This window comes from Adiantum capillus-veneris, chromosome 7 (assembly GCF_014529385.1).
Source record: "Adiantum capillus-veneris isolate H3 chromosome 7, ASM1452938v2, whole genome shotgun sequence".
NCBI lineage: Eukaryota > Viridiplantae > Streptophyta > Polypodiopsida > Polypodiales > Pteridaceae > Adiantum > Adiantum capillus-veneris.
In genome coordinates this window covers 22,305,688-22,377,776 of record NC_140937.1, presented here as the reverse complement: position 1 = coordinate 22,377,776, position 72,089 = coordinate 22,305,688, and positions in this window count along the sequence as shown.

Below are 72,089 nucleotides of genomic sequence, written 5' to 3'. Positions count from 1 at the left end.
CCCAAAAACAACTTCTCTCAGCCTGTTGTCCCACTTCTCATGAGGTTATTAGGTACACCTAAACCGAAGGTTCAGAAGTGAACCAAAAACTCCATATGTTGATAGTTATTTTTGGCCTACACCCCATGTGTTTGAAGGGGGCTTCATTGTCATAGCACCAGGTTATGGGTATACCAAAATCCTTGGTTGTGTTTATGAGTATACAAAAACTCATGGTGGTTAAGGGTAAACCTAAAACTCTAGTGTCATGAGAATGGTGGTCAGTCTAGTTTGGGCTTACGGGGGGATTGTTGGGTTTCAAGCCCATTAACTATGGGAAGACTCCCCTATAGCATGCAATGCACCTCCAGTTTGCATGCAATTTTGCATGGCAAGTCTTCCTATATATGTAAAGCTTTTTAATCAATCAAAATAGTGTGGCTTATTTTTGCTTGGTGTCAATATTTGTTTTCTCTCTCTCTCTCTCTCTCTCTCTCTCTCTCTCTCTCTCTCTCTCGTTCCCTTCTCTGCATGCTCTGATTGGCATCCTCCCTAACCAATGAGCCTTTCAACTGGAACCCTTGGACCCAAGGATCCCATCAATATAGGCACTAAAAACTACGGTTGACTCAATGAGTTAGTAATTCTAGTTCTCTCAGGACTCATTCTTTTTGTTTCTGGTCTGGTCTTTGATACAGTAGGTTTGAACATGCTAGGAGGTGATATAATACTAATGGAGTGGGCCTCCAAAGTACTTATATCTCTCAAGTTCTCTCCGGTCTACTATCAAAATACCTTTGTCCATACATATCAAGCATGATTATATGGATATCTCTGTCTCAATGTATGGAAAAACATACAATCATTTGTGCTCTCTAGGGCTCATTGCACTTGTAATATTACATTTTCTCACCATTATTCTACTTGTATATCCCCACATGAGTGTTTTTTGTTTTGACTCATATCATTTCATTAACTCGCCTTAGTTTTGCATTTGGAATATCCAACTTAGGCGGCTTATCATCTGGTTCTATGTCAACTTTGTCTTTTGTGCCTGGCATTCCCCATTTATCCACAATATAGGGATTTTGCACAACTAGATACATTATCCCCTCATCATTGAAGTATCGATCACCATTATAGTCCATGGGCACTAGGTCCTTGAATTCACTAGGTCTCTCCTCTAACTTTACTTAGTAGTAGCAATCCATACCATCTTTGGAAATTTTGGACTTTGGTTGCCTTCAAATATATTTCAAGTGTAGTTGTTTCATTGTTGGTGCTCGTTGGGACGGTCCCGCACCCATGTTTGTTCCCTTCTTTGAAACTCGCTCTATTGAATCCCTCAGCCATGTAGATATAAGATCTCTCCGAGGACGTATCAGATAGACTTTCCTCAGTCATCATCGGCTCTAAGGGAGCCAATGGTCTTTGATTCACACTCTTTTCAATAGAAATGCTGCTAGCTTGGTCTTCTACAGTAGGGTTTCTAATTGGGTAGAATCTACCCGATCTCAAATACATCAAGAAACAAGCACTCTTGCAAAACCCTGACATGTTACCTCTTTAAATGCTTCCAAATCTTCAACTCCAAATCATTTCAAGCCGCAATGCTCTAGCCCTTGCAATCTGCACAACAAACACTTGATGGCTATGAGCTCACAGCTGCTCTGTTAGTCATAATTCTTGAATTGACAAAACAATTGTGCTTTTGGCACAAAACATAGTTTAGCTTGCAAAATCCTCAAATGATATCCAATTTAAATTTTGAAAAGACCACTAGTCTTCTTATGACTAGATCTAGCTATGATACAATTTTGGCAAAACATAATTCTTGAATTGACAAAACAATTGTGCTTTTGGCACAAAACATATTTTAGCTTGCAAAATCCTCAAATGATATCCAATTTAAATTTTGAAAAGACCACTAGTCTTCTTATGACTAGATCTAGCTATGATACAATTTTGGTCTCAATCGGTGACAAGGGAACATGGATCGCGATCCATGTACCTTAGTGGCAGAATGTGATGAAACCTTACACACAACTTGCCCTTGGTACCCTAACACCAGCTATGCAATTTTGTGGGATTTGAATTTGATTAGGTCAGCTAAAAGTCAAGCCCTAGGTCAGACTTTGTGATTTTTCACTTTGAAGGTTCTTGGTCCTTTTGGTCTACTTTTTGGATTCTTTTTTCAATCTTTCTTTGGGAAGTAATGTTTCCAATGATCACTGCTATAGACTGGAGAAGTCTCTACCAAAAATCTCAAAAGGGGGACATGGATCACGATCCATGTTCCATCGCTTCTAGACTTGGGATTTGGTGAGCTGATAGAATATGATGTTTGTAGCCTATCCCCAAAATATTTTTGAATTTGGATTAGTTTTTGTTAGACAAAAGTGAAATCTTGGGTTTATTCTAGCGATTTTTGGCTATCTTCTGATTTTGCCCTCTTTGGGTCACCTTTTCAACTCTTTTTGCCAATGTGTCTTTACGATATATATATCTATATGCCCTAGGTACTCGTTGTTCAATTTTCAATCAAAATATCTAATGAGGTATACGGTGATCCATGTTTCACAAACTTTTGACATGCATTTTTTTTAGCTTGTAGTCTATGCTGTTTGGAAGTAATTCCCAAAATCATTTTTGGATTTGGATCATAAAAATTTGAAAAATCCCAATTTTTCGTCAGCTGGACTGACTTTAGATGACTTTTCACAATTTCCTTGTTTGAGTGTGTTTTTTATTTGAATTCTATCGTAAAATCTGGTTTCACTTGATTGAAGTCAACAGGTATTAGCAGATGGTCTCAGTTCTACACTAATCTGTCTCTAGGGTACATAGATCATGATCCATGTTCCACCATAGAATATAATGAAACTTATTAGTTTGCTTCTAGTGAGTTTTCTAAAGCCCTTGAGCACCAAATTTTTGAGTTTGGATCGGCTTTTAGGTATCTACCATCAATCAATCATATCAAGGTACCAAATAAAGCATGTTTATTAACAAACCTGGCTTTGTTGCATGTGTAAACAACCATCCGTTAAAGTTGTTTAACAATACTTGTAACCTTAACAAGTCTTACTAGGTATCCGATAATTTTTTTCCACTGAAATTTTTCCTAATACGACGTGCTCAAAATGGTCTAATAAACGGATCCGACCAGCACCTAGGGACTTTGTCGTGACACATAATTGAAATAACAGGTGCCAGTGTCAGTCCTAGAAACTCATAATCTCCACATGTGGAATATGTCTCAGATAAGGATGTCAAAAAAATGACATCCTTCAAGTACAAGATGTACTTGTGTATGGAGGTAATTGCAAACACTTAGCGAAATGAGTGAGAGGGACCCTCATAACACTTGCTCCACACTAGCTAAACCAAACTGCATGCGTTCTTAGACCATGTTGTATCTTTTTTGACAACATGTGCCAAACAAAACCTATTATGTAGGTCCATAATTGCAGGGTGCATAAATGTAGCTGGTACACTATTGTTCCAAAATCTTTGCTCCTACATGAGAGGATTTCCATTATCCAAGCAAAAAAAAGCAAGCAACGTTGTCAGGAGTTTTTTGGAGCAAGGGATTGCGCATATGTACATACACATGCATGGTGCATCAAATAAAGGACCATTTTCCAGATCCAGGTGGTTATGTGAGGCCCACATGTGTACAGGTAGGACAGGGTGTACATAATGCATCGATTTTCAATATTACCAGTACCAGTGTGTTTTTTCTACAATAAGGAGAAGTTGGTAGCGTGTAAAACTTCTCGAGGAAGCTATCCGCGGGCCGACGACATGAGGTAAGCAGGTGCGTCAGATGGCATCTAGTGGCGTCAGGAGGCCGAACGGGGTCAATACTTTCACGTGGATGAGTACGGACACAACGTGGATGTTTTCTTGTGATAATTATGCAAAAAGGTCATCATGAGGACCATACTTTGGGGCCACTTCACGTGGTGGCGGGATGCATTATTGAAAAAAGCTGAGTGCCAGGTGTGCGGATGATGCAAAAAGGTGACAACTATGCACTACGAGGTCAGTTTTTGGCCTGTTCGGGGTCCGTTTGAGGTCATCTAAAAGGCCAAGGGTGCCCAAGTGATAAAGCTAAGTGTGGGAACTAAAAAAACTAAGAGAAAACCAGAAAAAATGTGGAGAAGAGAGGAGGAACAGCCGCAACTGTGTTTTTGGGGTTTTGGAGCGTGTTTTGGCCGTAAACTGCTCATCCGAGGTCGGATTTGAGCACTTTGACATTGTAGATTGGGGTTTTGGGCCGTTCCGGACGCAATGGCTCTGTCCATTTTGCCAAATTTCTCATTGTTTTTCTGCTGTTTTGGCTGTGTAAGTTTCTCCTATGAGCGAAGCTTCTTCTCCAGTTTGTGATTGTATCTGGCTTATTTTACCCATATTGTGTGAGCTATTTGCCCCATTGGTGTTGGCCCAAGCTCATTTGTATCTAAACATCAGAAATTCTCCCCTTTTGAGATGAGTTTTTTGGGTGTGTGTGTGTATCTCTCTGTGTGTGTGTGTGTGTGTATCTCTCTGTGTGTTGTGTGTGTGTGTGTGTGTATCTCTGTGTGGAGTGGGTAAACGGATCGTCTCTCTCCTCTCACTCCATAGGTGTGTTCCCTGTCTCGGTCAGGTGTGTTGTGTAAGCCAAGTGGTGCCCCCTAGTGTGTGTGTGTGTATCATTCCAAGAGTGTGTGTCGGGTCATTATAGAGGCGCTGTGTGTGTTTTCCTCCCGCTCACATTCTTTTGGTGCCCCCACGGAGGATCTTCTTCGAGTACCTTCTGCTTCGAGCTTCAAGCTTCGAGATTCGGGATTATAGGTTGCAGGTTGCAAATTACAGGTTACAGGGACAGGTACAGGTACAGGTGATTCACACAGGTACAGGTAGCTGGAGTACAGTGATATACTAGCAGTGATGTCACTTGCAGTTGTTGTGGGTATGCATCACTTGGCGCCTGTTTGAGCGCATTGTTTGTTGGATTGTACGTTACTTGTGTAAACTACCAATTGTACGCCTTTGTGGAGCCATATTTGGTTTTATTTGGCAGTCCCAGCCATTTCTGAGACTTGGTTTGGAAGATAGTCATTTCTGAGACTTGACTATACGCGATTTGCATAAGCCTTCGTGTGAGGGTCGATAGCGTGAGGTTTTATTGAGCTGGGGGATTCTCAAATGTGGAGATCCTTTCGGTGATACAGGTAGCTGGAGCACCCTTTTCGTGACCTCGCCATAGGCTATGTACTAGTGAGTCCTATTTGATGCCCGGGTTCTATTGTTGACAGTTTATGCATACATATACAGTATATATTTTGGGTTCACACTGCTCTACTTCTGGGGGAAACTCTGCCAAAATTTTTCCAAGTTATGATGGCTGGTCTTTTGGTCTTTCAAGGCATTTATGCTGTTATGCTACTGAAATTCTGGCAAAATCAGAGGATAAGTCAGATGTGCTTTCTTGGGAGCTGCATGGTTGGCTTTAATGGATGATCAAAACGGATCTCAATTCACTCCTTTTCATTTAACTCAAAGAATCCAGATAAATGTTCATGTGTCCAGGAAGATCTTTTTCCAGCAGCGCATAGTCTTCATGTTCGGGCCAAGAAGATTAAGGGAGATACTGGAATGTCCTTTGCCTGTTGTAATTCCGATGATTAACTATGAAAACTCATTTGATGTGCATGTGTTTGTCCTTATCTAAAGCTGAGCTCCATTGAAGTTTCTGGGGATTGGGTAGTCAAAAGTCTTGGGTTCTTGCACGTGGGTTCGAAGGGGTTCTCAAAGCATTGTAACTTGGGTAGCCATGGCTTTCTCTTATCCGGAATTTCATGGAAGAAGTGGTGAAGATGCGGAAGACTTTCTGGAGCAAGTTGAGGTGGCATGCATAAGCAACAATATGTGTGATGAGGACAAGATTTTGAGGCTATTTGGATTGCTTTTGAAAGATGAGGCCCGTGTTTGGTTCATGGATTTGGAAGCTAAAGAAGCAGTGGCTTCTTCTTATGGTTTGAGTCTTGACAAGTTTATAGAAGCTTTTTTAGAGCATTTCCAGGTTTTTGAAGATGCAAATGCAGTATGGAATGAGCTCAATGCTCTTAAGCAAGGTTCTTGTCAAGGTGTTGATGTCTATGTACAAGGTTTTACAGATTTATGGACTCGTTGGTGTGTTGCTCTTAAGGATGAGACCCCCCCTTGTTCATTGAAGAAAAGTTCTTTTGTTGATGGTTTGTCACCTTGGTTGCGGTTCGAGGTTGAGTTGAAGACGCCCGAGTCTTTTGAAGATGCTGTATGCATTGCAAAGCACAAGGAATGGAAGTTTAAGCATCTTGAGGAACATGGTATCAGTACAGGTATGCATGTGCAAGATGGATTTGACATGGAAGATGAAGTTAAGCCTAAGCAGGTGAAAAGTAGCCTATCCTATGATGTTTCTCGTTTCTTCCCAAGGTCTATTGTGAAGCGTAAACAGGTCTTGCAGGTTGACAGGTTTATGGAAGAGCCTAAAGAGGTGAGTAATTCTTTGGATACAGGATTGAAAAGTCTTGAAGAGGATGCATTGGCTACTTGTGTACCTTGTGATTCTGGGTGTGAGTGTGAGGTCGAGGTTATTGATGATGAGCACGTATCTTTGGATACTAGTTCCTTGGAAATTAGGGAAGAGGGCAAGGTTGAGAGCCATTTTGTGGATTTGTTGGATGTGGAGCCTGTTTTGAAGCCATATTTTGATGTATGTGCAGTGATTGAACCGATTTGTGAGCATGATTGTGGTTTAGAGCAGGGATCTGTATTCTTGGAGACTGATGAACCCATGCTAGAAGCTATAGATAGTGGTGCTAGCCATGATTATGATGTGGATAAAGTTATGTGTGATGATGAGTATGCTTATGATGATGAGAAGGGGTTTGGCATATATGAGTCCAATCTCAGCTATGTGGATGCCTATGCTAGGGATATGTGTGCTGCGGGGATACTTTTGTGCTTTGGATATCAACAACTTTACCTTCACACAATGCTTTTAGCTACTTGGGTGCATGATTTGCAGGTTGTTGCTATGGCTGGTGAAGCCAAGATGCCAGGTGATGAGTCACTTGAGTTGTCTCTATCGGTTGGGTTGAATGTGGCATGCAATATTTATGCTTTTGGAACTCCAGACAGGGCGGATGTGTTAGTTGAATATGCCTATGGTGCATTTTGGTTGATTGTTGACAAATGTAGGTGTGGTGTTATGATGCTTCTTGTGAATTAGGCAATATGCCTTTGGCCTTTTGATCCAGGTGGAATGAGCATCTACTAGTGCTGCTGCTGAGCATGAATGCTCTAGCAGGCTAGGGGGTGGGCAAATTATGTCAGGAGTTTTTTGGAGCAAGGGATTGCGCATATGTACATACACATGCATGGTGCATCAAATAAAGGATTGCCCATTTTCCAGAGCCAGGTGGTTATGTGGGGCCCACATGTGTACAGGTAGGACAGGGTGTACATAATGCATCGATTTTCAATATTACCAGTACCAGTGTGTTTTTTCTACAATAAGGAGGAGTTGGTAGGGCGTAAAACTTCTCGAGGAAGCTATCCGCGGGCCGACGACATGAGGTAAGCAGGTGCGTCAGATGGCATCTAGTGGCGTCAGGAGACCGAACGATGTCAATACTTGCACATGGATGAGTACGGACACAACGTGGATGTTTTCTTGTGATAATTATGCAGAAAGGTCATCATGAGGACCATACTTTGGGGCCACTTCACGTGGTGGCGGGATGCATTATTGAAAAAAGCTGAGTGCCGGGTGTGCGGATGATGCAAAAAGGTGACAACTATGCACTGCGAGGTCAGTTTTTGGCCTGTTCGAGGTTCGTTTGAGGTCATCTAAAAGGCCAAGGGTGCCCAAGTGATAAAGCTAAGTGTGGGAACTAAAAAAACTGAGAGAAGACCAGAAAAAACGTGGAGAAGAGAGGAGGAACAGCCACAACTGTGTTTTTGCTCATTTTGAAGCATGTTTTGGCCGTAAACTGCTCATCCGAGGTCGGATTTGACCACTTTGACATTGTAGACTGGGGTTTTGGGCCGTTCTGGACGCGATGGCGCTGTCCATTTTGCCAAATTCTTCCATTTTTTTTGCTGTTTTGGCTGTGTAAGTTTCTCCTATGAGCGAATCTTTTGCTCCAGTTTGTGATTGTATCTGGCTTATTTTACCCATACTGTGTGAGCTATTTGCCCCCTTGGTGTTGGCCCATGCTCATTTGTATCTAAATATCAAAAGTTCTCCTCTTTTGAACTGAATTTTTTGGGTGTGTGTGTGTGTCTCTCTGTGTGGAGTGGGCAAACGGATAGTCTATCTCCTCTCACTCCATAGGTGTGTTCCTTGTCTCGGCCAGGTGTGTTGTGTAAGCCGAGTGGTGCCCCATAGTGTGGGTGTGTGTGTGTGTATCTTCCTAAGAGTGTGTCGGGTCGTTATAGAGGCGTTCTGTGTGTTTCCATCCCGCTCACAACGTATAATTTTGAGCAAAGATGAACAAATCTTTGAGATTGCATTATCCGTTATGGCACTTGGAAAAACAAGAAAAAAACAAAAATCTCGATTAAATATTTGAATAGTATGGAGTGAAAAGACAAAAAAAATGCTTTTTTTCAATTTATCTTTTTATAAATTTCACTAGAATAACTTTGTTTAGGTTTGAACACTTAGTTGGAGTCAAACTTTTTTTGCCACATGCACACGTCCACACAGCCTTATGCACCTACCTATAGATGTGTAAAGCAGTTATCTCCTTTATGGCCAATGTGGAACATAGTAATGAGATTATGCAACACTTATGGCCATAGAATACACCTTGAAGCTCTCTTGAGAGTGTTCTTACAACATTAAGGGTCCCTTATTTTCCATTACTTTATTCTGTCTCTCTTTATCTCTACGCCTCTACATGCTGCATTTTATTCAAAATAAACTACCCTTTTATAATTAGGTGACCCCCATATCATCATGAGGACCATTCTACTAATGCTCGTTGTCATTGATGGCTCCGACTTGTCTATCATCCTCATGCTCAATCTTCCCTTCAAAAATGTGAATTGATGAGCTTAGCTCTCCTTTAGTGTTGTCCCACCTATGTGAGCCACTCAGCCTAACAAACGATAAGCCATATGTTGTTTCTTGCCCTACTTTGTTGCTCTTTGCTTTATGAGGTATTTAGTATCTTGTTGGTTGCTACTACCAACCACTTGTGCCACTCTGAGATGACAAAAATAGACTTGCTGGTGTCGACGGGCTCGTGTGAGTATGCCCTAAGCAAAAATATTTTTAAAAAATTACTCTTTAAAACAAACCTCACCGGCGCGGACTGTTTCAAAGATTTTTTCTTTTGTGTGTGTGTGTGTGTGTGAGAGAGAGAGAGAGAGAGGGAGAGAGAGAGAGAGAGAGAGAGCACCTACCCATCATGGCCTCGCTTGCTTACCCACCTCAAAGGATTCTTCACCTCTGAAGCTCATCCCTTGGGAGGTCACCTAATAAAAATGTGACCTATCACGTGAGTTCAATAGAAGGGTATTTAAAGTTCTTGAAACTTACAGAAATGTATATACAAAAGGGCATTATTTTTTCAAAATTGAAAAAAACTTACAGATTTTAAAAGAAAAGGGTATATTAAATTCTTAATAAAATTCACAGATAAGGGGTTTTACAAACATGTCTTGAATGCACGTGATATGGTAGTTTTACACATAGTGAACCCCCCGAGAGCTCATCTCCTATGGCAGTCGACTCAGGTCTCATCTCCTTTTGAGACGTGTGGTCTGTTCACTGCAACACAAGACTATGTTGGGGAAGGTGTGGAAGTGGAAGAGTTGTCCTCGTATTTGATCTCATAAGTGCAAGTCGATTTGTTGTAGTATCTGTTGAGGCAACAACAGAGTTGAGCGGAGCGGCCATCACTTCGGTGAGTATTTTGGAGAGTCTCGGCTCGAAGATGGGCTGTTCCACTTGCTAGTAGCACCTTTTTGTTGGGCTAGCATTGCATTGACATGACGTCGGCAGCCGCCCACAATGAACTGTGCAACGTAGCTACTGTCATAAAGGTAAAAACCAGATCAGAAGTATCGACTTCTTGCCCCTTGAAGATTGCACCTTATATCATCCAATTAATGCAGGCGCAGTCCCCTGCTCTTGAATCGCAACCTCTTGCACGCCGTTGTTGTTGGTTGCCCACTTGTAATGCCATTGCTTTTGAGGCACGTCTAATGCTAGTGCTGCAGACAGAGCAATATCAATGATCACTGCCAAGGCCAAAAAGTGTAATATGCATTTTGTCCCAAGTTGGCCTCTTCCGTTGAATTATTTAATTGCTAGAAAAAATTGACTCACCTTACCATCCCAAATCCAAAGCAGAGTAAAAGCCCCATAATTGGGACAATCATGCGAAGTAAAATGAATCCCCCCAGGTAGATGGTGTATGTCGTCTTCCGTAGAGCACTCCCATTGGAGAAACTTTGAGTTCAATCCTCGTTCTCTACTATCCCGTTTTGCGCTTGGCCTGTGTGGTCTTGATGTCTGAAGCACGCTTTTTGCCTCAAAGTTTGTGCAAATGAAGTGAAAACCTTAGGAACCAAAAATGCCTATTTTGCTAAATAGAGGACTCTTGTGTGCACCTTCTACACCACTCCAAGCGTGAAATCTCTCTCCATAGGTCTCATGCCGCTGTTCACAATCTTGTTGTTCTTTACTTGGTGCTTTTACCCTAGGTTAATTTTTATCCTCCTTTATGATGATAATTCTAGACAATCTGTTGTGATATATTGAAGGATTGAAGGCTGTTTTTTAGTAGAGGGCTAAGATTCCTTATCCAAAGACCTTCTTTGTATCGGTAAGAGACCTTGCACTATCTTTTGATCTACATTCCTGGTGGAAAGGCCAATTTTATTCCCAGTCATGGAAACAATCTTAACTCATACTTGTTGATCTCTTCTTTTGCATTAGAAATCATATGAGTGTGGATTTGTGTTGTTCTTGATTTCTTGTGTGGGTCCATGGGGGGGGAAGAGATCGACAAGTATGGAAATGTTGCTCGGTTTCTTGGCAAATTTTGCTCGGTGTTTGGTACAACTCCTACATGACCTTGTCATGTGTCTAAAGAGAAGAACTATTTTCTCGTACACCACCTTGTCATGTGTCTAAAGATTAGTGAAAATAAAAGAATATTTAACTAGTAACCTAGGTATTGCCTTGGCAATCCAAACTGTTGAGTGCTATGGGCTATGGAGCCATGGCATGGTGTGCTACAGTAGAGAAAGCGAGAGAGAAAGAGAGAGAGAACGACTCTGCTTGCAAAACAACAACACACGCTATCATTAATCGAGAGAACACCATATATAGGACAAAGGTGGTTGCATGTGCCTAATTTTAGGTAGGAAAGGTGTGGTGTGTGTGAGTCACCTTAAGGGTGTGTTCCTGCAGCAGGGTAGGACCAAGTATCGGACAAGGGCTTGTACCCAACAATCCCCCCCTCAAGCTCGAACTAGACAGTCCCTCTCATGAGACATCGAGTTTTTGGTATACTCGGCAACCGTGAGTTTTAGGTTCTCTCACAACCAAGGATTTCTGGTGTATCCATAACCTGGTGCTATGATAAACCCCCCCTTGAACATGAGATCTTCTTCTGGTACTAGAGCTTCGACATAAACAAGTTGAGTTTTAATACTCTTCAGTCTATTGGCTAAAGTTGCAATGTTTTCATTTTCATGCATGCGGATGGAATATAATTCCATTTTTAAACTCATTTTTGAATACTTAGGTTTGGCACCGAAAAGCTTCTCTAACTCTATCTAGGCAGCACTTGAAGAATCAACATCGTCCAAATAATGAATAAAATCATCTTCTAAGGAGGTTAGAATGATACCAAAAGCTTGTTCGTCTTTCCTTTGTAGCTCAACAGATAATGCCCTTGTAACCGCAGCGGATGTGCCAGATTCATCGGCTGCAAGAGGTTTGACCATGTTCCATAGGTTTTTGCGCATCAAATAGTCTTTAACTTTGATCTGCCAAGTGTGGAAACCGGATCCATTGAACTTGTCGACTTTTGATGCCATATTCGATATGCAAAGGATAGCTTGGTTGTGTTTGTTATGCTTGCGAAGAATGATGGTCGATCTTCGTTAATGGAATTTCAAATTACTTTTTAACATATCAGTGGATCTGTAGCATAAAATAACCAAGAAGAACCGAAAGTGATCTTCATTCAATAGCCCATTTGCAACGGCTTCAGCTTGAGCATAAACCTTCAAAGTCACTTACGAGCACCGTTCTCTTAAAACCAAATCTTTTAAAGAGAAGCTACAGTCTTGAGATGTTGTTAAAAGCCTTGGTCGAGTCACACACTGACTTGAGAAGCTCGGCAAGACTATGTGTTGATGAAGCCTAGCTATGGCGGGTGATGCCGGTGTGATAGTGTGAATGGGTTCTCACTTATATCCAAAGACTTCAAATAAGGTGGACAGTTTAATACAAAGGAAATAAAAAAAACTAGAAATGGAAAATCTGTAGCAGTAAACAACGCACGATGGCGTTTTCTTGTGCAGAGCCTGTAGAGGCCGAATCGGCAAGGGCTCAAGAGCCGAAATCTTCCCAGCAAGCCAGGGCGAATCCACTGATTCAATCTTTGTGCGCGTTGATACAGGTCGACAACCCTTGGTTCCCTTTGTGTAAGCGGTTGTACCCGCGAGGGTTTTGTCGAGAGCCGAGGCCCAGTAGGGCTCTGATACCAGTGTTGAGTGCTATGGGCTATGGAGCCATGGCATGGTGTGCTACAACAGAGAAAGCGAGAGAGAAAGAGAGAGAGAACAACTGTGCTTGCAAAACAACAACACACGCTATCATTAATCGAGAGAACACCATATATAGGACAAAGGTGGTTGCATGTGCCTAATTTTAGGTAGGAAAGGTGTGGTGTGTGTGAGTCACCTTAAGGGTCAAGCAGGGTAGGACAAAGTATCGAAGGGCTTGTACCCAACACAAACCCTTTGGTGGTGAGATGCTGCAATTTCAAACCCCTTGGCTAGATTTGGCATGGAAACTGCATAAACTAGTAGTCAACGGTGACCAACACAGTCTACCATGTCCAATAATGATTGTAATCAACTTGCAAAGTTGAACTTATCCAATACCCCTTGGAAAATTGAGTACTTCTTTCCTTCAAAGTATAACTATGAAGAGACCAATCAATGAACATCAAGACTTATGAGTAATTTGGCATTAGCTTGGTCATACCCCTAGAAATACCACTTCTATAGCCACAATCAGTGCTATCAATTAAACAATAGATCCTTTCAAGTTGGAATCTTATTCACAACTAGACCTTGGAATAATCATCTCTTTCTATGAACATAAGAGAAAGATTCTCAACACTCAAAAGAATGTAGTCATACTAGTTTTCCTTTGATATTTTGAACAAGAGATTACATGATTTGAGGCTCTCTTATTCTACTCATGTCATACCATGAATTAGTTCCTTGACAGCGAGGTCATGCCTACTTGCTATCCATAGAAAGCATCATCCGTAGTGGTTGTACCTTGTGCATAGAGCCAATGATGTAAAGTGTCCGCCGTTGTAGATATATACAACAATCATAAGCAAATTTAATAGCCTCAACTCTTCTTGAATAGAGTAGCTAATGTTATAGCGGAAGAATAAACAACAATGCAATGGAATGAATCCAACTGTATCGGAATGCCATGCATGCATCTCAAAATATAAAGTGATAAACCTTTGGCTTTAATGAATGTCTCAACAGTGTGAGTCGATACCATATATGCCTTGCACACTCTATATTGGCATGGATACATCACAATTTGATGTTTCCAAGCATAAAATGTGAGCTTATATCCATATTATTAATTCCCCAAACATGTGTGCCATTACCCTTGATTGTACGTCAATGGGTAGTATGTTGGCAGGAGTAGAAGCCTTGCGCCTTGTTAAGGCTGTCAAAGCACTTTGCTTTGCACAACAAGGAATTTTTTTTCAAATGAAAGGTTTAAGATGGAAAAACAAGAAGAAATTAAAATTGTATAACCTTGTCACCCCTCTAAGGCCCGTTGCCTTCGCTTGAATGTGGCTCATAGCCATGTATATAAATAGAGAGATGGCGGTTCATGATGACTTCCCATGAAAAAGCATGCAAATTTTCCCCCAAGTTCGTATGCTAACATGATATTCCAAACTTTAGAAGCTTTCATATGATATTCCCTAAAAAATTGAAGCCTTGCTTTGCATAAATATATCAGAAAGATAAAACATCATAGAGTGTGTGTACTCATAACCAACAAGTACTATTGTTTACATATGGATGTCAATGCAAAAGAAAATTGATCTTGTCAATCTTTCACAGAGATTCAACCTTGTTGAGTCGTACATCTTATTGAGAATAAGACATGTATCGTAGATTACCCAATATTGAAAGGGGATAGCTTAGGAAACTTAGCTATCCAATTGTAGTTGACTTCATAACCATTCTTGGCAGAAGCAACTTTTGCTTTCCAAGCTTTCTTCATAGGAAATCTTACAAAGGTGAATACGTTCACAATTGTAAACTTGAAATTTAATGTACTTATCGACTTGCTTAAATCGCCACCTTTGGCATCCTGCAAGCTTTATATTCCTTCGATTGTCCGTGTACCTTAAAAGACTTGCTTTTTAGTAGGATTTTTTGGTTTTTCTAGACTCCTTAACTTCTTGGATGCACAAACTCTAAAGGTTGTAAAATGTTTAACACGTTAGTGTTTTTGCACAAGTTGTGCTCGTGAATAGCCTCATATGGACCCATGCTCCTTATTCAAAATATGACCGATGTATCATGGCCCGTCTTATGGCATGGTCGTACTAGATAGAGTTTAAAGAAAACCGACCTCGTCGATCCTCAACCTTGTCGAGTAGGATATTATATTGGAAGCATAAAAATACCTACAATAATTGCACGAACAAAGCATACCTAGGTTGACAGTAATCATTTACATGCAATTCTTATCGATTACCCTTAAAAGTCTGGCTGATCATGACTGTTTCTGACTGCATCTAGTTCAAAAAAACTTGCATAGGAGCCTTGCCCTAGCAAAAATCAAACCCAAAATTCCGAGTAAGGTAGAGAGATATCTCTTCATACTTCTTGAATATCCAAGAGCAAACATCTTGCACTCTTCATTCAGGCTAGCGATAGATCTTGCCTTTGCATCATCAAAGCCGTGTATGTTCATTGTGTTTGGAAAGCTCCGCAAAATTCAGAGAGTACATTTATTAAACATAATTCCATAGTTACCCATCTTATTGGCTTTTCATCTAAGTTGGAGCGGTTGTCTCAGCGCGTAGCCAACCCTTGCCTTGTTGATCCCATAATCTATGAGTTCTAGCTTTCTTGATTTTCAAACAGATTCTCAACATGCCTTGCCTTGGAAGAGCTTTTTCTTGGAAACCATTGTGTGATTGTCTTATGACCATTGTGGGTGGTCTACATAAGAACTAAAAAAATTCCTTGATAGGACATTAGCATGATGAACTAAATGTACTTACCATTAGCATCACAAAACTTGATCGATGCAACACAAAAACTTTCATTGCTTCAACTTCGCATGGATGCATCATACAGATGGAGATGTGTCAAAAGCATTGTTTCCATGCACACAAAGAGCATGTCATGCATACATAAAAAGGTGAAAATTGAAACACATGTGCTTTGATACACAAATCTATGCAGTCTCTTCCGAGTTTCCATGAAACTTAGAAAAACGTATACAAATTGTATGCATGCGATGCATGAGCATGTAGATTTTCAAGAACTCTCCATGAGAGAAGAACATACACACACGTCTCATGAAAACAAGAAAGGCTTCTTATGACGCTTTCAAACTAACAAATCACAAGAGTGTGAAGAGACTACATGTGCATAAGCAAAAGTCTCAACACGAAAGTTCTTGAATTCACAACGTATCTTCTTACATGCCCATGCATTCAAGAGTGAGAGTGAAAAATTTAACACATAGAGGTTTTTTTGCCTCAAGAAATTGCAACACACAATACATGAAAGCTCCAGAGGATGTTGGACATGAAGATCTATGAAAGAAGCTCTTACCGTAAGCCAAAACAAGGAAAAACACACATGGTATATCTTGAGGTTTTTGTAGAGTACTTTTCTCTATGCAGCTCAGAACACATTTTTGAGGGCACAAATAGCTTCAAAAGGGGGGTTAAACCTCAGTATGCCTAATGGAAAGGCTCTCACAACTACGAGTATTCCTGCATGACGATTCTATGAAAAACAGCCTGAAATTTGTGATCGCACGTGCGACACTTGCGTGGACCCAAACTTGGTCCATAACCATGCTTTGATACCAATATGAGAGTTTGGAGACTATAAAATTCAACTATCCACCCAACCATGTCTAATATAAGCACTTATCCTGCTAAATATAGATGCCCATGTATCGTATGTGTCTCCTGGTCCTTGGCCCTGACCCGTCTTACCCTATGCTTGATAGCTAGGGCATGATATCATCACACATGGGTGAGTGTGCGAGAGTGATGAGTTGAAAAGAGTAGGGAATCATGAGAGGTCATCTAGAATAAGAAGAAAAGAGAACTAATGAAAGGGATTAGTGGTCACATACACGTTAACCCTTATGCTATCCATGCCGAGCTTTTTGTTGCATTCCTTACTAATCCTTGTGGGGTACATCCTAAACACAACCTCACCTAAGCTCATGGGGTTATGATCTCTTCTTTCACATGATTTACAATTCACTTATATGCCTAGGGTTTTAAAAATAAATGGCCAACCGCCCAAGGCACTTAGAGTAAAATAGTAGATACAAATTGGAACTTGTAGAGAGCCCATCATTGTGCTTTTGGAAAAAAACACACACACACACATAGCTCTTTAGCATCGGAGCAGCGACATTATTTCTTTGTATTGTGGCATTGGTAAAGAATCTTTGAGCTTGATGACTTTAACATAGAGTGCAAGAGAGAGCACATTGGTAAAGATTCTTTGAGCTTGATGACTTAAACATAGAGTGCAAGAGAGCACATCAACTTTCTTGGATTTCCGCATTTGCGTTCAACATTGATGAGGTGTTTCAATCTAGCAACAAAAATTGGAATCTAGCATTTTCTCATCATCAATTTTTTTGACATTGACTTTGACACCAAATTCAACATCGACACATTGTATCGACATTGGCACATTGATGTTCTATTTTGGATAGGTTTTTGTGATTTATTCCTACTGCGGTTTGGTTATGTGATGCTTAGCCATTGATGGCTCATAATTATTAGTTTTTTCTCAAATTTCCAGACTCACAAGTCTACATAGCTACAAGTTTTACACATTTTCTTGGTAGGCTTTCCACTACGAGTCTATTGTGCTCACACTTCATAGGTGCTAGTTACCTATGCATGGCATCTGTGGTTTGATTTTGCCTACCCTTTTTGGCTACAGTTGAGATATTTTGTCGGTGATAGATTCCAAAAGTCCGGATTTCTCTTTCAACTTAATCTTTTACACTTGTGACACTTTTGTTTTTGCTTCCATTTCCTTTGTATTTTCACTAATTTTTTGGGTCAATTAACTAAAGGAAGAAAAAATTTACATATCTTTTATCGAAGATAAAAAAACATAATTAAATTGCACTCAATCAAATCTTGAAAAACTACAATCAGTAAGTATAAATGTCCACAAACATGAAGCATAAAAAGTAGTACACCTTGAGATATGTGATGCGTCTCCTCGATAGCTATGGAAATAAACATGTATTGTTGAAGCTTGATATATTCATATCATGTGAAAGCTCAAGTAAATCTATGTTGCAGAATCATAAGACAAAACACTACCACCTAGAAAGGTGTGTCAGAATAGAAGGGAAAGTTTTATTACCTAAATACAAAAACCTAGATGTCTAGAGAGAAAAAGCTTGAAGGAAAAAAGTGTCTCTAGTATACGCGTATGTGTCTAGTGCACCATAGTCAATATGCACAAGTCAAAGGTCAAAAGTAACTAGGAGGCATAAGAGAACTCTCTCCAAACAATAAGATCTGCAATCTTTGATCTCTTTGTCTAATGGTCATTGACAAGCTAGCACCTAGCTCCATATCGATAGTAGAATCTATAGGATAACTAATGGGTTTAGGGATGACATCAGCCTATGGCTATGTGGTCAATATACTCTGTGGCTCAGGATCCCTCGATTAATTACTATTGTCTAGCTTAGTAAGTCAATAGCATGGAAACGAAAAATCTCAAGTGAGCTATGGCTCATGTCAATGTGCGGTGTAATTGGTGGTCAGCTCTTTGATAACCAAATCCTCAATGTTCATGGTATCACAATGAATGCATGTTGAGATCTCCCCACATATAGTCATGATTTTCTAGCTCGTGTCATCAGTCATTGTAGGGTAGGCCTCTCTATAGATTGTGAACATGGTCTAGATCTTTGTATCGTAGGTGTGGTCAAGGGAGCTATAAGAGATATATGAGGATGTGCTAGGGTCTATGTTCTAGGAAACCAAATTCGTATATGTTCTCTATAGAATCCATGTGCCTCTAGTGGTTGTTTAGATGAGATCCAACCATGGAATAAACCATCATTTGTACTATGGCTCTCAATCCAAACTAGTATATCATCAGTTAGCTAATGGTCTAGTGTGTCTCATCATGTGGGGCACGTAAACATGTAGTGGCCCTATAATAAGCTCTATGTGACAAGCTATAGGCTTGATGTATCCTAGGTTGCTCAGAGGTAGTACTACCTCAGTGAACATCCTCTACGATAGTCTCTACCTAAACATGTGGTGCCTCAAGTGTCATGGTAGAAGTCACTCGAGGCAAACCAATCTTTGAATCCTTGGGTGTGACCTCTACTCTGAGGGGGGTGACAATCATGGTCTATAAGTACCTCACACGTCTTTGTCTTGCAAGGGAAATCTAAATGCTCCATCGTCGATGAATCTAGTTATGGGTATCCATGAGCATGTGTCTCAATGGAAACATCTATCTCTATCATATCTGCTGGTATCTCAGTTTCTAATGGCTCAGTTGTAAGGTCAGCACTCTCATGGTCATGTGCATCAACAATCTCCTCAAGTACATGATCTGGTGGGATGTCTACCTCTATGATAGGTACACAAGCATCATCAATCAGTGTAGAATCTGGCACACTATCTATATCTACTAGGTCAATACTCGTCTCTGGCTTAGGAGAAATCTCACGAGGTTGTGCATCCTCTGTAGAGCAAGTAACAACCTCTAGAATAGTCACTCTAGGTAGCTCTATTGTAGTGCTCTTTAGTATACTTGTCTTGTTATCAATCTCAGCATTTGTCTCCTTCATTTTTTACACTTTAGATCTCAACTGATCAATTGTACTTTGAGGCAAAATAAATCTGTGATGGAGATTTGGGAGGTGACCTAACAGAGGAAGTCTATCCAACAATTTTCTTTGGACTTTGTGTGGTCTTCACTACAGAATCATGGCCATGTTGTGGAGAATAGGGCAATCCAATCATCAGGGAATTTCTAGTACCATCTATGTCTTTATAAGTCCTATCCACGAGGATCTCTAGCAAGATTTACCATAAGGCTTATCGCTAGCTCAAAATGTCATGTGGTTGCTCTCGTCAATATCTCATCCACAACCATCAACATAAGTCAATGTGTGCTCTAGTCTACATAACAGCACTATCCTAGGATGTACCTAGGTGTCCAAACAATCATCAAGATGTGATCTATTTGACCTTGAGCTCATCAATATAGAACTCGATCGAATCAATGTGACCTCTATGAACTTTGACTACTTGTTGTATTGAAGGGTTAATGTCCTCTGAGAAGGTTCCTCTGGTGTAAGAATGTCCATCAAGGTCAGCAAACCAAGACATATGGCCTAATAAATGTAGCATACACTTTGTGTGGTGCTCTCTGCTCGCCATTGGAAACTCTATCCGTGATGAGTGGTACTTGCATGGTGTCTTTGGGTGGTGATCTATGTCTCATCAATATATTTGATGCATGTGGTCTAGCAAGCTATTTGTCTAGTGTACTCGTGATTTGTAGTGTGGTCTATATAGCCTCTCTAGCATTTGTACTTGGTCATAGTGGCTCCTACGCTCCATATCAATCGTAGCATTATGATCTTAGCAAAGTGTTAAGGCGGTTACGCCGCTAGCGGAAGCTAAATAGCGAGAACTCAACCAACAATAGAATTTGTCAGACGAGGACAGAGCTTGACCCGCAGGCGCATGGAAACAACTAGGTGGGTGTCAAATCACCTACTCGACCTTCTAATGACAATCACTACTAAGGAAATCAAATCTAAGTTCTAAAATATGCAAGTGACTGAAATCTGTACTACGAACGAATGCTATACGAAACAGGATCTAGGATCATTGAATCGACCTCAAACTCAAGGGGAAGTTTATTCACTAGGTAAGAACAACACCCTAAATACTTGAACTGCAAAATCAACCTATAACCACTCCGTGCGGTAAACGCGTATGAAGACAGGCCGAAAAATACAGGTGATCGAAACTTGACCCCGATGGTACCAATGTGTAGCTCTACTCGTTGTGGTTCTATAGATATGCTGCACACTCTATTCTGACACACGAGTTGGAAGAAAACTCACACCGAAGCTCGTAGGAACTTACCACACATAGAAGCCGATAGCGCGCACTCTTGGTATCAGTGCGTAGCTCTCGCCGTTGCTAACACAATGGCGGTGTCGCTTCTCCAATGGCGGCTCCGTAGCTCGCGTAGCAAGTAGATAAGACTCTCTCTCTCTCTCACTCTCTCTCAGACACAGTCACGGCGCTCAAAAACTCACTTTGATTTAAAAACTGAATCTTTTTTTTAGGTTACAAAACTTTGGCTTATATACCTCAGCCTTGGAGGTGAGAACATCTCTAACTAATTACATCGGCAAGTGAAATTACTTCGGGATTACAAGCTGGAAACTCAATTGAGTCCCGTTACTTAATGAATGGCTCAATTCAAAATCAATGTCGGAAAGACATTTATTACAATTAATGGTTACAAAAATGATGAGTGTGAGCAAAAATGTGGGTGTGATCCTCTGTTGGCTCAACACTCCCCCCCTCCGCGTTCATGTCGTCCCTGACATGACTTTTATGCTTGGTCAATAAAGTCCTGTCGTCTTGAGCATCTGCAAATGTGATTCGTATCGTAGGTTGCCGATGGTCAAGGTTGGGCCGAATATTTTGCTTTCGTGGGTGAAAAAGCCGGTGTAGAAAGCTTCTTCGAATGTTTGCATGTGGAAGCTAGGCAGAAACATAATCCTCTGGTATAGGAGGTGCAACACTTTTGGAGAAGGCTGCAATGAGAGATCATATATCATATCAGTCACTGTGTCGGCCGTCGATAGTAGACTCGAGGTCGTGGCTTTATCTGGCGCGAACACTTCAATGCAAGCTAAGATAGTCCTGCAGATTTTCTTGAGCATTTGACACGAAAGGTCAGGAGAGCCAGTAAAGAGCTTGATGGTGCCCGTTAGGGTTTTCACCATGTAGGCTTTACCTATTCTCTCTCCCGCCTTTGGTTCTGGCATCCTGGGGTAATTAAGCCAATTTGGCTTCTTTTCTGCAATCCTGCCATGCTCTTTCCAGCTTCTGACTCTTGGCACCGGGCAGAAGGTTGCATCCTCCCCAATCTCCTTTGGTGCCTCTACCAAGTAGATGAGGTAGGCTGGGTATTTGTTCAGCCAACCTTTCCTCCATCTAGGCTGCGAATCTACAATCTTCTTTAATTGTTCCTCTTTTGTGATGTCGCCTTCGTAAAGAGCGACATACTGCTCCTCCTCTATTCTCTTTTTCGTTTTTATCACTTCAGACTTCATCAAAGGGAAAGGCAGGCTGGGTTGCATCCACTCTTCATGGAGCACTTTTGTGTCTAATCCCTGAAGTCTAATGGAGATTAGGAGTCTCCTCTCCCATTCCATTTCCGCCTTGGCACTCTCCTCTGTTGACTTTGCTATTTGGTCATGGAGCCTTTGTTCTTCTTCTTCAGAGATTCCTGAAGTCAAGGCCACCTCGTGAACTGGGGCTGGATCTTCAATTGTGGTTGCCTCTCCAGTTTCCGGTAGCTCTATGGCTGCTCCACCTGATTCTTCTTTTGGTGTCTCTGTCTCTCTTCTTTGTTGCTCTTGTAGATCTTGGAGCTGTTTGCGGAGGGTCTCATTCTCTGTTCTTAGTGTTTGATTTTCTAAAGTGAGCCTCTCCTCTGCTGCCAAAGATCCCTCCGCAATGTGCAACCTTTGCACTTGCTCTAATCTTAGCTCTCTTTGTAAGCTTCGGACCTGGTCTTCCAGAGCTAGTACAAGAGCTCCCTCTTGTTCGGTTCCTGCTCTGCTAGCTCTAGGGGTAGTCCTGAGTCTAGTGATTGTTCTTTCTTGGAGCGCGACTCTTTCCCTTAGCTCAATGAGCTCATCTTTAGCCGCCTCCAAGTCGTCTTCCATCCGCTCCCTTGCTTCTGTGCACTTGTTACTTCTCTTGAAGCCTCGGCTAGCTGGAGTATCAAGCCGTCTCTCTCGTTTTCCGCATCGTAGAGTGATGCTTTATGACTTTCAGATTCAGTCATAGCATCCTCTAATTTCCTCTGCAACTCGGCTTCCCTTTGTTTGGCTGTCCCAATCTCCACTTCCTTTGCCTTGGATCTTTCTTTGATCTTGTTGAGCAGTTCATGCACCATGTGCATGTCTTTTTCATCTTCATCTGTCAACTCTAAAGCTTTTTCGGCCACCACCTCCACTGGCTTCGGCTCTTCTAGTACGTTCTGCTCGTCCAGTTTCTCTTCACTCTCTTTTGTACTCTTTATTTTTTCCTCTTTCCTTCTCCGATCATCTTGTTTTTGTAGGTGGATTCCATAGACCGCCTCAAGGGCCTCTTCTTCAGTGTACCCTATCGCTACCGGATCCTCATAATCATTTCTCTTTTGCTGAACTGGATCTATCTTCTTTTCTTTGGTCTCGGCTTCTGGCTTTTCCAAAACATCTGTGTCCACCTCTACTGTGGTCTCTTCCACAACTTTTTCCGTCTTCTTCGGGCTTGGTACATCAGTCATAGAGGGATGTTTTTCCTCAGCTTCCTTGGCTTTCCCCTTGTCGGCTTGCCCATCTTTCTCTTGAGGCTTAGTAGACTCATCTACTTTCTTCTTCCCCTTGTCGTCCTTTTTCAGCTCAGCCTTTAAAAGCTGTACTTCCTCTTCAATGTATGGCTCGACAGGTTGCTGCTCCAGTATAGCCTCTGACTCCTCATAAGCTCTAATATATTGATCATATTGATCAACATGTGGCCTGGCTGAGCTAGTTTCGACTTTAGTGGGGTCTGGCACCCACTTTTCTTCAAAGTCCCCCTTTAGAGCTCTTTCCGCTCTAAACTGCTCCACCAGTCTTTCCATTCTTGCCGCTTTCTGACTTTTGGTTTGCTTGGGAGCAACCTTCTTCTTTGCTTTCTTCATAAGCGGCTCATCCACATTCCTTTCAAGTTCTGAAACTATTTCTAGTTTCCTGTGTGCTCTTGTAGACGCCCTCTTGGATACTTCAGGCTGTTCTTCCTCCTCATCGGCTTCTCTAAGCCACTCATTCTGGGAGGGAGCCTTTGGCCACTGATCTCTAGCTCCAATAGCTTCATAAGCTATTCTTGTCAGAACTTCAGCTCCTCCTATATACTTTGGCTTCTCGTTGTGCATGGCAATTACTTGCTCGTGGATGTGTTGAGCGTAATTCACCTCCTTTGGCATATTGCTCTTCAATGCCCATGTGATGGTAGTTGCAATGGCATGGGGTGGTGTCGTATACTTTTGCGGTCTTTTACTGCAAATATGGAGAAACTGGTTGTACAGTCGGCAAAGGGTTGCCGCTCTTTGGTCTGCCATATCTCCATAGGTTGCATTCTGTTTCTTGGACCCATAAACCTCTATAGCCTCCCTTCTTTCCCTGACAGAGCTCCCTTTGTTGTGCAGCTTCACTGCATCTGCAATGAGCTATGGAGTGATCTGTACCTCTACTTTCTCTCCATCTATTGCTGTCAATGTGGCTTTCCCATCCTTCTGAATGGAGGTTGCCAACTCATACACTCTTCTTGTATCTACACCTGATGGTCTCGAGGTGAAGAATTTGTGCAAGTCTGCCCTTTCCAGGTACCTGCTGATGTTCTCTGACCTGCTATAATCCACCAATTCTTGTGGGATCATCGGTATATCCACCGCTTGCCCTTGAGGATCTCTGAAAGTCCCCTGGTAGATCTTTATTCCCTCTTGTTCCAGTACTGCTTCCTCCACCCAAGTTTTGGTTGGCTTGAGGGTTTCTGTTGGAATGTCAAAGGGTTCTGCTTCTGCAAGAGCATCTTTGATTGTCGATCTTTTTCTCTTTGTTGCTGATGACTTGGCGGAATCCATGGATCCTGTAACTCCAATTTCAGAAGTTAGCGTCTTTTTAGTACTGAAAGCCGAAATGAAGCTTTTAACTATTCAAATGACTTGAAAATTGAAACATGAGCTATTCAGGGCCTAAGGATGCAGGGTAGGTGAAAAAATATGCAAACTGGGCACAAAATCATGCTGGAGACATCATACGCGTATGATGTCTTTTGTGTCAAAATGACTTCATATTGGTTGTGCTTGTAGCTGATAGTGTATACATGAGTATCATATGCTTGGATTTGAGTTTGGATACCATTTGGTCAAGTTTTGGCCAGTTTAGTCCAGTTCAGGCTCCTGGCAAAATTTTGAAAGAGAATTGGATTTTATGATCCAAATTGGATAAAACTTGGTGGTTCACCTTCAAATGGCATGTAGATCACTTCTGTTTGGTGGTTGAAGCCCTGAGGTGCCAAAATCACATAGTGAGACATCATACGCGTATGATGTCTTTTAGTGTATTTTTGGACCAAATTTCTCTATAAGCTTGGATTTGGCTTTAGATAGGCTTATTCAGTGGATTTATGAATTTTGGATAGATTTTGGGCTAAAAATGGCTCTGGAGACATCATACGCGTATGATGTCTTTTTCATCAATTTTTCATGGGATTGGTTCTGTGGACTCCCCATGTACTAGTGAAGGACTGTCCCTACTCAAATCTTGGTTTGGACTTGAGTATGTTGGATTTGGGCTAAAATAGGCTTTGGATGAAGGATTTTCCCTCAATTGGGCTAATGGGGTGATCCACTTGACCAAATGGTTCCAAACTTCATTTGTAACATGTATTAGATATATATAATGGATGTATGATGTCAATTGAGCAATTTTGGCTCTGTAAGTGCAAATAGACATCATACGTGTATGATGTCTTTTGTGTCAAAATGGTGCTTTTTGGTTCCAGATAGCTTATAGATGTGTTAATCAACAATCCTACAAAGTTTCAATGAGTTTGGAGTTATTTTGACAAAATTAGGACTAAAAATCAATTTTATGGCCTACTTTGCGTCTTTTTGGTTTTCCTTGGGTTTTCTAACTCCAATTCTCATGATACTTGGTTCATAGGATGTGATTAACATGTGGAATGAGGCTATGCACTCAAATGTTGAAATGGATGTGAAATTCATGCTGTGAGACATCATACGCGTATGATGTCTTTTCTTGAAATGTTGGTCTTTTTGTGCAAAGAATGCTTTGTGCTAGTGCCCTAAGCCCTGCTAACTAGTTTTCAACTTAAAAAGTCATTAGTTTAGCTAAAAAGCCCCCTTATAGGCATTTCAGTCTCCGAAGTCGTCTTTTTGCCTAGGAGTTGAATTTCTTCAACTTTTCTTCTCGAGAGTTGCATTTCCAGCTCATTGGATATGTTGTGAAGCCATCTATTTGGTTGAACTTGACTTTGGCTTCCCGTTCTCCATCTTTCTTCTTTTGGTTGCCCGAAAGCGTCTTTTTCACCATTGGTAAGTGAATCAGCTTTATTTTGGGTTTTGCTTGCAAACATAAGTCATCCATGTATATTTGAAGCTGCTTGTGAAGTTTCATGTCATTTGGTCGTCAATTTCAGCCGTTATGCCAAAATGACGCTTTGTGTGTCCGCAGCCGAATCGGTTGTTCCGACCTACTTTTGGTGGTCCAAACCTGGAGATACTCCATGGTTGCATTGCCCTCGATGTTGTTAAGCTTCCTGAGAAGTTTTGTGTCGTTTCGACAACTTTTTCCTGTTTGCCTCTTGCAGGCTCTGTCGACCTAGGGTTTTTCAAGTCGTTCTTTCTCGAGCTTTGAGTGTTAGAAACCCATCTTCTATGCTAGGGTAACCCACCTCTAAGTTCTTGCAAGGTTTGGTTAGGCGGTTGTGCCCCTACCTAGCGTTCCTCCCCATTCCCCGTCTGCTTTTGTTTCTTGGTTTTGGTCAGTTTTCGCGACAAAAGTTAATGATAAGCATCAAAAGATTATGGCAACGAGTCTACCTCTCATGTCTGGTGTCCTCTGAGCTCTCGTAGCAGTCGTAGAAGGCTGTAGAAGGTCGGATGCTCCTGTGTGCTCTTTGCTCTCTCCAAGAAGGTAATAGTGGAAATGAGCTTGAAAGTGATGTGAAAAATACTTAACTTCGGACTTCCCGGATCACTTGTTACCAAATTTGACATGTGCTTCTATCTCGTCGTGAAATGCACTTTAGGATTTGAAATTTCTCAATTTGGACTCCGTTTGACCTATTTCTGAGAAATCTGTCCACTTTGCCAAAATTCTGTCATTTAGGGCTTTCCGCAACTTTTTCAGAATTGTACCCAATTTTTACAAAGGTTGCCCTTGTCATTAGGACCATCACCGTCTATTCTTTTCTTTTTTCCGATCTCATTTCACCTGCTTTTTTATTTTTCTTTTACTTTTATTAAGAAAATCATAAAAAATAAAGGAAAATAGCAAATTGAAGCCAAAAAATTCCAAACATACACGATAAATAGCTGGTAACCCTGTGTATATGAATATACACTTATTTGTGATTTCTGGACTTGGATTACCACTTTTTTCCACTTTATAGCTCCAAAAACACTCTTATTTAGTGATATTTACACGTCTAGAGAGCCAAATTCATCATTTGATCTCTTCTTGTTGCAAAACAAGGTATATAAGGGCATAAATATTATCAATATCCGCAATCAAACATAAAAATTGCAAAATCATGTAAGACACTGCCCTTGTAATATAATTTTTGTTTTTCTTTGTTTTTGTCGCTTGTAGCTGCTTTGTAGCTCCTGTATACCTATATACCTCCCTCCCTCCTAGTCAGAGTCCTCCCGGACGACTATGAAGTGTCTGTGGGCAAAGCATTGTGGTTGTTTTGGTCATAAGTTCCCAATGCAATTGCAGAGCGATGATACAACAGTCTTTCCAATAAAGCTGCTCTTTGTTTGATTGAAGGATTGGTGGTCGGGTTTTGGATTGGTTTTGGCACTTCGGTAGTAGAATCAGTAGATGGATTCTTCTTCACTTTGTTGTTCTTTTTTACAATCCAAATCTGCTTCCGCTTCACTTGTGCTTGCCACAAACTCTTTGCGACCCAAACCTGCTTTGTTCTTTGTGTTGATTTCCTCGACTTGAAATACCTAGGAGTTTCCGTTGATTGTACTGAAGGGAGTTTTTGTTTACAAATCTTTGGGATCCAAATTTGCTTGCTATGGCTTTGTGCCGTCATGAACTTCTTTGGAATCCAGATCTGTTTCACTGTCCTTGATTGTCTGGAATCACTCTGTTGTCTGGTATTGAAGACTCTGTTTTCCACCTTTGTGTTCTCTGGCACAACCTTTTTTGGTCTCCATACCAACTTTGACTCCGTTTTTTCCCAAGGTTGAGCTGTTATATTATTGCTTGTCTTCCTTATCCACTGTTGAGAGTTCCTCGTCGAAGAGTAATCCGGTTGTATAGAAACTTTCGGTTGCCATTGCTTCTTCTTTTTCTCTGGTTGTTGTTTACCTTTGTTCTTGGATTCTTCCTTTGGAGTTGTTTCTGATCCTTTGGTGAACTTAACTGATTGACTTTCACCTTCGTATTTGATAAGCACTGATTTAGAACTCCAGTCAATCATTGCATTGTATTGCTTCTGCCATGGTTGTCCTAGCAATAATGGATGTTGTGTAGCTTGGTCTTCAACCACATAAAACATATGAGGATACACATAACGGTTAATCTGTATATGTAAAACTGTGCATCCGACAATTTTGATTGAATTCTCAGAGTAACTCTTTAACTCTTGCTTGGCAGTTTGTAGTTTAGTGTCATTTGTCAATTGTCTATACAAACTGAGTGAAAGTAGGTTAGCTTGAGCTCCTGAATCCAATAGTGCTCTGGCTTTGATTTGGTTGGTTCCTAGGAACTTTGCATTCAATGATGGGTTCTTCTTTGTCATTATCCATTTCTGTTATACTGACCGTGTTTATTCGTTTTGCTCCTTCATTGCGCTGTTTCTGACGCAGTAGTCTTCTTTTCTCCATTTTTTCCTTCGCCTCGGCTTGCGCTTCCTCCACAATCATTTTCTTTTTCTGGACACGCAACTTTTCTTGATGTATTTTGAGAAGCATGTCTTGGGTTAGCGGCAAAAGATACTTTTTCACTCTGCATCCACTAATCCAATTGGGCATTTCTTCTCCGTCTAATGTAGCAAGCTTGACGGCTCCACTTGGTGATAGATCTTTAATCACCAGAGGTCCCATCCCTCGCTTTTTAAGCTTCTTAGCATGCTGTTTCAGAGTGTAAACTAGGACATAGTCCCCAACCTTAAACTCTTTAGTCCGCACATGCTTATCAAAAAATTCCTTTTGTCGCCTTTTTTGAGCGTAGATAGAAGCTACTGCTTTTAGGCGAAGCTCATCTAGCTTTTCCAGGTCATCTATTCTATCAGAAAGCTCGTGCCCTGTCCACTCTAGATCCTTAGCCACCCTTAAGGTTGAAATCAAGAATTCTATTGGTAAGATAGCATTTAGCCCAAAAACCATGTTATATGGGGTCGTTCCTATTGATGTTTTATATGCTACCCTATATGCCCATAATGTTGAATGCAACTTCTGGTCCCAGTCAGTTCTCGACTCAGATACAATCTTCGTAAGGACCGTGCATATGGTTTTGTTTGTTGCTTCAGCTTGTCCGTTTGCTTGTGGATGATACGGGGCTGATTTCCTATGGATTACCATGAATTCATCTAGAAGGATCTCTATCACTTCATTTATAAAATGTGTGCCTCGATCACTCACAATTTCTATTGGCAATCCATATCGTACAAAGACGTATTCATATAGAAATTGTGCCGTGGTCCTGGCATCTGCTTTTTGAGTTGCCTTTGCTTCGACCCACTTTGTTAGATAGTCTGTAGCCACAACGATGTATTGTGCATGAGTCTTATATGCAGGAGGTGAAATGGGTCCGACATAATCAATCCCCCATTTTGCAAAAGCTCTTGCCCCCATCATTGGTCTAAGCGGCATATCATCTCTTTTAAGTGGTACTTTGGTCCGCTGACAGTCATCACACCGTTTAACGTATTCCTCAGCGTCCATATGTAATGTTGGCCACCATATTCCTGCGGCTAAGACAAGTTTTGCTGTCTTATCACCTGAGAAATGGCCTCCACCTACTCCTCCATGAGCTTGCTCTAGGATTATCACATACTCAGACTCTGATGCGCAAATCCTAAGCTGGTTGTCTTTACCTCTCTTATAGAGTTGATCTCCTATTAAAGCGTAATCTCTAGCTTCTGTCTCTACAGATTTCTGACGAGCTTTTGACGTTCCTTCTGGGAAAGTTCTATTTGTGAGATATTCAACAATATACTGACTCCATTCCGGAGCGATCATTATCTGATATAATGTCGAATACTCTGCTGGCGGTTTTGATGAACATACAATACATACAGTGACATATTCATGTACGCTTTCTTTCATTCCTGGCCAATAGACTCCCAATTGTAACAAATTCCTATATGTGTTCCTTCTTGAACAATGAAATGCACATTCCTGAACATGTGCTTCGCGCAGATATATATTATATTCCTCAGGATTGATGCATAGTCGTAAAACATGATCATTTCCCAATTGATACAACCTTCCTGCAACCAATTGAAGATTCTTGGATTGCTGAATAGCAATATGTTTCTGGTTGTATTCTCTTCTATCGAACTCTCCTCCATAGGTTAATAGGTTAACGACATTTTGAGACCACTTCGGTATCATTTCTATGTTGAACAAGTACGCGTCTGGCATGTCGTCATCTACTCCTATAGGGTCTTCTCCATTCGTCAATCGCGAAAGATGATCAGCTCTAAGATGTGTTTTTCCTTTCTTTACTACTACCGTGAAGTCGAATTCCAGTAAGATAATGAACCATCTCACTATTCTCCCGGTATTGCATGGTTTATTCACTAGGTAGAGCAAGGCTTGGTGATCCGTAAAAAACACAAACTTGTTGGCTAGAAGATAATGCCGAAATTTCTTCACAGCATATATCATTCCTAATCCTTCTCGCTCTGTTGTGGTGTAATTCTTCTCTGCATTGTTGAGCTGTCGACTGGCGTAACAGATAGGAAAATCCATGTTTCCTTCTTCTGGCTGAGCCAGAATGCATCCTATTGCATATGCCGAAGCATCTATATGCACATGGAATATCTTCTCCCAATCTGGTGATTTCAAGACTGGAGCAGTAATGAGTGCCTCTTTCAATTTCTTGAACGATTCCTCACACTCCTCTGTCCATTCAAAGTTCACTATTAGCCTGTAAAGTGGTTGGCCTATTATAGCGTACATGTAAATGAATCGTCTATAATATCCGCAATGTCCCATAAAGCTCTGTACTTGTTTCGCATTGGTTGGTCTAGGCATATCCACTATAACTTTTATCTTCTCTAAATCCGTGGATATTCCGTTTTGTGAGACAATATGTCCCAGAATTCTGCCCTGTCGGACCATAAACACACATTTCTCAGGATTGAGACAAATGCGATATGTCCTACATTTCTCAAATACTTTTCTTAGGTGTTCTAGATGCTCATCTCTCAGAAGAGAATGTACACATAAGTCATCCATGTATATTTCTAGAAACAACCTTAAGTATTCTTTGAAAGCATGCGTCATCAGCCTCTGGAAGGTTGCGGGAGCATTGGTTAGACCAAAAGGCATAACCCGATAAGCATAAATTCCCCACTCCGTTGCAAAAGCTGTTTTATGTTGATCTTCCAGTGCTATGGCTAGCTGGTTATATCCTGAAAAACCATCAAGAAAAGAGTATGCTGTTTTCCCTGATACACGCTCTAGAACATGATCAGTTATCGGCAGGGGATAATTGTCCCTGATTGTTGCAGCATTCACTTTCTTTAAGTTGACACACACTCGGAGTTTTCCGTTCTTCTTGGGTACTACCACAATCGGAGATACCCAATCGGTGTGTTCAATCTCGTATATGAATTCAGCTTCCATTAGCTTATCTATCTCTTCTTTGATTCGCTTAGCAAACGTATCATTATATGTGTATGGTCTCTGTCTGCTAGGCTTTGCGTCTTGTTTCAGTGGGATTGTGTGTTGGCATATCGATGGGTCAACTCCCTTTAAGTCCTTATAAGACCATGCAAACACATCCCTGTACTCTCTGAGAAGACTCAAAAGTCTCTCTTCCTCGCCTGGAGACAAATCTGTGGCTATGTACACCGGTCTAGGTGTCTCACCTGGAGCTGCTAAATCAACTTTTTTTGCATCCTCCGGTCCGTCATAAGATTCGTTCTCCTTTCTCTCTCGAATAGGTTGGGTTAATACCACCTTCCTATCCTCTATTGTGAATTTCCTGTAGTGAGAGGGAACATCCATGTTTTCCTTGATTTTGGCGTTTTCGTCCTCTCCACTCTCAATTTCTGTCGTCCAAACTTCTTTCAGAGTTTTCTTGAGCTCTCTGTACTTGTTTCTACGTTCTAACTTGGACTCCGTGTGTTCTCTGTTGCGCCTGTTCTTTTCTGTTTTTTCTGTTTCTGTTTTTGTTCCATTCCTTTGAACTTGATTTCTTGAGCCTCTTTTGTCTTTTCGTAAGCTCTTTTGATCATTGCCTCTCATTCTTCCAGAAATCTTGTCCTTAACACAATCTTCCGCCTTTACTAGCATTAGGAATTGATTTTTTCCTCTTATTCTAGGCATCGGATTGGTTCTAACCCCCTTTGTTTTTCTCTTTGCTCTATAGCGTTTCTGGCGTTGTTTAGTTTGGTTCGGAAAATCATAAAATCTGACATCCGTTATAGTTTCTTCGTTTCCGCTTGAATTGTCCGTTGACTCGTTGTCTGCTTCATTTCCCCACTCTGGATGATCGGGAATGTCGTGAAACACCTCTTCTTCATCTTCCTTTTCCAGTGTATCGTTCTTTTCAGTTTCTTTTTCGAGTACAGTTCTCAACATAAAGTACGGAACCACGTCGTACCCATCCTTGTCGCAAAATTTTGTTGTGGGACCATCCGGAATTGCACAAACATCTAGGGTTGCTAGAATGTGTGTCCATTCTAATGGTTCAAGCGTGTCCTCTGGAAAGGGTTCTCCTATATAAGCTTCGTCTTCGATAGCCCTTTCTAAAACACATTCTTCTCGTTTCAGACTTCCACATTTTGAAGCTCCACACATCCATAACTCCTTGGGTTTACCTAACCAAGCTGGAAATTCGGATCCCGCCAAAGTAGCTGAATCAAACTCCTCCACCGGTGTTCGGTTCACATCTTTGTAGCTATGGTCTTTCAGGTTCACACGTGTAGTGGTTTCCATATTTCTCAGGTATATGTCATCGTAGCCCCAATCCTGGACCATTTTCAATTGTCTCATGAATGGTCTTCCCATTATGATATCATAGTTATTCTCCTTGCCAAAATCGACAATAGCAAAAGTATGTTCGTATTCAATGCCGCAAGAAGTCACTACAACTTTCTCTAATAACCCCACAGGTTTCTCCATGTGTCCATCTGCTAATTGGAGTTTCAACCTAGTCTTCCTTATTGCTGGTTTCCCCCATTTTTTCCAGATTTCTTTTGTAGCAATGGCTACCCCAGCTCCGCTGTCTAGTATTGCCATCGTGTTCACGCCTTGGAATTCAACTGGTAAGGTTGTATTCCCCTCTTCACCTTCACAATACTCTCCGACCTTGTTTAAGGGTACAGGCTTAGCGTTCTTTTGTGGTTTACTCAGCTCTTGTATACCCTCTTGCAGTCTCGATGTTGGGTCTTTTATCCCAAATTTCTCCAAGCATTTTCCTACAGTGTTCCACATATGTGGTCTTAGCCTCAAAAGCTCAGCTAGAGTGATAGTGCATGTTACTGGTGTTGACAAGATCTCTATCAATCCTTGCGAGTCCATGACTTTTTTTGACGAGATTCTTCGTGAGGGAAGTGCTCTAATCTCGGATTTTGCTTCATATTCTCCTAAGTATGAAGGTAAGGTATTCAGTGAGTGAGGTTTGCTCTCCATTGTTCTAACAGAGCCCCCATCTCCCCAGTAAGATTGCAGATCCACGTCCACTTGAGATCCTGCCTCAAATTCCACTATGGGAGGATTCCTGATGTCCTTTTCCCAATTTGTCTGATTAGCTTGGCAACTTAGCTCGTTTGCCTCTCTCACTTGTTTCCAAAATTCATTGTAATCCTCATCTCTTCCGCAAGACCTCTGTATGACTGGATGAAAACTCTCTATCTCCTGATCGGTTGTGTTCAACACTATGCGGTCATCCTTGTGTGTATTTTCAGGCTTTTGTGCATTGGGAGTCTTTTCGGCTACCCGTGAAACGATAGTCTCTTGCTGAATTGGGTTTTCCGTTCCACAATTCATTGTTTCTTTTGGTGGTTCTAATGAGGCTTGTGCAGTCTCGATCATTCTCTGGCACATTTCAAGTCTCTGCTTTTCCAATTCCGCGTTTGGGTATGTCATCCACCTCTGTTCTTGTGTTTGGTTGTTCTTTAACCTAGCTTCGTAAGCTCTCATCAGTGCGTCCAATGGTTCGTGTACTTTGTCGACTAGCACTGATCCCCCTGAGCTTAAGCTAGTTGTTTCTTTGATACTCTTTTGTTTCGTTCTTTCAGGGCTCATCTCTCGTTTCCCGTTTTGACTCTCAAGTTTTTCTAATCTATCTTTCGTTTGCTTTAGTTCCTCAGCTAGAATAGCGTCTTCACGTTCTTTTCTCAACTTCATGCGTGCTTTTCTAGCTTTCCATGTGTTTCTTTGACTCTTCGGTCCTTGACTAACCACTTCAGTCGCTAACTTTCCATTCTCAGGTTCTCTAGTGGTTTTCTTAGCTTGAGATCTAGTAGCAACTTGCGTTGGTATCAGAGTTTCATTTTCAGACCCACTGCTGGTAGGAATAGTTTCTAGCATATTCAATGTCGTCTTTTGCACTTTGTTTGGATTTTTTGAACAATCCTCAATGAAGTGAGTAACCCCACACTCAGTGCAATAAGCGTTAATTCTAATGATTTCCGTATGTGGACAAACATTCATCAGATGGTCACCTCCACACTTGTAACAGGGTCCTAGTGCTGGTCTTGGTCCCATTTGATTCGTCCTTTGTGGATAGGATGGTCTTTGTCCTGTTAACCCTCCATGAGCTATGAACATCAATGTTCTTGCGTCCAAATTGTATCTCTCTTCATCAGAAGCACTTGTAACTGTTGGTGTTCCAACATTCCCAATCATGCCCCATGGTTCTGGTTGTTTGGGTTCTTCTGGTGGGTAATACACAGTTGGAGACATGTGTGCACCAGATTCTTCATAATAGGCTTGAACAGGCACTAAGGCTTGTTCTTCCTGATTCTCTAAGGTTGGTGCATATCTAATGCCCACTGGTCTTGCTCCTGGTAAAGGTGGTTGTTGTCCCAATACCGGTTGCAGTCTTTCTATCCCCATAGGTCCTGGTACATTTCCCGTTGGGTATCGAGGTATTGGATGCACTTGAGGTGGTGCTAATTGAGCAGGAGGTGCATACTGACGCTCCCTTACATACCCTTTGTTGTAATAGCACTCCTCTGTTGGATGGTTTGTCCATTTTTGTTCAATAGCACACCATTTCAGTGTTTTTGGCAATGGTTTTTGGTATGGTGCCATCCTTTTTAGAGCATCTTCTATCATTTGCTCTACATTTGGCATGGTTGTTGTTTGAACATTCTTTTTAGTGGTAGTCTCGCTCGCTACGGAGGAAGAGCTACTGGATGCAAAATCTGTATCCGCTGACACCTCTCCATAAACCGTACAGTTATCCACTAAGTACAATGCTTCTCTCGTTACTTGCTCGAAACTTGTACAAGCTTTCAAGTGCAAGTCCTTCTTGAGAGTGTCGTTTCTCAATCCCTCAATAAAGAGAACAGATAGTCTGTCATCTTGTGGTCGTTCACGTACTGGACATCTCTCAATGTATTGTTTGAAGCGAAGTGAAGCTTCCTTCACTTTTTCGTGTTCTCTCTGTTTAAAAGCATATATTTGTGAGACCGTATTGTGCTCAATCCCTCGTTTTGAGAATTCCTCAGCAAACTCTCTTAGCAAATGGTCAATGTCATGGAATCCCCCTATGTTCAGTGGTTGAAACCATGTCAATGCCGTACCTTCTAGAGTAAGACCAAATCCCTCGTATTGTGTATGGAAATCTGTTATCTGCTCAGCTCTTAAGACTTGCTTAAAGAGTGACACATGTGCATACGGATCTCCTGACCCACCATACTTCTTTGGCATACACTTTGCTACTTGAGATGGTCTCATACGTCTATGGTCTGCTACCAATCTCATTGCTCCTGTGTCCCGACTAAAGCTTTCTCTAGCATCATGGACTTCATGGGTTACCCTTGTCGGTTCCCCTGCCCTGAATCTAGTACTAGGAGGTAATTGTGATGGTTCCGCTTCGAACCTTGGACTTGGAGTGGTATACGTGGGGATTGGAACTGCACTACCTCGATTCGTATCCATTGACTCTCTGGAATGTAATGATCCCATTGGTCCGGGCTTCGAGTACTGAGGTTGACTGAAAGAGTCAGCAGCCTGAGTTCTTTGTCCTCCTGTCGTCATTGGGTTTTGCACTCCATTTGTTGGTGCTGGTCTTTGTGAGCTAGAAGTAACATAATACTGATGTAGTGGTCCCCCAAAGTATGTGTATCCTTCTAATTCTTTCTTGCCCATTGTTGAGTATTGCCTCCCATACTTGTCGTAAGCGGCAATTTTCACTTCCGATCCCTCTGTGTAGGTAAAGACATAAAGTCTTTTTCGGTCTGTCAACTCTCCAGTGTAGGGTTCTTCACATCTATAATAGAGATCTTGCTCCCCATTATTATATTTGTATAGCCCCACATAGATGTTATCAGTGTTGATCCTTGTAGTTTCATTCTCTTTTCTTAACCTCGCATCAGGGAAGTTCATTATTGGTGCTTTCTCCTCGAGTTCTTCATCTACTTTGGCTTTGGTGCCCATCAATCCCCACTTGTCCACAATGTTAGGGTTTAGGACTACCAAGTACATGGTGCCCTCGTCATCTAGATATCTATCTCCGCTATAGCTCACAGGCACTAAGTCCTTGAACTCACTAGGTCTCTCCTCTATCTTTACACAATAGCGGTCCATTCCATCTTTGTAGATCTTGGCACCTTGCTCATTGTCGTACTGATATTTTATGAACAATAGCTTCATTGTGGCGGAAGGGTTTGATGATCCTGCTGCCATATTTTCTCTGTTGTTTAGGTTCAAGTGTTCCAAGTGTTCAGTGAAAATCTCGTAAGATCTCTCCAAAGAAGTATCAGAGACACTTCCTTCAAAGATCGGCTCTAATGGTTGCACCCAACTTTGGTTTACACTTCCCTCGGTTGATATGACACTTGCTGGTTCCCCTTGTTTTGGTTGGTTATTCTGGAGGTTCCTGCCCGATCTCAAATTCATCAATTCCCCTAAAGGACTTTAACTTTTCCGTCTCGGCAATTTGTTTTCCCAAGTTTTTGTGGTCAGAATTGATCCAAACTGATTGATACTTGGTCAATTGTTTAATCTTGTCAGTTGGACAACTTCTGTTTCATCAAGTGAGAATTTTGTTGCAGTTATGCTGAAAAAGACATTATACGCGTATGATGTCTTTTTTCACAGATTTAGACTATTTTGGTTATGCTCACTCTCAGTAGCCCCCTTATGCTCTTTCCACTCACAAAATTCAGTTTGAACTCTGTTTGAGCAAGTTATGGCTAATTTAGGCTTTTCTTGGCAATTTTCCGCTTTTGACTTGTTTTGGGTCAATTATGATCCAAATGGGATGAAACTTGAAATATAACCTCTAGACAGCTATTACAATGGATCTGTGTTGGCAAAGTATCAAAATATGTCCAAAATTAGGTCAAAGACATTATACGCGTATGATGTCTTTTTCATCAATTTGGGTCAAGACTTGATATTTATGCTTTCTACAGTGCTTGTAACAATCTTGTCAGGTCAGATATCAAAAATAAGTAGTGGATGTGCCAAAAGACATTATACGCGTATGATGTCTTTTGTCCCAGATTTTGACTATTCTTGGTTTTAAGCCTTCTCCAATGTTTACAATTGAGTTTCAAGTGTTTTTGTCAGGTTTGAATGTAAAAACAAGATCTGAATCCAAAATTTCCTATTCTTTGCGTTTCTTGGACTCCGACTTGTCTTTTTGGGTTTCTTTGAGTGTTAATGCTCTTGTTTTAAGTTGAAATTAGGGTATAACCCCCCTTTTGAACACTCTGGTAAAGTCAAAATTTCTGTTTTGGTCTTTGTTTGGTCATTTAGACATCATACGCGTATGATGTCTAAAGTTGCAGATTTCCAGTTTTTTGGCACAGAATCCTTCCTAAAGCTTTCTCAAGTGCTCAGCAACTCCCAGATACACAGAAAATTTCTCTGACTTTTGTTTATTGCAAGTTTCACTACTAACTCGACGGTTTAGTGATCTAACATGCAATCAACCATATCAAGCAAATACTCCAATGATTACTAGCTCTAGATCAGGATCAAATGAAGTCCTACCTAAGCTATTCCTAATCATAAAATGGGTTTGGTAATTGTGATTTTAAAGAGATCCACTGCCACTCACGGACTAGCAAATTCTTCTTCTATCAACAACTACTCAACACCAACAAAACAACAAACAAATCTAAGCTAATCTAAAAATACTGTCAACACGGAAGACCCAGGAATACCCCACTTCCTAGAATCTCTCGAGATCTTCGGAGTCCACCACTCCTAGATCTTTTCTAACTAAAGTATACAAAGTAGTTTATACGACTCACCTCGTAGGATTAGTCTAAGGTCACCTACTTAGGGCTCTCGTCCCCGGCAGCGGCGCCAAATGTTAAGGCGGTTACGCCGCTAGCGGAAGCTAAATAGCGAGAACTCAACCAACAATAGAATTTGTCAGACGAGGACGGAGCTTGACCCGCAGGCGCATGGAAACAACTAGGTGGGTGTCAAATCACCTACTCGACCTTCTAATGACAATCACTACTAAGGAAATCAAATCTAAGTTCTAAAATATGCAAGTGACTGAAATCCGTACTACGAACGAATGCTATACGAAACAGGATCTAGGATCATTGAATCGATCTCAAACTCAAGGGGAAGTTTATTCACTAGGTAAGAACAACACCCTAAAGACTTGAACTGCAAAATCAACCTATAACCACTCCGTGCGGTAAACGCGTATGAAGACAGGCCAAAAAATACAGGTGATCGAAACTTGACCCCGATGGTACCAATGTGTAGCTCTACTCGTTGTGGTTCTATAGATATGCTGCACACTCTATTCCGACACACGAGTTGGAAGAAAACTCACACCGAAGCTCGTAGGAACTTACCACACATAGAAGCCGATAGCGCGCACTCTTGGTATCAGTGCGTAGCTCTCGCCGTTGCTAACACAATGGCGGTGTCGCTTCTCCAATGGCGGCTCCGTAGCTCGCGTAGCAAGTAGATAAGACTCTCTCACTCTCTCTCACTCTCTCTCAGACACAGTCACGGCGCTCAAAAACTCACTTTGATTTAAAAACTGAATCTTTTTTTTAGGTTACAAAACTTTGGCTTATATACCTCAGCCTTGGAGGTGAGAACATCTCTAACTAATTACATCGGCAAGTGAAATTACTTCGGGATTACAAGCGGGAAACTCAATTGAGTCCCGTTACTTAATGAATGGCTCAATTCAAAATCAATGTCGGAAAGACATTTATTACAATCAATGGTTACAAAAATGATGAGTGTGAGAAAAAATGTGGGTGTGATCCTCTGTTGGCTCAACACAAAGGTCTTATAGTTAAATAATATGATGTTAAAGAATATAGCCATTGTGCTATGGGTGGCCGGACACTGACTATACTATGTTGTAAATATACTTTGGATAAAGTTCAAAAAGAAGAAGAGTGAGAGCAGTACGTTGAATGGTTGCTGCTGCAGGGTAACGATTGTGTGTGTGTGTGTATCTCGATGTGTGTTAGTGTGTGTGCGTAGTCTTCTTTCCTACCTTCTCCATCACCTACGCACTCTACAAAGTGGTATCAGAGCTCAGTTTAAGGAGCTACAGTCAATACACAGATTTCCGCAGCTCTGGAAAACAGCCAAAAAGAGAGGTTTTTTTGTCATAACTCCCTCACCCAAACTCGGAATACAGTGATCCAGGAGTCTATCTTTATGTTTTGGGCATTCCGGACGCATTGTCATACTCAGATTTGCCAAATCTGCAATAGAAATTGTTTGCAGCAAACAACCAGCTCACACAGGCATAGGAGATTTACAATTTTGCACTCGGTACTAGATTTATAGGTTACATGTGAAGAATTCAGAATATACATAGGTTTTGGAGAGCGACATAGAGATTTTGCATCATGATATTGTGTTATCAAAGATTATGTTTGGATGTTGTGGGTCCGTTATGGACAGCCGCCTATGTAAGAAAGGTTGTGGGAAGAAGTTGAGGCGGTTATATTGTAAGATTGAGTACTTTGTGGTTATGTATGGATATGCGGTTAATGTATTTTGAAAAACTGCAGCCTTTGTGAGGGTCAAGTGAGTTTTTTTGAAGCCTTGCCTTGGGAGCTTTGGTACCTTGGCAAGGTGGATTAGGTATTGGAACGAACCCCCGACTGGCCCTGCTAAAGAACTCATATGTCTTTTACGACTATGGGATGAAGGTGAATGTATGGATATGTGGTACAAGACAGCGTATGGATTGCATTTGCATACAGGTCCATGTGGACATTGTTTTAGAGTATTTATGCATAGTATTGAGTCAATCTGTGGCAAAGTGAGTCATTGGATTTTCCCTTGGCAGTGAGAGATTTTCTACCAGTGTTTATGAGCACTTTGGTTGAGATTGTCACTTGAGATATTGTCCAAATACAAATGGAACTCTCTCAAAATTTTGTCAAAATCCTTTGGAAGCAATTGAGAGAGTGAAGATGGCAGAAAGTTCAACTCAAGTCACATAGATTGTTGGAGAGAAGCTAACCAGAGAGAACTATAGTATATGGTCTTACAGGATGGAGAACTTTATCATGGGCAAAGGTTTATGGGACTACATTACAGGTGAACAAAAGATTTCACCAATAGCATGCCCTAGACCTCGCCTATCAACTTCAGCAAGAACAATGCAAAAATTTGCTCCAACATGGATCTCAATCCATTTCCCCAACAACTCAGAATGGAACTAGGAGTTTCCCACAGTTAGATCAGGTCTTAGAAAAGTCAACCCTCAAATTTGGGAGAAAATGGACACTATTTGACCACAAAATCCCATATTCTCAGGAAATTGATTTACAGATGGTCATTTTGACCTTGGCAATGGAAAATGTTGAAAATCCTTAAAAGTTGGTCACCAAATGCTTTAGAAATAGACCTAGGTGCTTCCCCACAAGTTTTGTGTGAAGAATTGGGATCCAACCATGTATCGCGATCCATGTTCCGGAGGTGCAGAAAATGCTAGATTTGGGATCAAAAAAGCATTAGTGTGTCAGAGGCATCTAATGACTGATGAAACTCTAGAAGATGGGGATGTGTCCAAGGAGTTTCACCTTCAGAGTGTCAAGTACCAAAGTTGGGGTTTTGGGAAAAAGAGTCCTTAAAGTGGAGTATTGAACATGTTGGTATGCTCAAGAAGTCAAAGTGTAACCAAAGAATGCTTAGAAAAAGTGCAAGACTTGACAACAAGGTCAGAAGGACCATATAAAGTCAAACTACAGTAGGATTTGAAGGACAAGTAGACATAGATATGTCATTCAACATCCGAGCATTAGAGCAATAAAAACCAACACCTATTCACCATAGGAATGCATCAAAGTGGGATCCAAAAAATAGATATGGTCAAAGTCGAGAGACCAAGGCCATAAACTAGGAAATTGGGTCAACTTGGTAGAATTAGACGTGAATTTGAAAAGATTCCACCAATGTGCTAGGATTAACTATACGAACATACTTCTAAAATCTTAGCCCAAAATGTGACCCAACATGGATTGCGATCCATGTACCTTTCTAGATTTTTGGGCAAGAACCTAGCCCACCTGACCCACCTGACCCACCTGACCCACCTACCATATGAAATCCCAACCCTAAATTTTCAAGTCATTGGAAAACCAAAATCCTTGTGAGAATCCCAAAATTCTCTAAGTTGGCAAAAAATTGCCAAAATTGACTTGATGGTCAAACCATAGATCCAAATCACAAAAGGTTGCACCCACAACATCCCTTGATCATGCTAAATCTGATGGTGCAAAGATCACTCAAAAATGTGTTCCAACATGGATCGCGATCCATGTACCTCTAGCCCAAAAAAATGACGTGAACCAATTTTCCCTAGTGCCTATAGTTTTTGTAGACGCAGTGGTAAAGTTTCATCAAATTTGGATCTTTTTTGCTTAAGTTATGCTCATTTTTTAACTTATGGCATAATGGCAATGCTACACTCACTAATAAGGATGGAGCTAGTGTACAAGTAAAGATAAAAAATGACATCATATGTCAGGCACTCCATCTACCACCTGCTGGCAGCCACAATCTGCTCTTAAAGACCAAGGCCATTAACAACGACAAGGCTTTCATAAAGCAACAAGCACATAAGTTGACCTACAAAGATCTCATCTACTTAGAGATGGAGCTACCTTAGACTGATCTCGCAGCATCTTAAAGTACAGAAGCTCCCTCGCTACACCAAACCCCTATTGCCCCTTGCGATGGTCATGTCAATTGGTCTGGCAAAGCATCGAGTCATCAAGTGTGATCTCAACAATTACATCATAGAGAAATTGGTGGAAGCCAAGTTGAAGAGCAACAAGAAGAATAGGTTTGCATCAATGACGAGCACATGCTCACGTGTATTGCATATCAATCATTGGGCATGATTGAAGAACTACAAGAGGCAGAGTCACAGTTGGATCTCCCTCGACTAGTTAGAGCACTCTGTCAAAGCTGTGGGAAGTTCTTCAACAATACCTACCAAGAGTAGAACGTGCTATTTCCCCATTCCAAGAAGGCAATCCTGGGAGTCATACATAGTGTGAAGGAGTAGGAGACCACTGGTGCTTAATTATGTAGTAATTGCCGAACCTGCACACAACCACAAGCCCATCAAGACATACATGCTACATACACTCAAGGCTACCATCAAAACTACTGAGAGATGTACTGGATTTGACATGCCAAATGACTTGCAAGATTGCAAAGATGATTCTCACTTGTATTAAAGCATTTGATGACATAGACAAAGTAGTACACCCCTGGGAAGTGTTCCTCGAAGGGACCAGTAGAATCACCTGGAACTTGGAGATAGAGAGTCCCTCAAAAATATAATTATGGGGATGTATGACAAACTAATGTTTTTGCCCTCACATTACATGTAGACATTATTGAAACATTTGATGACATAGACAAGGCAGAACACCCCTAGGAAGTGTTCCTTAAAGGAACCGATGGAATTCGCTAGAACCTAGAGATAAAGGCTCCCTCAAAAAATGTAATTATGGGGATGTATGTCAAAGTAATTTTTCTGCCCTCACATTACATGCAAACATTTGAGGAATCATGCATGATGGGCTTCTTCGAGATGGATTCTACCATCTTCAACCCAATGATGAAGGATCTACAAGCAAGACACATTGCTTACTGGAGCACGTTGTCGAACAACCCACTTAGAGACTTATTAATCAAAGCACATATTATAGTCAGAGTGGCAAAGTTCAATAAAGTCATCAAGACCTTGTTGAAGAGGCAGTTCAACTACTGAAGAGCTTTTGCAACTTGCACAAGGATGTGCATCGACTAGAAAAGGGGGAGTGGATGCAGCTAACGGGCACCCTCCTAGTTGAACACACTATCCCATTTTGATGTAATTTTTTTTTTTTTGGGGAAGCCATGTAAATGAGATTTTGACTTTTATACCTAGGGCTTTCAAAATGCCCAAAAGCTGTTTACTTGGGCTTTGAGTACATGATCAAATATTACAACTTTTGGATCTAGCAAATAGTAGTCTAGAGTGTTGGTAAATGGCCAACTCCTACTGGCCAAACTAAAAGCCACTAACCATATGCAGCTAGCCTCAAGCAACATGCCCTAAGCGGATTGACATGACCAAACGCTACCCTAACCCAATTTAAAGTGGCCAATCCTCAGTGATAAGTTCTAAACAGACTAAGATGGCTAAACCCTAATGCTCTAATCTAAGCGCCAAGTTCTAAATGGATTAGGATGGTCAAACATATTAAGTAGCTATCTCTAAGTTGATAGAATCAACTGGCCAATCCTAAGTGAAAAGTTTTCAACTGACTAATTAGATACCCAAACCATGACACTTTAACTTAAAACTCATAGTGGCCAAAACAAAAGCCGCCAACCCTAAGTAGCTAGCCTTAAGCGGATTGAAATGGCCAAACACTACCCTAACCCAATTTAGAGCGACCAAACCTAAGCATCTTTATATGGCCAATCCTAAGAGGCAAGTTCTAATCGAACTACTAACACTGGCACTATCTTTAAACCGATTGAAACAACTGGCTAGCCCTAAGTGATAAGTTCTAAGAAAACTACTAACACTCAAATTTAAAACTCTATCTCTAGCCTAAAGCTAACATTAACATTAAATTTACATTTGGTTAAGATAAATCTTCAACATAAATCTACTCGATTAAACTTAAACTTGAAATAAAATTAAATACCATAAATATAAAGTAATTAAGTTTAAATGAATCAAAAAATAAACAAATGAATAGTTTTTCTTATTTTAAATAATTATTCTTGTTAAACAAGTTTCAATTACTTTGTGTAAGTAAACTATTTTGTCAAAATTAACAAATGAAGAATTCTTTATTAATTATAATAATCTTTGTGTAAATATGTGTGTGTGTGTGTGTATACTTATGTGTTTGTGTATTTATTTGTGTGTTCATGTGCATGTGTGTCCAATTATGTGTGTGTGTGTGTGTGTAGGAAAAAACAAGAGCACTCACATTTGAACAATGTGAGCACAAAAAGCCTTTAGGATAGGAGCAAAACCTGCCAATAGAAAAACGTACGCAATATTGTTAGCCACATGCACACACACACACACACACACACACACACACACACACACACACACACACTTTCACTCTAACACAAATTCAAAAGAAAGCATACCTTCGTTCTCCTAGAGGGTTGATAGCGGGAAAAAGAGCAGTGCAATCGGGTGGCCTCTGTACTCGTGCACACTCCACAAACCACGCCTCATGCAAACAAGCAAAGAACAAAACAAGGGGGCACCACCCTAAATTAAGAGGTTTAGGGACCTCACACATAGTGCACATAGGCAAGTGAGACTTCTGGCATTATGATGGCATCAAAACATATGGCAAAACACATAGAAACGAAGCTTAGGGACCTTATGTAGCATATATATACACAAGACATCAGCTTAACAATACAACGGCATCTGATCATACATAACAAGGATATAGAGAAGCAAGCCAAGGATGGCATAATCCCTTGTCAAAAACAATCAACCCAGCAAGTGGGTATGATCCTATTAGCAACACATCAATACCTTAGAGAATGATGGCGAGGATGGTGGCCATGGAGCATGAGAGAAGACTCCTTATTTAGGTTTTAGGGCTAGTAATGTAGCATACTAGAGGGAGAGAGAGAGAGAGAGAGGGAGAGAGAGTAGAGCTCCATCCATAGCTCCTCGTTGTGAGCAATGTCGTCATAGCTTCGTTGCTTGGTGAAGTGGGTGAAGTGTTGGTTTTGAGTGAGAGAAGGCCTCCTTATATAGGTTTCTGAGAGGGTTTAGGATTAGGGATAAACATGCTTAAATCCGCTGATTGGGGTTACTTTTTGCTTAGGGTGGTCAACAGATTGAGGTCACCTGATATGTCACCATCAAGATATTCTCTAGAGTGATGTGAGAGGGGAGGGTAAATGCTGATTTTTCTGATTGTGACACATGGGGATAAGGCCTTGACCAAAATTTAAGAGCAGGTAAGGTGGCTGTTGAAACTGGAGGTTCTGCACATGTCAGGGGGGGACCTACGGGGAGGAGGTGGCAGCTGGGTCCTCCTGAATATCAAATTCTCAAAAAATCCTCAACCATGGCTTCTTTTGACATGTGTTCTTTGAAAAAATCAGCATGTCTCTTTTCAACTCAAAAGTCTTTATCCCTGTTGACTCACCTTTACCATAAGATTTTCCCCTTTTCTCCTCCTGTAACTGCATTGTTGATGCCCAATCACTGCTTCTAGTAACAGTGAACTGTTACCTACCAAATACTTATGGTGCAGTAAAAAATATTTACCATGGGTAAAAAAAGTTACTGTAGGTAAAAAGTGATTTGTATTTACCATGTAGGTGAAAAATATTTACTGTAGGTAAAAAATATTTACTGTGGTAAAAAATATTTACTGTCGGTAAAAAAGTGAAAACGGAGTATGCTGTGCTGTGAGTCCACACGAACATCCTCGTGTAAATTTCACTAGAAATTCACACCTAGAATGGGCTATTCTGTAAGATATAGGTTGTAGGCATGCATAAGTGCTCATTCCCACGTATCTTCTGTCCATGGCACTTTTTACTCTTTGGTGCTTGTGAAGTAGATTTTTCTTCTCTTTCGAGATCCCTTGGACTAGAGTATCCTCATCTCCCCAACAACTGACTGTGTCTTTATTGCATCTTCAGAAGGGGTCCTAAAAACCATGCATCATATAGCCCTCCCCCTTAAGCTAGAGGTATTTGATGCCTCTAGCTGTAGGTTGTGCTACAATAGGGTTCTCTTGAATACTTACCCACCTGGTACCAATTGAATTTGCCATGTTACTGCTTTCTTGGCTGATGCACCCTGTTTAGTCCTTTCTGATGAATAATTGTATCCATCCATGACTAACAATTGGTCTCCTAGACCCTTGAAAGCCATACCCCATCCATTGTCAATATCCGCTTTCACTGGTAGCATTCTCTTTTTTTCTTTTTTTCTTCTCTTTTTTTCTTCTCTTTTTTTCCTTTTTTTTTTCTTCTTTTTTTTGAAACGACTATGTACATGATTGTTACCTTAGTTGGAGCTCGAATATGATGAGCTCTCCTCTGAACCATCCTTAGCATTGATTTCACCAGCATATGGATGTGAAAGACGACATTGGTAGGCCTTCAATCGCCAACCATTTACCGGGGTCTGATGTACCTTACCATCTAGGTCACCTAGTTGGTAACTACCATTTGAGAACCTCTGCATCACTACAAAAGGGACTTCCCACTTAAGCAAGAACTTACCATCCTTCCTGCGATCAAAGCGATTGTCGTATCTGAGCACTAAAGAACCTTCCTTGATACCTTTCTTGACAAGGTTGCGATTGAACTTCTTTCGTTTCTTCTCTGCCTGGGCTGCATAGTACTTCACTGCTGACTCTCGATCTAGCCCTAACCTCTCCAAATCGATGATTCTTCCTTCCACCTTCTTCTCTTGACTATCCTCTTGATGTGCTTTTAGAACTCGGAGGCTCGCTAGCTCCACTTCTATAGGCAATAGTGCCTCTTGCCCGTAAACCAAGTGAAAAGGTGTATACCCCAAGGATGTTTTAAAGGATGTTCTGTAGGCCCAAAGTGCTGCATCTAGGTGTTTGTCCCATGCCTTAGGATGTAAATGCACTTGCTTAGTGATGATTTTACATATAAGACCATTTACCTTTTCCACAAGACCATTGCACTGAGGGTAGTATGGTGTAGAGTGCCTGCGCTTGATTTTTAACTTGCTCATCAATTGCTCGACTAAATCAGCTCGAAATCCCGGTCCCCTATCCGAGAGAATCTCCAAAGGTGTGCCAAAACGGCAACAAAGGCATTCAAAAATGAAATCACTCACGTCCTTGGCTGTGATGCGCTTTGTGGGACGAGCTTCTGCCCATCTGGTCATGTACTCCACCCCCATAATGATGTATTCCTTCCCTGATTGAGTGCAAGGTAGTGGCCCTATTGCATCTATCCCCCATTTTTCAAATGGCCCATAGGTTTTGATTGGATGTTGATTTTCATGGGTAAGACGCCTTGGTCCAGCTTTTTGGCAAACCTCACATGTGCGGCACCAATGTTGTACATCTCGATGGAGGCTTGGCCACGTGAACCCTGCTTGTAAAATCTTTCTGCTAGTAATCTCTTGTGCAAAGTGGCCACCACACACACCTTCATGACAACTAAACAAAATATCCTTTATCTCTTGGGATGCAGGAACTCTCCTTAAGACAGCATCTTTCCCTCTACAATACAAGTCCTCATTCACTAAGCTATAGCTGGTAGCCTTTTTTGCCAACCACCTACATTCACTTTTACTCATACCAGAGGGTGCTTCACAATGCTCAAGAAAGTAAAGTAAATCATGCAGCTCCTCCTTTCCCTGGTATAAAGGACTTTTCACAAGGATAGCACCTACTATGAGAGTTTGTAGTTCTTCACCTGCTAAGGCATCTGCTTCTCGATTTTGATCTCTAGGTACAAAGTGCACTCGAACTTCTTTAAAACCCTTCAACAAGGCCTTTGCTTCCCTCATCTTAACAGACAATTTGTCATTTTTACAGGCCCATACACCAACCATTTGCTTAACAATCAACATGGAGTCACCAAAAACATTTAGCTTTGTGATGCCCTGAGAAAGACAACATTGCAACCCTAAAACAAGGGCATGGTACTCTGCCTCATTGTTAGAATGAACCTCTTTTAGATGAAACCCTTTTGCAAAGATCTTCTCCTTCTCTGGACCTAATATTACTATGCCTGCTGATGCCTTGTCTTTGGTCCTCTTGTAAGCCCCATCAAAATACAGACTGTGTGCTCCCAGTAGAACTTCAGGCTCCGGGATAGGCGGTACCTTACTAGGTGCCTCTTTCTTGGCCTTCTCATAGCACCTTTGTGTGAGGACATCTGCCAAACAAGCACGGGTGGAATCCTCTACTTGTAGTGTGTAGTCAAACTCTTGAAGCTGCACCACCCACTTTGCTATTCTTTGAGACAATTCCATGTGTTGTAGGGCATATGGAAAAACCTCCTCAGTTGTGATCACCACAAATTGTCTCGGAAGTAAGTAAGCCCGAAACTTCTCCACTGCAAACTTAAGAGCTAGCACCAATTGCTCAGTTGCGCTGAAACCCTTTTCAGCAGCTGTCATCACTCTACTAGAGAAGTAGACTGGTCTCATGAGAGATGTCTTTGGGTCTTTTTGCATCAAGACAGCTCCTAGAGCTTCTGGACCTACATTAGGATTTACATAGAATAATTCACCCCATGTGGGTTGTAGGACGTCAGGCAATGAGCTCAAAATGGTTTTAACTTCTTGAAAGCACCTTTCACCCTCCTCACTCCATGTCAATGTAGTGTGTTTAGTGAGCTGCTGCAAAGGATAGATTGCCTGAGAAAGGAGATGTATGAATCGTCCCATGTAGCGAACCTTTTGAATGAAGGAGACTAGTTGCTTCACGTTTGAAGGAGTAGGTAAAGCTAACAATGTCTTTACCTTTTCAGGGTCAGCCTCAATACCATCTTGAGACACAACATGGCCTAGTAGAGTGACCTTGCTCTCACCTATGTGGCACTTGTCTTTATTCAATTGCCCACCCAATTGGGCCAGACGGGTGAAACCTTCATCAACCTTGGACAGATGTACTTCCCTAGAGCTGTAAATGCAAAAATCATCAATGAAGACTCGTATGGACTTACCAAAGTAAGGTTGAAACACCAAGTTCATAAACCTCTGGAAAGTAGCTGGGGCATTAGTTAAACCAAAAGGCATAACTCTATAAGCAAAACACCCCCAAGGTGTTATGAAGGTAGTTTTTCTTTGGTCTTCATCTGCAATTCTGATTTGGAAGTAGCCTGAGTACCCATCACACACCGTGTACCTTTCATGACCAGCCACTTCATTTAGTATTTCATCTTGAAAAGGCAAAGGAAAATGGTCCCTTTTTGTGTCTGCGTTTAGAGGCTTGTAATCCACACATACCCTCCACTTCCCATTTTTCTTTGGTGCTACCACAACTGGAGACACCCACTCAGAATCTTCCACTGGGTAGATAAATCCTGCCTTGAGTAATCTTTTTACTTCTTTTAAGAGTGCATCTTGTTGCACTAGCCCTAATCTCCTTAGCCTTTGCACCACTGGTTTGGCACCTTCCTTTAATTGGATATGGTGTTGGGTTACCGTCACTCCTTGAATGTGCTCGTAATCAGTTATAAAGAGGCCAGCATGCTTCTTTAGTACCTGCAAATAGGGTTCTCTCTCTTCTTCTAGTAGGTCCTTAGCTAGCATCTCCTCTAAGCTTGTGGCTTCTTCCTTGTTTAGAGAGTCTTGACCACCTTCTCCTTCTGGGTTTCGCAGTATTATACCCATAACTTCCAAAGAGCTAGCATCCTCCTCAGATGACTCATCCTCAGATGAAGAGCAACTGCTTGTGCTCCATTCATCCATAGAAGTCTCCATCTCTAGGTCTTGTTGTCTACCCTGCTTCATGTCAATTTTTTGTTGCTTGCCACCTACCTTATGATTTGGTCGCAACTCAAGGGAACCTGTCTCCCAATCTTGCCTAGCTTTCATAGCCATAAGCCAAGGTCTTCCAAGGATTAGCGGATAGCCCTCCCCCTTAGTTGGGATCACATAAGCATCAATTGAGATTGCCACACCAAAAGCTGAAACCTTCACTCCATTAACCTTTCCCACACAAGCCACCCTTACATTATTTGCCATCTTAGCTTGTAAGGAAGTTTTCTCATTTACTTCCAAACCCAACCTGTGCATTAATTTCTCTGTCATAACACAAATCTCGGCTCCACCATCTACGTACACATTGGAGACTCGCTGACTCTTAATCTCTGCATCAATGACTGGCACGATATCCTTCATGCCTCTTGCACTAATAGACCCAACTGACTTTGCCTTAGCCCTCCTGGTGCTGACCATCTTAGACCAGGTTCTACGCATCTTTGGGGAAAGGTGGAGGAGTTGCTGCCATGAAATCTTTGGTCCTTGCTTACTCACATCTGCTACCAGGTCGTAAGGTATGGATCCTACCCCAAGTGGAAAGTCTTCTACTCCTATGTGCCTCCTTGACCTACTCTTCCTTTTCTTGTCTCCTATCACTTGGGAGGAACCCTCATTCCCTTTATCCGGCTCTGAAGATTCCATTTCATCAGTTCTTTGTCTCCTAACTCTCTTTATTGGCATGGCAACAGCTTCCTCCATTTTTTCTTTCCCTTTATCCTTACCATTGTCAAGACTTATGACAGAGACAGCCCTGTCCTCCCCTCCCGATGGTAGTGGAGGGATCTCTGCTGGTGCTTGTGGTGGTGGAGGAGGGGGTCTCAATATTTGGATTGGTGGAGCCACGTGTGCATTTTGTCCATTTAGTGGCCTAGCTCGAGGAGGAGTGACTTGCTGGCGAGGAGGCCGTCTTTGATTACCATTTCCTTGATAGCGTCGTGGATGGGGGCAATAATACATGCCGTGACCTACCTCTCCACAGTTGTATCAAATGTACTCACGTGCTTGCCTTTGTCCTTCTTGTCTATTTCGTTCATTTCCTGGCTGGGGAGCCCTTACACCTTGAACCAGATTGATGGACAGGCTCTCTATTTGATTGGTGATTTGTTGAAGTAATTCTTGTTGAGAGGACTCTTGGTCTGTTGCTCATGTCCCTGCTACTACCCTTGCCGTAGGTTGAGCTAGCGGTGGAGGCTCCATTCCCCCTTGTAGTTGAGCTTGGAATTTTAACTTCCTATCCTTCTCCCTTGCATAAGTCATAGCTTTATCAAAGGTATCTGGGAATTTACTTTTTACCTTTTCTCAAAGGATGGGGTAAAGCCCTGCCAGGAAACAATCCTTCTTTAGGCATTCTGGCGCCCTTTCTCCTTCACCTAGTGATGCACACCATTTCTCCCACAGGTTGGAAAACTTTCCTTCATAGCTTCTATAGTCATTGGGTGATGTTTGGCGTAGCTCTAAGAGCTGTCTCCATATCTCCTCTGGAGGCTCATGGCGGCGAAATTCTTTGATGAAGGCCATCTTTAAGGACTCCCAGTCTCTTCTTTCTTCAGGTGCCAAAGTTTGATACCATAATTTTGCACCTTCCCTCAAGACCAAAGGAAAGGCCCTTAACTTAGTAGCTTCGTCATCCCTTCCCGATACCAGAAAGGCCATTTCCAAATTATCCAAAAAGTCTGGAGCAACCTCCCTAGGCTTACCATAAAAATTAGGGAAGGCCATAAGTGAGAGAGTAAACAATTACACAAACAGCTCCAATTTATTTTAAAATAGAGTATGGTAATTACAGTTTGGAGCTTTAGCATAACTTAGCTCAAAATAGGATGAAGATCGACACATCAAAGGAATGGTAATAGTCTAGTAAGGGTAGAATGACAGGATGAGGAGAGCGCAAGATTTCCCCAAGTCTCTCGGCTCCAAACAACAGGGCTATTCTTTGCTGATAAAAGATTTTTCTATCAATACAAATATTCACACGGATATGACGCACAAAATGGAAAGGAAACATGAGGGGATCATCATTCTCATCATTGGCATCCATACTTACACACAAGAGCCTAGCTTAGTTGCACCACCTTGGGACCAATGAGCCTGATCAGCCACAGAAGGTCAGCACCTCGGATCACTTCGACTCTTCTTGATGCATCTGTGAAGACGTAAGGCGTGATGGGAACACTTTGTACAATGCTGAGCCTTTTAGCAAGCAACAATTGGATGCTATTACCATAATCAGCATGACGAATGAAAGTGACACCATTAATGTGCAGCACATCATCAACTAAGATAGTTTCCTTAGATTGAGATAACTTCTTGAAAATTAGCAGCAAAGGTAGGGCAGGGAGGCTTTTCACCCGGTCTCCAAAGCACTTTGGACAATATCCAAAGTGATCTTCACGCGGACAGGAGGTTGGCTTGGGATTGGTGGTGTCTGGATTCACAAAGTGCACTGGGAGCACTCGCAGACGGGCGGCAATCTTGTAGGCAAGCCTTCGCCTCTTTGCTTCAGGAGGATTTAGGGGTGAGAGTCGTGGTTGCAAGTTGGAGGTTGAAGTTGGTTGCTCACTAGCCTTTTTCTTGCCTGTAGTGGTCATGTAATCCCTTATTAATGAGATTAAGCCAAATGTTACCTTACGCTTGAGCACGGGCTGCGGCCTTGGGCCACTTAGGTGTAGAGGTGATCTTCCTCCTCTTAGTCGGCTCCTCAGGAAAGAGAGGTCTGGTGATGCTTTCTCTTCCCTTAATGTGTGTCATAGTACCTTCGTGTATGTTGATGTAGAATATTTCAAGCTCGTGTGCGTTGGAGGTTTTTGGAGCACTCATAGGTTGAGAGGAGAGGTATATCAAGCTCTTCTTCTTACTCTCCTTCGTTGGTGACGATCACGAACAAGGCATGTAGAAGAACTTACTTCTTGAATTTCAATGACACTACAACCTGGTAACAAGACCTCGATGAAAGCTTTTAAGGCCTCTAAAGCCTCCTCCTCTTCTGTTCTCCAATTTGCAAACTCCTCACGCCATTCGTCCATGTTGTAGATTGCACATCTTCATTGCTTGTAAATTGAAGGTCTTGAGTTCGATCCTCAGTGGGGGCACCAAAATGATAGCGGGAAAAAGAGCAGTGCAATCGGGTGGCCTCTGTACTCGTGCACACTCCACAAACCATGCCTCATGCAAACAAGCAAAGAACAAAACAAGGGGGCACCACCCTAAATTAAGAGGTTTAGGGACCTCACACATAGTGCACATAGGCAAGTGAGACTTCTGGCATTATGATGTCATCAAAACATATGGCAAAACACATAGAAACGAAGCTTAGGGACCTTATGTAGCATATATATACACAAGACATCAGCTTAACAATACAACGGCATCTGATCATACATAACAAGGATATAGAGAAGCAAGCCAAGGATGGCATAATCCCTTGTCAAAAACAATCAACCCAGCAAGTGGGTATGATCCTACTAGCAACACATCAATACCTTAGAGAATGATGGCGAGGATGGTGGCCATGGAGCATGAGAGAAGACTCCTTATTTAGGTTTTAGGGCTAGTAATGTAGCATACTAGAGGGAGAGAGAGAGAGGGAGAGAGAGTAGAGCTCCATCCATAGCTCCTCGTTGTGAGCAATGTCGTCATAGCTTCGTTGCTTGGTGAAGTGGGTGAAGTGTTGGTTTTGAGTGAGAGAAGGCCTCCTTATATAGGTTTCTGAGAGGGTTTAGGATTAGGGATAAACATGCTTAAATCCGCTGATTGGGGTTACTTTTTGCTTAGGGTGGTCAACAGATTGAGGTCACCTGATATGTCACCATCAAGATATTCTCTAGAGTGATGTGAGAGGGGAGGGTAAATGCTGATTTTTCTGATTGTGACACATGGGGATAAGGCCTTGACCAACATTTAAGAGCAGGTAAGGTGGCTGTTGAAACTGGAGGTTCTGCACATGTCAGGGGGGGACCTACGGGGAGGAGGTGGCAGCTGGGTCCTCCTGAATATCAAATTCTCAAAAAATCCTCAACCATGGCTTCTTTTGACATGTGTTCTTTGAAAAAATCAGCATGTCTCTTTTCAACTCAAAAGTCTTTATCCCTGTTGACTCACCTTTACCATAAGATTTTCCCCTTTTCTCCTCCTGTAACTGCATTGTTGATGCCCAATCACTGCTTCTAGTAACAGTGAACTGTTACCTACCAAATACTTATGGTGCAGTAAAAAATATTTACCATGGGTAAAAAAAGTTACTGTAGGTAAAAAGTGATTTGTATTTACCATGTAAGTGAAAAATATTTACTGTCGGTAAAAAAGTGAAAATGGAGTATGCTGTGCTGTGAGTCCACACGAACATCCTCATGTAAATTTCACTAGAAATTCACACCTAGAATGGGCTATTCTGTAAGATATAGGTTGTAGGCATGCATAAGAGCTCGTTCCCACGTATCTTCTGTCCATGGCACTTTTTACTCTTTGGTGCTTGTGAAGTAGATTTTTCTTCTCTTTCGAGATCCCTTGGACTAGAGTATCCTCATCTCCCCAACAATTGACTGTGCCTTTATTGCATCTTCAGAAGGGGTCCTAAAAACCATGCATCAAGGGTGTGTGAGTGTCAATTGAAGCTGGAGTGAAGCAAAACTCATCAGATTTGCATGTATGGAGGAGCATAGAGGATAAGCACAAAAGAGAAGAGGAGAAAAAAGAGTACAAAACACGAAAATGAGTTCATGGGTTTTGTTTTATAGCAGAGCGTCAATATAACTATCGAAATAGGAATTGGTATTAGTGTCTGAATATGCATCGGCATAACCGTCGATATAGATGACGGTATTTTAAAATTTGATATTTTTTTCAAATTGAGAATCTCTCCAGTTTTATCAATGCATACACCAACGTCCACCAACGATGTCCATAATTTGGCATCGGCAATCCATTGATCTCTTGTAGTGATTGACATCAACTTTGTAGCTATTGTGGTTGCTTCGAAGAAGAATTTTCTTATACTCAATGATGCTTGCCTCCTTCTACATGCTAGTAGCTACACACATGTTTCCTCCTTATTACAAATCCTTTTCTATTTATTGCAAAATTCACAATTGTGATTGATTGTATTAGAATTCCACCAAGAAATATACAAGCCGATGGGTACATCACACTGTTTTGATTATTGCACTCAAAGTAAAACTTCCCAAACTTCACATCCCTTTTTTTTGTGAAAAGCATTTAGAAGAGTAGGCAAGATTGAGGATCATATGGACTTCACATCAAGAACTTGTTGTGCTTAAACAAGTACGCTATGTTTAACATTTCCAAGCACAACCAACAACCTTGGAATCACAATCACTCCAAAAATTTGTTTGACTAGCTAATGAATAATAATCTCACATAATGTCATAGCTTGGGCCTCATGCGCATGTTGAGATAAGAGGCCTTGATCCTCATCGTTTGAAAATACATTACATAGTGAGAATTTTATTATGTAGCTTGTCAGACAAGACATTAGGAGCGGCAAATTTTGATGTTGAGTTTCTCCAACTCTGGAAAAAACGGTAGAACCGTTGTAGCAGGTTCTTTTTAGTGGCGTTTTGAAGTATAACTCTAAAGAGCAAGGCGAGGATAGTAGGCAAATCAAGCATTCATCCTTTGTAGGAAAGCGTGCTACTTGTGAACAAAATGGGCTCATCTTGAAACATCTCCAAGCATAGCATTAGGAAGGGGATGGGGTCTAAGGGGGCCTCTTTATTTGCCATGGGATTAAAAAGGAGATTATGGAAGGGGCAAATGGGTGGATGCCATGTGGGCTGAAATGGTGGGTATGGTAGGACCTAAAAGCACATGGTCAAACTTGTACTCTTTTGTAAAATATAAAGAGAAAATCTCCTATAAATTCAAAAAATCAAACTTTTCTCTAATAGTTGGGTAAAAATCAATCCTTTCTCTCTTTAGTGGCTGCCAGTTTCTCCCCTACTCTCTCCTAAAAGGGGGTCCCTCCAAAAACGTGTTGATCATTCCCTCCCTCTGTCTCTACTGTACCATCTGTCACTTCTCTTTACTTCACCTTGCAAGTTGCTTCTCTTTCCTTCCTCTCATTTTTCTCTCCCAAAAGCTTTGAACCAGAATTTTGAATCTCCTTTCCCTCCTCAAGATTACTGCATTCTCCTCAAGCTTGCTACATTCTCCTCAAGCTAAAGTTCTCCATTTCTCCATGGGACTCACTAAACACCTCTACCTAAAGTTGAAGATCTACTAAATACCTAAACATTGACCTTTGTAGAAGGATATCCTGTAGATCTTTAGCTTTAGGTAGTGTTTAGTGAGACTCATGGAGAAATGGAGAACTTCAGCTTGAGGAGAATGCAGTAACCTTCTTGTGCAACTTGTGTGGGTAGACCTTCCCACACATTGCAAACTTGATTCTAACATTGGTAGCATACCCCAATAGAATGCATTCTCTATCGAGCTTGTTACCAGTGTTTTTCACCTTGGTTACAAAGTTTTTACTATTGGATGGCGTAGTAGTCATGGCGTCCCGGACATACCACATGGCACTCATCACCGAGGAGGCCACTTGCATGATTTTTGCCATCTTCGCACTATTTTTCTCTGTATGGTGTCACACACATATGCTATGATAGATGACTTCACGGATCCAGTAAGTTCTCAACCATCTCTCCACAAATTTCATGGCTGGTAGATATTGGTGTGTGTTTTGTTTGAAACAATACCCATATTGTAGGTCGTGACCTTATTGCTGGTCGTGTTCACACGTAAAATTGAAGGCCTTCTAGTGATCCACTATATGATCGTCAAGCAGAAGATGTGGCAACTGACAATGATGGGTTCAAGTTTGATTAAGACATGGAGAGCCACTACGGGACTTGCCATGGATGCTAGATGCCCTTGGAGCACCATTTCGGCCTGGAGTGGAGAAGAGCGTTCTTTTCTCGGTAAGTCAAGGAGGAACTTTTATGCTCGGTTTTTGCCATTGAACTAGTCCGATGGCACACATAGACATGTTTGACTACGTAGGAATATACATGAGAGAAATCACAAACCAACAATCAACAATCAGTTGTCATACATACAGTCAGTCCTCACACCAACTAACCACTCAATTTTGGGGGGGGGGGGGGGGGGGGGGGGGGGGGGGGGGGGAGAGGGGGACGTACTTCCAAAAGTATAACTATAGCACATGAGTTCCAAAAAAGAGATTTTTTATTGGGATTTTTGCATTGGATTTTATACTTAAAGATTATTCAAAATGACCTCTAGGCTTAGTTCCCATGGACAATAAACAATTTCATCATAATTAAGTGGAGCAATTCCAATTACAACAATATACAATTTCATCATAATTAAGTGGGACAATTTCAATTGTATCATAATCTGGTGATCTACATCTATATTTACCATCCATGTAATCAAAATAGCATTTCAAAATGAGGACTCCAATGAAAAATTAGTCAACATCTTTAAACACTCCTCCCTTCCGAACTTCTATTGTCCCATGACATGACCATATGTAGGCTGGTCTTTGGGTTGGTTGTCTATAGGTGAGGAAGTTCCAAACTCCTTTTCAATGGATATGATATGAGACCTCCTATCTCTTGAGTGATTTCTTCCTCGGTGTGTTCTTGTTTGTCTAGGCATTGTTCATTGTTCTCCACATAAGTTGGATGTTCATATGTCCCGGATGATGTACATTCTTTATATGGGCTTTTGTCATCAAGGCATCCTGTAAGGTACCTTTTTGAGTGATTAGATATCATAAAACTAGCTTCAAACCAAGTGAATAAAATTCGTATTTTTTTTATAACCATAAAACAAAATTGACCATAACTTTACTCATTTAAATCCAAATTTGACCAAACTTCACCAGTGGACTTAAACTAGCCCTAAGAAAAAGTGTACAAATTGGCATATGAAAATTATCTTGTGTGTAGGGATAACCAACCTAGTCCATGGGTATCACCTCTTCTCTCTCATGACATGATGCATATGACCACGTGATGTATGAAGTGGCCAGAGAATAGCACATGGCTCACTATATTCTATGACAGCTTTGGTTAAACTCATTAGAGAGCTCCACCTCAATCCACATAGATTTTTTCTCTTCATCTTGCTGCTTGAATGGCTCATGATGTCACCTTGAGCTCCTTTCCTCAAGATTTATAAAACAATATACTTGTAGCTCTTTTCTATCATGTAACAAAGTTATACTAGTCAATTTGCATCATGTCTCTTGTTGCATTGGATCAAGCTAATTACTTGATATCAGTTCATCTCTAATCTCACTTATGGCCATGAAGTGAACTCTTGTATTTCTACCCTAGCTTAGCTAAAACATAACATTTGGTATTGATAGCCGTTTTTTGGCTATTATAAATTGTCATAGTGAGCTACCTCACCCTACCAAAATCACCCAAACACTATGGCTATCCCTACCATTTCACTGTACATAGGCGTGTGTAAGTTAGGGGACTTTCCCCATATTTTCTTAAAAACCCTCAGCTAGCTAGTCACTGGGCTAGTTGAGCCAAAAAAATAAAAAAAATAAAAAATATTATGGCCCATTCGTGTGTAAATATTGCATTGTATATATGGCCTAAATATAGGGATTTTTATAATTATTCTGGTATTTTATTTAAATATTTATACTTAGGTATGTGTTTTATTAAACCTGTGTATGCCTTCTTTCATCCTCTTACACCATAAGTATATATTTGCCAATGTGTACATACTCTAACCTCATATTTTTCTTTTCTACAAATCACCCCGACATTTTCACCCTCACCCTCGTGAAACAAAAAATTGATTTCTACTCCCTTAGCCACGTTTATTATATTATTTACTTGCATACCTTTTCCTCTTTCACCCAAAAATAATACAAAGAGGGACCATATCATATGATTCCAATATATTTCCATGTCCAAAATTCCTCCATAGTTTTTATTATTTTTACTCATTATTCTAACACCATGTGCTCATTGAGCTAAAATCCATGAATAGTCCATACACTAGTCCCACCGTGTATATATTGATTTATTCACCAATAATCCTCCTCCATGCATGTGTAAAGGGTAACTTGGATGCTTTGTATTATGATATGACAAAGGAGGGGCTCACTCTTGGATGAATTGTACAAATTCAACAAGGAGGGGGCCACTAAAAGACTTTTGCAGGCATAAACAACAGGCTTTTTGGTGAGATTTTTGGCACCCATCTCCACTCCAAATTTGGAGCGGTGGTCAAAAGAGAAAATGTGGAACAAGAGTTGAATAATCACCTCAAAACGTTTGGTGATTTTTGGAGCAACCACCGGTGAGCTAAGATTTTTTTAGTGGACCTCAGTCTGCCCACTTTTCTCACAAGTAGCCCTTAGTCTTCTCTCACCTCTTTCCACACTTCTACACACACACACACACACACACACACACATTCCTCTCAATCCCTCACTCAAACCTGCACCTTCAATGGTTTCTCTCACCTTCTTCATTAACCTCCCCTCTTACTTCCATAGCTCTCATATGAGCTCTACATGTACATACACCATCTCTATGCCTCTCTCTATTACTTCCAAAGTACAATTCCATCTTACCCCTTCTCTATATACATAAAATTCAGCATGTAAACCATGCTTAACCTCTGCAAATCAAGAGATATCATCAACCAAATTACCATTTTCATCACGATAATCAACCTTCGCAGCGGTGGCGTAAGAAGAGAAGACAAAGAAGAAGATCGATAGTCATTTTGAGAACCTACACAAGTAAGTCAAAAACTCTTCAAGCTTCACCATCACAAGGATTTCCTCACTTCATTCAACCACCCACCCCATTCTACCCATTGTAAATATATCATTAACTTTCTAGTGATTACTAACACTAACCACTAACATACTAACACAAAATAGCCATTGACCTAACCATAAAAGACACCTCACCTCAAGACATGTGCATAGTAACTCTCTCTCTCTCTCTCTCCTTCCTTTCTTAAAACTCTACTTTCACCTTATCTACCATCAATAATGCTCTGTTTTGAGCCCACATCCATGACTCAAGCAGACAAAGAAGGCCCGCAATGTTTTGATATTCTGAAAAAATCATAATCCTCATTTGTTAGCTTGTAAATTAGGGTTTCCAATAATCTTAATGAGGGGTCTCCAACCTATAAATAGGCCCCTCTCCTTCTTGTAAAACAACCTCCAATATCTCACATAGCACCCCAACACTCTATGCGTGAGGAGAGACTTAGCTGTAGCAACCACTTTGTGAGCTTCACTCTTGGTGTGAGAGAAGCTTTCAAGCTACACATTGCAAGTGAGAGAGCGTGAGTTCAATATTTCAAAACCACTATTGTATATGTTCCTCCATCATCAATAAATTGAGGTTTGGTGTATCAAAGGCGTGATTCGACGTTCAAATCTTCGTCCTTCCACTTGTGTGATACGGTTTAGTGAATTCAAGGTGACTTGTGTACTTTGAGTTTTATCGTTTATCTTGTTTTAGAAAGTGTTTTAGTGTGTTTTCATTGCCAATTTTGTGTCCATTGTAAAAGGGTATGCTGGTGAGAGGTCTCACACACCCTAAGACTGTGTGTGTGTGTGTGTGTGTGTGTGTGTGTGTGTTGGCAATGTTTAGCATTGACTAAGCATTGAGTGAGTTTTGTACAAGCTCTACGATAGCAACATAACGAACCATCTCCATTTGCAAGTCACAAACACGGTATTACGCAAGATCCATTCCTCTCTCTCTTCCCTTTGCTCTAGCTCTCTCTGGCCCAGTTTATGTGTGTCTTGGTGTGAGGTTGCTTGTGTGTGTTTTGTGGCGCATCCTCTTGGTTGTGCCAAAATCTCTCTTGCGTCCTAGTTCGCGTACCATAACTAGGTGATGCCCCTTCATTTGTTTGGCTGTGGGTTCGTTGTTGTTGTTTCTTGCTTGTGGTTGCCCCAGCCCCAATTGAGCAGCACGGGAGCCTTGAGAGGTGTTTAGAGGTCGCCTCTCTTGATGCCCGTCCCGGACCGCCTCAAATTGGTGTCTCCACGGAGGAGGGCTTCTGTATGTTTTGTGTAGGCTCAACCTTTAGCATAATCAAGTAGCTTGCATGAATCACGAGAATTTGTATGATCCTTTTATTCCCATTGCAAGGCAAAAGGTGCACATAATTGTTAGTACTAAGTTGCAATTTCAATGAGTAATTCGTAGAATTTTGGGCCCTCTTAGGCTGGCCGAGATAAACTCTTCAGTAAATTCTTTTATTTTGCCTCTCATTAGGTACGACCTTAGTTTGGACGTCTATATATATATATATATTTTAAAGAATTAGGTCATGCATAGACCATGGATAATGGCCCAAGAATAGAGGTTTTCCCCTTCCATTTCACTCCACATATTAGAGTAAACATTTCAATTAGTAGAAAAATCCATTTTCAACAACGTATGGTGTTCATGTTTGGTGCCCAAAGAGTAGGAGAAATTCTCGCATCACCAAACCCTGTCATCCTACCTCTTATTGATTATCATAGGTCATTTGATGTGAATATTTTTATTTTGTTGTAGAACAGATTGCAATTTAGAAAATATTATTGTGTAAATCTTTTAAAGAAAGAAAAAACAAAAACGTGCGTCACTTTGAACTCAATTCAATGGAGAGCCAACGCCAAATGTCTAGATATCCTCTTTTCTTTGGAGAGCCTGGAGATGATGTAGAATTATTTTTGGTAAATTTCAAGATGTCTTGCCGTATCAAGAGGATAGTAACTGATCAAGAACGTGTAGAAATGTTTGAGGTGGTCCTTAGGAAAGATGCTAGCACTTGGTTTGACTCTTTTCCTGAGGAAGTTAAGGGGAATTACACAGAAGTTTTGAATCGTTTCAAGAAATACTTCTTTGATCCCGAAAACACTCAAAAACTATGGCAAGACATTGTTTCTCATAAGCAAAAAGACTTCGATGACTACTACTTGTACAAGCAAGAGTTTTTACGTCTTTGGCTGTATGGGTGAGAAATGTTGCTAACCCTGGTGATGGTGCAAAGTTCCTAAAGAAGGAGAGGTTCATAGCCGGGACTTTTGCCTGACCTTAAGGTAAAAGTTGAGGTGGGAGCACCTGCTACCTTTGATGCAGCTGAAACTAGGGCTGCTGAGAAATATAGGAAACTCAAATGCTTAAGGGGAGAGGTTCCAATAGAAGGTCTTAGACCCAAAGGTAAGTCACAAGCATCAACATCTAGGGAGCTTCCTGAGGTAACGGCGGAAGTGATTGAGAAGTTAAATGAATCTTTAAGAAGCCTGTCAATTCACCTTGCACAAACTGTAGGTCCCAAGGGACAAGCAAAGAAGTCAGAAGAGCGAGAGCCACCACGACTTAGGAGAGTCTTGCAATGTTGGAATTGTGGAGAGTCTGGACATGGGATGTATAATTGTCCTTGGCCCCGTGGGGAGCCAGGGAGACCTAACTTGAACTACCCAGTGATGAATGCAGGTGAAGGAACTAGTCAACAACCACGGCTTCTACAAAGGCCAAATGGAGCAAGACCACCTCCACGAGGAGTGGAAGGAGTTCCGCCTTTGCCAGACCCAAATGTGCATGTGGTAGAGGTGACAAATTCCAATGAGGTTGACCTGGAAGCAAATGGCATTAAGCGTGGCCGAGAAAAAGGTAAGGAGAAAGAAGGAGTTACGTCACAAAGTGACCATGGACGAGAAAACAAGGCAAAAGAGACCAAGGAAACCAAGAGGACGCGACGTCTTATTAACCTCCAAGACTTTCCTCTTGGACATGGTATGGCTCCATACAACCTATTGGAAGACATGAGAGGTAAGGGTCCTGATATCTCATGGCCTCAGTTTCTTGCATTATGCCCACAAGTTAGGAGGGATTTAATGAAGGCAGTTTGCACTAGGAGAAAGATAAAAGAGAGTGTTCCTGTTGTAAAATTTGCACGTGTTGAAATGAATGAGGATATTACACCTGTGCTAGATTGTTACATCAAAGGAAGATTGGTTAGGAAAGGTCTACTGGATGGGGGTGCACAAATTTGCATCATGACAGAGGGACTCATGCAAAGACTAGGCATGCACATCCATGAGACACCTGAAATTAAAGTCAAGATGGCAAACAATAGCAAGACTAGGTGCGTAGGCATTTGTAAAAATGTTTTTGTGGAGGCCTTTGGCATTAAGAAGGCAATGGATTTCTATGTCATGTCTACCAAAGGAAATGGTTACCCATTTATCCTAGGAAGACCATGGCTAATGAAAATGCAAGATTTGTAGGATTGGGAGAGTGGAAAGCTAATTTGCAGGAATGACAATCATAAGAAGGTTTTCTTTGACATGAAGGAGCAACGCCAAGAGGAGTTCCATGAAGAATCATCTCAAAGTGAGACGGAAGAAGATTGGACTGATAACACTTCAGAAGAAGAAAGTAGCGGCAGCATTACTGAAGAGGAGTCTTCCATCTAAGTCATGGGGGTAAGGTTTAAGCCAAACAACCAGGAGACCTCTTCTCGAGGTTTGGAAGAGGTAGGTACTCAAGAGAACCAAAATGTGCAAGATGAAGGAATGTTAGAAGGTATGTTGTCTACAACACTTACAAAGGACGAAAGAGAGGAGTTCAAATGTGTGCTAAGGAAATTTTCGAGGCTTTTTGCTAAAGACTACACCGATGTGCATGGAGTAGATGTTGTTCAACACAAGATTGAGTTGAAGCCAGAGGCCACTCAGAAGCTACAAAGGCTAGGAGTCATCAAGGAGCAGGCTTTACTCAAGGAGGTAAGAAAGCTTCTAGCAGTAGGTTTCATTTATCCAGTGGAGAATTCAGAGCGGGTCTCTACCGTTGTTGTCACACCTAAGAAAAACGGCAAGTGGAGGGTGTGTGTGGATTACCGACCACTCAATGAGGCAACAAAAAGAGATCACTTTCCCCTCCCATTTCAGGTTGAGATACTAAATGAGGTAGCTGGTCATGAGAAGTACACTATGTGTGATGGCTACTCGGGTTACTTTCAAATAGGTATTGCATTTGAAGATCAGTTGAAAACAACCTTCATCACCCCTTGGGGTTGTTATGCTTTTAGAGTCATGCCATTTGGTCTGACAAATGTTCCTGCAACTTTCCAACGCTTCATGAACATGGTGTTTCAAGCATTCTTTGGAAAGTCCATTAGGGTTTTTATTGATGATTTTTGCATTTATAGCTCAAAATCATTGCATCCACAAAGGGTAGAAGAAGGTTTAAAGAAGCTCTATGAAATGGGAGGTCAACTCAACCCCGACAAGTGTCACATAGGTGAGGATGAAGTGATCTTGCTTGGTCACAAGGTTTCCTATAAAGGCATTGAGGTGGATCCTTCAAAGGCAAAGGCTCTTATTGAGCTCCCATCACGCAAGAATCTCAAAGAGGTCATCTCATTCATTCAAAAGGTGAAGTATATGTCACGCTTTATTCACTTAGCTTCGGAGTTGCTTCATCCTTTGCAAAAGTTGACACAACAAGTAGAATTTGCATGGTCTGATGAGCTTGAAGAGTACTTTTGTAACATTAAAGTCATTTTGTCAGAACTACCAATCCTCATGCCTCCTTGTTGGGAGTACACATTCTTTGTTAGCTCTAGTGTTGGGAAAGAAACACTTGGTGCTGTTTTTTGCTACAGCAAGATCCCCATAGTACCCGGATGCGACCCATCTACTTTGCTAGTAGGGTCATGAATGCCTTGGAGAGAGGCTACACAGAAGCAAAACTCATGATGCTTTCTCTCATGTTTGCGGCGGTGAGAAAGTTTAGATCCTACCTGCTACCAAAACCTTTTGTAATTCTCACTGCAGAAAATTTGTTCCCTTGGGTGTCATCTCAAATGAATCTTAGTACTAGGATCTCAAAGGGGATTATGGAGTTGCAAGAGTTCCAATACTCTTTCAAGGTGGAAGATAGTGTGCGTGCACAATTGGGAGGGATCCTTACTTATAGGGTACATGAGAAGGAGAGTAAGGTGCCTGAAATAAAGACCCTACCATTGCCACCACCTAAAAGTATATTTAATGCTTTTACCTTGTTCTTTGTTGGAGCTTTTCGACGAGCCACAGGAAAAGCAGGGGGAGGGCTAGTATTGCTCAACCCAAGTGGAGGGGTGGTCATGAAAGAGAAGGTCAATCTACCAGGTTCAACTAGCAACAATGAAGCAGAATACGACACACTACTTCATGGTTTGAAGATGTGCATTGGCCAAGGGATACAACGTCTCATGGTAAAGGGAGATGCACTTCTCATTGTTAAACAGATTTTAGGCATTTGGGCATGCAAGAATGAAAGCTTAAGGAGAAAAGTTCATGCCATTCGTAGGATGTTTAATAAGTTTGAAGAAGTGCAACTATATCATATTCCCAGGAAACAAAATGAAGATGCCGATTTACTTGCACAACAAGCACTTACATGTGTTGAGAAAGAAGAGCAGGTCATCATGGTGGCAGCAGCTGTCAAGCAACCGAGATACCAGGGATTGGAGTCATTGGCTCCCATTATTGGCTACATTTTGGAGGGCGGGTTTCCACAAGACTTCATTAAAGCTCAGAAAAGGAGACTCATGAAGAAGGCAAGTTTCTATATCTTCCTAGAAGACTCCCTCTATCAAAGAGGGAAGGATCAAGTGTGCAGAAGAGTATCAACTATCGAGGAAATTCCAGCTATTCTCAAAGTTTTGCATGAAGAGGCATGTGGTGGTCATTTTGCCCAAGAGTTAACTGTGAAGAAGATTTTGGTTGCGGGGCATGTTTGGCCAAGTCTGCATGTGGATGTCCAACATTGGTGTAAAAGTTGTCACAATTGTCAGGTAAATGGGAATAGAAGGTTGGTGCATGGCCCGAGGCAAATAGTGCTTGCAAATGGACCCTTTGAAAAATGGGGCATTGATGCTATGGGTCCTCTGCCTAGAACAAAAAATGATAAACTCTACATTCTAGTGGCTGTAGACTATATGACTAGGTGGGTGGAAGCACAAAGTGTGGCAAAGGTAAATGGAAAAACAGTGAGTAGGTTTGTCTACTCTAATATCTATTGTAGATTTGACACACCTCTAGAGATTGTTTCAGATAATGGTATGGGGTTCAAGAAGGGTTTATTCACAGAAGTTTGTGAAGAGCTTCACATTCTACATCGTCATAGCACACCATACTACCCACAGTCAAATGGTTTGGTGGAGAAGGCTAATGGTGTCATTGCAGGAATCATTAGAAAGATGGTAAAAAACAAGACAAAGTTGTGGGATGACTTCTTGGATGGTGCCTTGTTGGCGTATCGAACCACATATACGGAAGCCACAAAGTTCACACCATTTCACTTGCTCTATGGTCAAGAGGCTTTACAACCAATTGAGCTCAACATTCCAACAATGCGATTTCATGGCAAAGCAGCACAAGATGATCAAGAAGCATGGATGGATCGACTTCTTACCTTAGCTGAGCTTGAGTGGAAAAGAGAAGCAACATACGAGTGCTACAAGAGGAAAGCTACACAGGCGAAGGAAAATCTTGACAAGAAACTGAAGGACAAAGGCATCAATGAAGGAGATCTTGTGCTAAGGTATGACAATCGACTCGATAATCATTTTGATGCCAAGTTTGAAACTAGATGGCAAGGGCCATACATAGTCAAGAAGGCTTTCAATTCAAGTTACTATCAGCTTATGGACTTGAATGGGAAGGAGCACTCCAGGAAGGTAAACGGGTATCGCTTGAAGCCTTATTTGAGTTGCCTTCTACCCAAGGATCTACCAAAGATCTGTCAAAAGACAGCTATCCCATATAAGTATTGTTCCATAAAGCACGAGTGTAACTCCAGCCAAAATGCTAAGGGGCAAAACAATGAAGATCTCGTCAAGGACTCTGAAGCACTCTGTTTGGAAAAGATGCTCTATGATGGTACATGAATATACCATCATCCTGGGGGAGGGCTAATGATAGCCATTTTTCGGCTATTATAAATTGTCATAGTGAGCTACTTCACCCTACCAAAATAACCCAAACACTATGGCTATCCCTACCATTTCACTGTACATAGGCGTGTGTGAGTTAGGGGACTTTTCCCATATTTTCTTAAAAACCCTCAGCTAGCTAGTCACTGGGCTAGTTGAGCCAAAAAAATAAAAAAAATAAAAAAATATTATGGCCCATTTGTGTATAAATATTGCATTGTATGTATGGCCTAAATATAGGGATTTTTATACTTATTCTAGTATTTTATTTAAATATTTATACTTAGGTGTGTGTTTTATTAAACCTGTGTATGCCTTCTTTCATCCTCTTACACCATAAGTATATATTTTCCAATCTGTACATACTCTAACGTCATATTTTTCTTTATACAAATCACCCCCACATTTTCACCCTCACCCTCGTGAAAACAAAAAATTGATTTCTACTCCCTTAGTCACGTTTATTATATTATTTACTTGCATACCTTTTCCTCTTTCACCCAAAATAAGACAAAGAGGGACCATATCATATGATTCCAATATATTTCCATATCCATAATTCCTCCATATTTTTTATTATTTTTACTCATTATTCTAACACCATGTGCTCATTGAGCTAAAATCCATGAATAGTCCATACACTAGTCCCACCGTGTATATATTGCTTTATTCACCAATAATCCTCCTCCATGCATGTGTAAAGGGCAACTTGGATGCTTTGTATTATGATATGACAAAGGAAGGGCTCACTCTTGGATGCATTGTACAAATTCAACAAGGAGGGGGCCACTAAAAGACTTTTGTAGGCATAAAAAACAGGCTTTTTGGTGAGATTTTTGGCACCCATCTCCACTCCGAATTTGGAGCGGTGGTCAAAAGAGAAAATGTGGAACAAGAGCTTAATAATCACCTCAGAACTTTTGGTGATTTTTGGAGCAACCACCGGTGAGATAGGATTTTTTGAGTGGACCTCAGTCTGCCCACTTTTCTCACAAGTAGCCCTTAGTCTTCTCTCACCTCTTTCCATACTTCTACACACACACACACACACACACACACTCATTCCTCTCAATCCCTCACTCAAACCTGCACCTTCAATGGTTTCTCTCACCTTCTTCACCATTAACCTCCCCTCTTACTTCAATAGCTCTCATATGAGATCTACATGTACATACACCATCTCTATGCCTCTCTCTATTACTTCCAAAGTACAATTCCATCTTACCCCTTCTCTATATACATAAAATTCAACATGTAAACCATGCTTAACCTCTACAAATCAAGAGATCTCATCAACCAAATTACCATTTTCATCCCGATAATCAACCTTGGCGGTGGTGGCGTAAGAAGAGAAGACAAAGAAGAAGATCGATAGTCATTTTGAGAACCTACACAAGTAAGTCAAAAACTTCTTCAAGCTTCACCATCACAAGAATTTCCTCACTTCATTCAACCACCCACCCCATTCTACCCATTGTAAATATATGATTAACTTTCTAGTGATTACTAACACTAACCACTAACATACTAACACAAAATAGCCATTGACCTAACCATAAAAGACACCTCACCTCAAGATATGTGCATAGTAACTCTCTCTCTCTCTCTCTCTCTCTCTCTCTCTCTCTCTCTCTCTCTCTCTCTATCCCTTTCTTAAAACTCTACTTTCACCTTATCTACCATCAATAATGCTCTCTTTTGAGCCCACATCCATGACTCAAGCAGACAAAGAAGGCCCGCAATGTTTTGATATTCTGAAAAAATCATAATCCTCATTTGTTAGCTTGTAAATTAGGGTTTCCAATAATCTTAATGAGGGGTCTCCAACCTATAAATAGGCCCCTCTCCTTCTTGTAAAACAACCTCCAATATCTCACATAGCACCCCAACACTCTATCCGTGAGGAGAGACTTAGGTTTAGCAACCACTTTGTAAGCTTCACTCTTGGTGTGATACGGTTTAGTGAATTCAATGTGACTTGTGTACTTTGAGTTTTATCGTTTATCTTGTTTTATTAAGTGTTTTAGTGTGTTTTCATTTGCCAATTTTGTGTCCATTGTAAAAGGGTATGGTGGTGAGAGGTCTCCCACACCCTAAGACTGTGTGTGTGTGTGTGTGTGTGTGTGTGTGTGTGTGTGTGTTGGCAATGTTTAGCATTGACTAAGCATTGAGTGAGTTTTGTACAAGCTCTACGATAGCAACATAACGAAGCATCTCCATTTGCAAGTCACAAATAAGGTATTACGCAAGATCCATTCCTCTCTCTCTTCCCTTTGCTCTAGCTCTCTCTGGCCCATTTTATGTGAGTCTTGGTGTGAGGTTGCTTGTGTGTGTTTTGTGGCGCATCCTCTTGGTTGTGACAAAATATCTCTTGCGTCCTAGTTCGCATACCATAACTAGGTGGTGCCCCTTCATTTGTTTGGCTGTGGCTTTGTTGTTGTTGTTTCTTGCTTATGGCTGCCCCAGCCCCAATTGAGCAGCACGGGAGCCTTGAGAGGTGTTTAGAGGTCGCCTCTCTTGTTGCCCGCCCCAGACTGCCTCAGTATCAAAGCCTCATGAGGACTAGTCCTTATTTCCTAGCCTAATAAGCATCCTATGCATTTTAATCCTATATGCCAGATTAGGTAGACCTAATCTCTTATCTACTTAATTGCACAAAACCCCTATTTTCATTTGCATTTTAGTTAACAAGGTTTTCCTGAGTGAGATTGGTAATAAGGCATGTACATTGCCTTTATTTTTGCCACTACCTTATGCAAAAATCACAAGGGATCAGAATAGCACTATTCACTTGAGAAATCACTATGTTTGGAACATGAAAGTGGCCGAGCATTTGAGTTGATGTTCATCATTATTTAAAATCCAATTAAACCTTTTGAGGTCAACTTTCCTTTTCTCAAATCTATCCATTCCTCTACAGGTGCACTCGAGTTGAAAGCCTCATGTCTACAACTTATTTTTTTTCTCAACCTGATCAATAGAACAATTGAAGAGCATATTGTGGAGGCTAAGTCTAGCTCCTCAAGAGCATAAACTAGCCTCACCATCACTCAATTTTTATTATTATACTTGTGCTACTTGACTATTGCAAATTTCACCTGTAGAATTGACATTGGCATTCCATACGTTGTGTGCATTAGCCTCCAATGGATTTTTATTAAGAGCATTTAACATGGAAAAGGTCCATAAGCACATGTCTATATTCTAACTCTTGCTCCCGTTTATTCTCCCACATTAAATGATCAGTTTAATATGAGAAAATCATTTGGGTTAGTTAGATATTAAATTTCATGACAGCCAAGCACAATTTCTTGCAATGTGTGATTTTATATCTATCATCAAGGATATGAGCATGTGCTCATGTACTGAGTTCCAAACATTGGCCTTGGAGAGTCTCCAAGTGCAATGACCGCTCCAAGGCCCCATAGGGAAATTTCAAATTTCACTTTGAGGGAAGGGAAAATCAACAATAGAATCATTAGCATCTGCATTAGCAGATAGCATCAACAATAGCATCAATAGCATCATTATCATCTGCATTAGCAGTTCTCTTACATCAGTATTTGTTCATTACACTTGGTTTTTCAATAAAGCTTGATTGCACAACAAAAGGAGGAAAGAAGCACTTATTCAAGGAGAGGATACGAAGGCAAAGACCATGAAGAAATTGAAGACAAAGCTTTGAAGAAGACAAAGGTGCTCTTGGATTAGAGCAAAGCATACATTTTTCAAGATTTTATTCTTGGATTAGAGCGTTGTTTTTGCTCTTGGATTGGAGTGTTCTGTTGTTTATCTCCTAGATTGGGGATTTATGTTGTCTATGCTCATGGATTGGAGTGTTTTAGTTCTTCATCAAGTTGTAACCCAAAGTTCAAGGGGAGGATTCCTCTTGTATTGACATCCTTAGTGGATGCCATGTGTCATCCTTAGTGGATAAAGAACCTTCATTGTATTGTCCTAGTCCAAACCTCAAGGGGAGGATTGTAAGGTATAAGCTTTGTCCTAGTGTCCTAGCGAATGGGTCAAGGAGAGATGAGGAAGAATTATCCCACATGCAATGGTGAAAGGATGTAGAGCTACTTAAAGCTCATTTCATGAATAAGAAAATCCATTCCAATTTGCATCACATCTCTCTTGTTTATGGTGAGTTTGTGATGGCTTAGCAAATACTCAAGGTTGTGTTTATGAGTCCAAGTCAATTGATCTTGTAACCTAATTCTCTTGGGTGATAATCTAGTCGAAACCCACTCACTTGTGTGTATGATGTTTCTCTTTCATCCACCCTAGCTAGCACAATCCCATTTCCATCATGAGGTTCTAGCCAATGACACGTGCCATGAACGTGCTATGTGTAGTTTGGAAGCAGGAAATAGATACTATGCATTTGAGAACATGTGTAATGCGAGAAACATAAAGTGTTGGGTTCTCAAGAAGTGCCTTTTTTACACATTGGTGACACCGGTTCTTCTTTATGGAGTTGTAGTGTGGAGCGGAAGCATCTCAAAGTCAACTTGGAAAGAGTTTGAGAATGTCCAAAAGAATTTTCTTACAAACTTTCTCCAAGTTAAGACACAAACACCATATATGCTCCTACTTCTTGAGTCGAGATATCTTCCAATTGAGGTTATGGGAATGGAAAGGGTTATGGAGTGAATGATAAAGATGCGTCAAAACCCCTCAAATCGACTTCCTAAAATTGCATGGGAAGCAAGCAAAAAAGTTCAAAAGATGCATAAAGGCAAGATCTTGAGCACAAAATGGATGCAAGACATAAAGAAGTGGTTTGGGAGATGGAATGCATTACACTTGCTACATGATGCCTCAATTGACTTCCAAGTGAATGAGGTTTTCTATAATGCCTATGTATTACAGCTTGGGAGGAATCATGTGGGTCATGCTTCATACATTACACCACCCATATTGCCCCCAACTAGAAAACCAAGTTTTTCGCTGAAAGAGGAAATTGTACTCACCCTTACATGCTTGAGTCTATCCCCTTGTTAATGATACACACTATCGCAGCCATTCAACTTAGCTCCCACTCCTTTCAATGCAAGATAGGGTATTGGGGCAATGGAGAAGAGTCAAATCGGTTGTGCACATTATGCTCACTGCAAGTTCAAGAGTCTGAGTATCACACACTACTAGAGTGCTCAGCTTTTGGTCACATCCA